The sequence below is a fragment of the Aotus nancymaae genome, unplaced genomic scaffold (genome assembly GCF_030222135.1).
Source record: "Aotus nancymaae isolate 86718 unplaced genomic scaffold, 86718_ANA_hifiasm-v0.15.2.pri h1tg000051l, whole genome shotgun sequence".
Classification (NCBI taxonomy): Eukaryota; Metazoa; Chordata; class Mammalia; order Primates; family Aotidae; genus Aotus; species Aotus nancymaae.
The window spans coordinates 1,814,616-1,886,704 of record NW_026988465.1 but is presented as its reverse complement, the minus strand read 5'-3'; the positions used below and the strand labels follow the sequence as shown (position 1 = coordinate 1,886,704).

General features: G+C 40.3%; 1 long non-coding RNA gene across 1 annotated transcript; it reads left to right on the top strand.

Moving 5' to 3' along the window:
- The first annotated feature begins 24,208 nt into the window (after nucleotides 1–24,208).
- Nucleotides 24,209–64,270, top strand: LOC105708748 (uncharacterized). Its single transcript, XR_001105383.2, has 4 exons — nucleotides 24,209–24,683; nucleotides 46,257–46,421; nucleotides 60,329–60,911; nucleotides 62,572–64,270. It is a non-coding gene; the product is annotated as an uncharacterized LOC105708748 (long non-coding RNA).
- The last annotated feature ends 7,819 nt before the right edge of the window (nucleotides 64,271–72,089 follow it).

Here is a 72,089-nt window from a genome sequence, read left to right as displayed (position 1 = left end):
CTTTGTAATAGAACTTTATAATCCTTTGGATATATACCCAGTAATGAGATTGTTGGGTCCAATGGAATTTCTATTTCTAGGTCCTTGGGGAATCGCCACACTGTTTTCCACAACGTTGAACTAATTTACACTCCCATCAATAGTGTAAAAGTGTTCCTATTTCTCCACATCCTCTCCAGCATCTGTTGTCTCCAGATTTTTTTAATGATCGTCATTCTAATTGGCGTGAGATGGTATCTCAATGTGGTTTTGATTTGCATTTCTCTAATGACCAGTGATGATGAGCATTTTTTCATATGTTTGTTGGCCTCATATATGTCTTCTTTTGAAAAGTGTCTGTTCATGTCCTTTGCCCACTTTTGAATGGGTTTGTTTGTTTTGTTTTGTTTTTTCTTGTAAATCTGTTTTAGTTCTTTGTAGATTCTGGATATTAGCCCTTTGTCAGATGGGTAGATTGCAAAAATTTTTCCCATTCTGTTGGTTGCCAGTTCACTCTAATGGTAGTTTCTTTTGCTGTACAGAAGCTCTGGAGTTTAATTAGATCCCATTTGTCTGTTCTGGCTTTTGTTACCAATGCTTTTGGTGTTTTAGTCATGAAGTTCTTGCCTATGCCTATGTCCTGAATGGTTTTGCCTAGGTTTTCTTCTAGGGTTTTCATGGTGTTAGGTCATATGTTTAAGTCTTTTATCCATCTGGAGTTAATTTTAGTGTAAGGTGTCAGGAAGGGGTCCAGTTTCTGCTTTCTGCACATGGCTAGCCAGTTTTCCGAACACCATTTATTAAACAGGGAATCCTTTCCCCATTGCTTGTTTTAGTCAGGTTTGTCAAAGATCAGATCATTGTAGATATGTGGCATTGCCTCCAAGGCCTCTGTTCTGTTCCATTGGTCTATATCTCTGTTTTGGTACCAGTACCATGCTGTTTTGATTACTGTAGCCTTGTAGTATAGTTTGAAGTCAGGTAGTGTGATGCCTCCAGCTTTATTCTTTTTGCTTAGGACTGTCTTGGCTATGCAGGCACTCTTTTGGTTCCATATGAAATTTAAGGTGGTTTTTTCCAATTCTGTGAAGAGGGTCATAGGTAGCTTGATAGGAATAGCATTGAATCTGTAAATTACTTTGGGCAGTATGGCCATTTTCACAATATTGATTCTTCCGAACCATGAGCATGGAATGTTTTTCATCTGTTTGTGTCCTCTCTTATTTCCTTGAAATAAGAGTGGTTTGTAGTTCTCCCTGAAGAGGTCCTTTACATCCTTTGTTAGTTGTATTCCTAGGTATTTTATTCTCTTTGTAGCAATTGTGAATGGGAGTTCACTCTTGATTTGTTTCTCTTTTAGTCTGTTATTGGTGTATAGGAATGCTTGTGATTTCAAATATATTGATTTTGTATCCTGAGATTTTGCTGAAGTTGCTTATCAGTTTAAGGAGATTTTGGGCTGAGATGATAGGATTTCTAAATATACAATCATGTCATCTGCAAATAGAGACAATTTGACTTCCTCCTTTCCTAATTGAATACCCTTTATTTCTTTTTCTTGCCTGATTGCTCTGGCTAGAACTTCCAATACTATATTGAATAAGAGTGGTGAGAGAGGGCATCTTTGTCTAGTGCCAGATTTCAAAGGGAATGCTTCCAGTTTTTGCCCATTCAGTATGATATTGGCTGTAGGTTTTTCATAAATAGCTTTTATTATTTTAAGACACATTCCATCCATACCTAGTTTATTGAGAGTTTTTAGTATAAAGGGCTGTTGAATTTTGTTGAAGGCCATCTCTGCATCTGTTGAGATGATCATGTGGTTTTTGTCTTTGGTTCTCTTTATGTGGTGGATTACATTTGTTAAACCAGACTTGCATCCCTGGGATGAATCCTACTTGATCGTGACGGATAAACTTTTTGATGGGCTGTTGCAATTGGTTTGCCAGTATTTTATTGAAGATTTTTGCACCTATGTTCATCATGGATATTGGCCTGAAGTTTTCTTTTTTTGTTGAGTCTTTGCTGGGTTTTGGTGTCAGGATGATGTTGGTCTCATAAAATGATTTGGGAAGTATTCCCTCTCTTTGTAAGGTTTGGAATAGTTTCAGAAGGAGTGGTACCAGCTTCTCTTTGTATGTCTGGTAGAATTTGGCTGTGAACCCATCTGGACCTGGGCTTTTTTTGATTGGTAGGCTATTAATTGCTGCCTCGACTTCAGCCCTTGTTATTGGTCTATTCAGGGGGTTTCAACTTCTTCCTGGTTTAGGCTTGGGAGGGTGCAAGTGTCCAGGAATTTATCTATTTCTTCCAGGTTTACTGGTTTATGTGCATAGAGTTGTTTGTAGTAATCTCTGATGGTAGTTTGTATATCTGTGGAATCGGTGGTGATATCCCCTTTATCATTTTTTATTGCATCTATTTGATTCTTCTCTCTTTTCTTTTTTATTAATCTGGTTAGTGGTCTATTTTGTTGATCTTTTCAAAAAAACAGCTCCTGGATTTGTTGATTTTTTGAAGGGTTTTTTGTGTCTCTATCCCCTTCAGTTCTGCTCTGATCTTAGTTATTTCTTGTCTTCTGATAGGTTTTGAGTTGTTTTTTTTTTTATCTTGCTCCTCTAGCTCTTTTAATTTTGATGATAGGGTGTTGATTTTAGACCTTTCCTTGCTTCTTATGTGGGCATTTATTGCTATAAATATACCTCTAGACACTGCTTTAAATGTGTCCCAGAGATTCTGGTACATTGTGTCTTTGTTCTAGTTGGTTTCAAAGAACATCTTTATTTTTGCCTTCATTTCATTGTTTATCCAGTCAACATTCAAGAGCCCGTTGTTCAGTTTCCATGAAGTTGTGTAGTTCTGAGTTAGTTTCTTAATCTTGAGTTCTAATTTGATTGCACTGTGGTTTGAGAGACTATTTGTTATGATTTCCGTTCTTTTGCATTTGCTGAGGAGTGATTTACTTCCAATTATGTGGTCAATTTTAGAGTAAGTGCAACGTTGTGCTGAGAAAAATGTATATTCTGTGGATTTGGGGTGGAGAGTTCTGTAGATGTCTATTAGGTTTGCTTGGTCTAGATCTGAGTTCAAGTCCTGGATATCCTTGTTAATTTTCTGTCTCATTGATCTGTCTAATATAGAAAATGGAGTGTTAAAGTCTCCCACTATTATTGTGTGGGAGTCTCTAAGTCTCTTTGTAGGTCATTAAGAACTTGCTTTATGTATCTGGGTGATTCTGTATTGGATATATTTAGGATAGTTAGCTCATCTTGTTGCATTGATACTTTTACCATTATGTAATGCCCTCTTTGTCTCTTTTGATCTTTGTTGGTTTAAAGTCTATTTTATCAGAAACTAGGGTTGCAACTCCTGCTTTTTTCTGCTCTCCATTTGCTTGGTAAATCTTGCTCCTTCCCTTTATTTTGAGCCTATGTGTGTCCTTGCACATGAGATGGGTTTCCTGAATACAGCACACTGATGGGTCTTGACTTTTTATCCAATTTGCCAGTCTGTGTCTTTTGATTGGGGCATTTAGCCCATTTGCATTTAAGGTTAATATTGTTATGTGTGAATTTGATCCTGCCATTTTGATGCTAGCTGGTTGTTTTGCCCGTTAGTTGACATAGTTTCTTCATTGTGTTGATGGTCTTTACCATTTGGTACATTTTTTGAGTGGCTGGTACTGGTTATTCCTTTCTATGTTTAGTGCTTCTTTCAGGAGCTCTTGTAAGGCAGACCTGGTGGTGACAAAATCTCTGAGCAATTGCTTGTTCATAAAGGATTTTATTTCTCCTCTTATGAAGCTTAGTTTGGCTGGATATAAAATTTTAGGTTGAAAGTTCTTTTCTTTAAGGATTTGATTATTGGGCCCCACTCTCTTCTGGCTTGTAGGGTTTCTGCTGAGAGATCCGCTGTGAGTCTGATGGGCTTCCCTTTTTGGGTAACCTGACCTTTCTCTCTGGCTGCCCTTAGCATTTTTTCCTTCATTTCAACCCTGGTGAACCTGATGATTATGTGCCTTGGGGTTGCTCTTCTTGAGGAATATCTTTGTGGCGTTCTCTGTATTTCCTGGACTTGAATATTCGCCTGCCTTGCTAGGTTGGGGAAGTTCTCCTGGATAATATCCTGAAGAGTGTTTTCCAGCTTGGATTCATTCTCTCTGTCACATTCAGGTACACCTATCAAACGTAGATTAGGTCTTTTCGCATAATCCCATATTTCTTGGAGGCTTTGTTCATTCCTTTTCACTCTTTTTTCTCTAATCTTGTCTTCTCATTTTATTTCATTTATATGATCTTCAATCTCTGAAATCCCTTCTTCTGCCTGGTCGATTTGGCTATTGAAACTTGTGTATGCTTCACAAAGTTCTTTTGTTGTGTTTTTCAGCTCCATCAAGTCATTTATATTCTTCTCTAAGCTGTTTATTCTTGTTAGCATTTCGTCAAACCTTTTTTCAAGGTTCTTAGTTTCTTTGCATTGGGTTAGAACATGTTCTTTTAGCTCAGAGAAGTTTGTTATTACCCACATTCTGAAGCCTGTTTCTGTCAATTCATCAGACTGATTCTCCATCCAGCTTTGTTTCCTTGCTGGTGAAGAGTTGTGATCCCTTGGAGGAGAGCCATTTTGGTTTTTGGTGTTTTCATCCTTTTTGCTCTGGTTTCTTCCCATCTTTGTGGATTTATCTACCTATGGTCTTTGTAGTTGGTGACTTTCAGATGGAGTCTCTGAGTGGATGTCCTTTTTGTTGATGTTGAAGTTATTTCTTTCTGGTTTTTAGTATTTCTTTCAACTGTCAGGCCCCTCTGCTGTAGGACTGCTGGAGATCCACTCCAGACTCTGCTTGCCTGGGGATTACCTGCAGATGCTACAGAACAGTAAGGGGTACTGCCGGTTTCTTCTTCTGTTATCTTCATGCCAGAAGGGTACCTGCCAGATGTTAGCTTGAGCTTTCCTTTCCTAGGTGTCTCTTTGGATATATGGGGTCAGGGAGCTGCTTAAGGAGACAGTCTGTCCCTTATAGGAGCTTAAGTGCTGAGCTGGGAGTTCCATTGTTCTGTTCAGAGCTTCTGGGCATGTATGTTTAAGTCTGCTGCAGCGGAACTCATAAATGCTCTGTCTTGGGAAAGTAGGGCTTTATTTATAAGTTCCTGATATGCTGCTGCCTTTTTTCAGAGATGTCCTGCCCAGCAAGGAGGTAGTCTAGTAACAGTCTGCCAGCAGAGGCGTTACTGAGCTGCTGTGGGCTCTGCCCCACTGCTGTGTGAACTTCCTTGCAGTTTTGTTTACAAAGGTACAGTTAGAACTGCCTCAGTAATGGTGGTCTGCCTCAGTAATGGCAGACTGCCTTGGTAATGGCGGACTGCCTCAGTAGTGGCAGACTGCCTCAGTAATGGCTAATGCCCTTCCCCTCACTGAGCTGGACCATTCTGGGTCCAGCTGCACTTGCTGCAAAACTCTCAATCCAGAGCATTTCAGACTGCTGGTCTTTGTGGGGGGGTGGGACCCGCTGAGCCAGATCACATGGCTCCCTATTTCAAGCCCCTGTTTTTCAGTTGAATGGACAGCTCTGTATCCCAGGTGTTGAAACAGCCACTGAGATTTGTGTGAGTTTTTGTGTGGAGACCCGCAGTGCCAGCTGAAACAGCTGTGCTGGAAACTCATGGTGCTTTTCAGCCTGGGAATCTCCTGGTCTGTGGGCAGTAAAATCTCATTTGGAAAGGTGGTGATCACTCACCCTCTGTGTTCTTCTCACTGGGAACTGCACTCCAGAGCTCTTCCTATTTGGCCATCTTGGATCTCTGCCACAAATTATTTTTTATCCTTTGCTAGGCTTGTGAGAGAGTCTGGGAAATTTTCAAGAAACCAAAGTTCTCATGTCTTATAAAAGATATTAACTCAACATGAATCATGAACTTAAATATAAAACATAAAACTATGAAATTTTTGGAAACATAGGAGAAAAATCTGCAGGATGTAGGACAAGGCAAAGAGTTCTGAGGCTTCACACCAAAGGCATGATCCATTAGAGGACATATGAGAACTTGTATTTAATCAAGAGTAAAAACTTTTGCTCTGCAAAAGACCTTATTATGAGGATAAAAAGATGAGCTGAAGACTGAGGGGAAATATTTGCAAGCCATATGTCTGATAAAAGACAAGAATCTGGAATATATAAAGCACTCTCAAAGCTTAGCAGTTAAAAAGCAAAGAATCCAATTTGAAAATGGTCAAAAGATATGAAGAGTTATCTCACTAAAGAGGATACACAGATGGAAAATGTATATGTGAAAAAATGTTCAACATCATTAGCCATTAGGGAGATGCAAATTAGAGCCAAATGAGGCATAACTACACATCTATCAGAGTCGTTAAAATAAAAAACAATGACAACACAAAATGGTAGTGAGGAAGAGAAAACACTGGTTTATTCATACATTACTGGTGGAAATGTACAGCCACTCTAGAAAACAGTTTGGCAATTTCTTAAGAAAAAAATGAAACATGTAACTACCATGTAATCCAGAAATTGTACTCCTGAAAAATTATCCAGAGAAATACATATTTTTACCTGAATGTTTATAGCAGCTTTATTTGTGGCAGCCCCAAACTGGAAATAATCCAGACTTCTTTTGATTGATGAATGGTTAAGCAAACCATGATACATCTATATCATGAAATAATACTAAGAAAGAATAAACCATAGATACATGCAGCAATTTGGATGAATCTCCAGAGAATTATACTGAATGAAAATAGTCAATCTCCCAAAATTACATACTAACTGATTCCTTTTATATAAAATTCTCGAAATGCTGACATCATAGAAATGAAGAATAGATTAGTGCTAGGGGTTAAGGAAGGGATAAGGATGGAAGGGAAGTGGGTGTGACTATAAAAGGGTAACCTGTGGGATCCTTGTGATGTTGGAAATATGCCATATCTGATCATATCAATGTCAACATCTTAGTTGTGATGTTGTACTGTAGTTTTGCAAGATGTTATCATTGGAACAACCTGGGTAAAGGATACATGGGATGTCTCTGTATTATTTCTTACAACTGCATGTGAATCTAGAATTATCTCAAAGTTAAAAGATTAAATTTAAAAAGTAAATAAGTAAAACAGTGCTTTGAAACCAGAAGATGCATGATAAGCAAACATGAAAGTTAGGATTGCACAGTTATGGTCAACAGAGTACATGGTAAGTCCATGGCTAAATGGAAGGTCTGGAACCAAGTAGACTCTTGAATACCTCTGGAATAAAGCATGCCCAGTTAGTCTTCAGGATCTCCACAAATTAAGTTTGCCTAAGTAAGAACTCATTAAAAACAAAATTACCAGGCTAGGTGTGGTGGCTTATGCCTGCAATCCCAGCACTTTGGGAGGCTGAGGTGGGAGGATCATTTGAACCCAGGAGTTTGAAACTGCAGTGAGCTATGACCATGCGAGTGCACTCCAGTGTGGGCAGTAGAGTGACACCCTGCCTCAGAAAGAATAAAAAATTACCAAACGCACAAGGAAAAAACTCACTATAAAGCAAAGCCAATAGATACAATAATTCTAGAGTTAGATCCCCAAGGACATGACATATTTTACTTTTCTGATCCAGAGTATAAAATGACTACATAAGGAATGATTAAACTCAATAAAGGATGAAAATTAAAAATAATGAATCAGAATGCAAAACAGCTATGTAGACTATAAAATGAAATAGAATTTATAGAAGTAAAAAATTGCAATTGTTGAAGTTAAAACCTCAGTAGGAGCCAGAGTGGTGGCTCACGCCTGTAATCCCAGCACTTTGGGAGACTGAGGCAGGCGGATCACAATGTCAGGAGTTCGAGACTAGCCTGGCCAATAGTTAAACCCATCTCTACTAAAAATACAAAACTTAGCTGGGCATATTGGTGGGTGCCTGTAGTCCCAGCTACTCAGGAGGCTAAAGCAGGAGAATCACTTGAACCTGGCAGGTGGAGGTTGCAGTGAGCCAAGAGCATGCCACTGCACTCCAGCCTGGGCAACAGAGCTCAACTTACTTATTTCAACAATTAAAATACGAAAAAAACTCAGTAGGTCAATGCCTATATTCTGCATGGTTTGAAGGCCTAGCCAGAAAAATTAGGTAAGAAAAAGTAATAGAATATATAATCATTGGAATAGAATGAACAAAACTCATTATTTGCAGGTGATGTGAGTGTCTACATAGCAAACTCAAGAAAACTTACAGAAAAATATTGTTAGAACTAATGAGAGTCTATCAAAGGGGCTAGAATAGAGAACAATATACAAAAATCAAATGCACTTTTATAAACCAGCAATAAATAAAAAGAGTAATTTTCAAAAAGGTTCATTTGTAATAGTATCAAGATATAAATTATCTAGGAATAAATGTAACAAAAGGTATTTAGGACTTTTATACAGAAAACTTATAGATCTTATTAGAAAAAAGTGAAATAGATAGAGAGAGAGATACAATGTTCATGGATAAAAAGACTCAATATCAACTGTTTTACACCATCTCTCTCCTCCTCCACTGATGCTCTTGCATTTCTGAAATGCATGGTATGATCATAGCTCACTGCAAAGAATTCACCAATAAGGAAAGAATTCTACTACAGCACATAAATATCAAAACCCAACAGCATTTTAATGGAACTATATATAAAAGCTGTCACATATTTTTTGCTGAATGTAGCATTTGAGCTTCTTTCTGTCTGAGGCAATGGTGTCCACTTTGGATACAGATTCCTCTGTAATTATTTAGCCTTGTCTTCAGGCCAGGCCAGTTGTAACTGACCAGTCTATGGACAGAGAAGAAATAGCTTTCCATGACTGCTCAATGTAGGATCTGACCTGCCATACATTTTCTTTCATCCACAGGCATCAAGAGAGATGTGGGTATTTGGACTTGGACTGCCCACCTCTGCAGAGGGAGCTGTAACACACATTCCTCTATATTGCTTAACCCTAACAGCTTTGCCATTGCTATTTTCTCAGGTCCACCATAACTAATCTTGTGATGACCTTTATGTGTGTTTGCATCAGTTTCCATCAGTGGCTTGAGACTACCACAGTTACCCCTAATTGCTTTTGCTTAAATGCTCAGATAGGTCAGCACATCCTTTTATGTCTACCTCCCATTCCTCCACAACAGTGCAACCCTGGCATTGTGTCCTCTGAAACTCATTCAGCAAAATCCTTTATATTTTACACCTCTTCTCTGAACATTTTTCACTTTCCTGCTCTAAGGAAACATGGATTTCCCCTGACGACTCTGTTTTTTCCTGCAGTCCTTTAAGTGGTAGCTATTTTCTCTCCTGTAGCCCTTGAATTCCTGGGCCTGGAGATGGCCTGGGTGTCTTCCTTATTATTCATTTTTCTCACAGACCATTCTCCCTTCTTTCTCCTCCCTAAAATATTCCAGCTTTGAATATCTTACCTTGACCCTATAGCCTTCATGATCATTGTCATTTAGTGACCCCTAGGGTAGCCCCATCTTATTTTTATTAATTTTAGCTCTGGGTTTTCTGTTATTCTATCCAACATTACCCTTGTCTTAATTCCTAATGATTTCAGTAGACATGTAGGTAACCTGTTTTACACTCTGAACTCTCATTTTCTTGACCTACTCTCCTTCAGTGGCTTTGTCCTTTAGCCAATCTTGTCTGTTAATTCCTAAGGACACACCTTAGACCTTGTTGTTACCAGTAGCTCCAACTCTAGCATTTCTGGCTCTCTGACTTCAGGCACATGGTAGAATTAAAATTTCCCCCATCAAAGTTAGTCCTGGCCATGAGACTTTTCTTGGCCAGTGAAATGGTCAAAAAAAAGCTTAAGCTGCAGAGCCTTTACCTCACTTCTTCTGATCATGATGACCAGCAACATTTGAGGTAATAGCTGTGCTGTCAGTCTGGGATAATGAGTGTTCATTAGCGATGAATAGAGTCCTTGTGCTCACCTGGTTGGACTTGTACCCTGAACAAGAAATAAACTTTGTTATTCAAAGTTACAGAGAATTTGGGGTTGTTTATTGCTGTAGCAATTTGTGCTTGCTTCCCTTTCTCTGACCATTTATTCTATCTTTCCATACAACTTTCTCCAGTATCCAGATCCCAACAAACCTCTGTGAATGTCAAGAAATTCATATATGTGAATTCTCTTTGCATTTTTTAATATATCCAAAGCTATTCTAAAATAAAAAGTTTATTAAAATTAATGTAAGGAAGTAACGTTAGCCAGATGGTGGAATAGTAAGCTTTAGGCCCTTGCTTTCCCCAGAAACACTAAGAGAATAACAACAGCAACAACAACTCATAGAGACTGGCTAAAATAACTGTGTAGAATCTCTGAAAATTGATCAAACATCAATTGCAACCAATGGAATGCTTAATGAAGAAAAAGCCACATTCAACATGGTAGAAAATTTCATGGCATTTTTACTTGACCTTGCCCCACCCCTTCTCCAACACAGTCAGAAAGAAGCAGACAGTTCCTGGTTCCCTCCATTAGGAGAGAAGGAGCAGAGTAAAACTGATGCAATGTTTTGCCTGTCTATAAGCTGCCCAAGAAACTGGTTTCTGCTTTGCCTGACTTGAACTCAGATGAGGAAAGATAGCATAACCGGGAATGGCTGCAGAGGACAGTGGTAGGTGCTGTGGTACATGAAAGCTACAGGGGAACTGCAGACCTGAAGATGTCTGGAGCAATAAATTATGGGTAAAAAATAAAAAGAAAACATCTAAGATGTTGAGAAAAATACTGAGTATGAGAGTCTTTGGGAAATTAGTAAAAGTCTTCCTTGACAATCTGCAGACTGAGAGAGATGTCTCATTTTTAAAATGCCCTTTTTAAACAAAGAATTACAAGGCATACAAAGAAAGAGGAAGACATAACCTATTTCAGGAACAAAATAAATATCCAGAAATAACCTGTGAAAAAATATAGACATCAGACTTACTAGACAAAAACTTTAAAAACTATCTTAAATGTGCTAGAGAGCTAAAGGAAAACACAGATTAAAAAAACTAAAGGAAGTCAGGAAAACCATATGAACAAATAAGACTCTCAGTAGAAAAATCAAAATTAAATATTTTATATATATATATAATTTGAATATGTAACTATTCATATTATATATAATTATATAATTTTGAGTTTGAATAGTTATATATTCAAATTATAATAATTTGAATATTTTAATATATTATTTGAATAGTATTATATTCTAACAGAAATTCTAGAGCTGAAAAGTATAACAAATGAATTGAAAGTTTTATTAGAGGTATTCAATAGCAGGTTTGAAGAGGTAGAAGAAATAATTATAAAACTTGAATACAGGTTATTTGAAATGATTAAATCTAAAGAACAAAAAGGAAAAATAATGAAGAAAAGTGAAGTCAACGAACGCATTGTGGCTATCCCAGAGGGAGAAGATGGAAAGAAAGTGGCAGAGAGATCATTTGAAAAAGTAATAGCTGAAAACTTCTCAAATTTTTGGAAAGATGTAAATCTAAAAATTGAAGAAGCTCAATAAATTCAAAATAGGATTAACCTAAAGAGGTACAAACTAAGTATGTCATAATTAAACTGTTGGAAGGCAAAGACAAAGTTTGACTCACCATGTACAAGGGATTCTCAACAAGATCATTCATGAATTTCTCAGCAGGAAACTTGCAGGCCAGAAGGCAGTGGAATAATATATTTAAAGTGCTGAAAGAAAAAAGTGTCAACTGAGAATTCTGTATCAGGCAAATTGTTTTACAAACTAAGGGAAAAATTAAGATATTTCCAGATATACAGTAGCTGAGGAAGTTCATTACCACTAGACCTGTAACTCCACTTTTTATTTTCTACATGATTTGAAAGACAGATTCCTAAAAATAATTATTTTTTCCTACCTAGTCATTCTGTGTATTCACTACAGAATGTCCTACAGAACTATCTGGATTAACTCCCAAGAGAGTGCAGTGGATTAGACCACAGAGTAGATTCCACCACCTCTGCCATTGATTTTGCCAATAAAATGGCAGACTGCCATTTTATTTCTCCCACATACTTACCTTTCCTCTTCTTGATGCATTACCAGCATATCATTTTGTTGAATCCCAGTTTTATTCCACTGTGGTCGGAGAGAGTGCTTGATATAATTTCAATATTCTTAAATTTGTTGAGGCTTGTCTTGTGGCCTATCATATCATCTATCTTAGAGAAAGTTCCATGCGCTGATGAATAGAATGTGTATTCTGTGGTTGTTGGGTAGAATGTTCTGTAAATATCTGTTAAGTCCATTTGTTACAGGATATAATTTTAACTCATTGTTTCTTTGTTGACTTTTTGTCTTAATGACCTGTGTAGTGCTGTCAGTGGAGTATTGAAGTCCCCACTATGACTGTGTTGCTGTCTATCTCATTTCTTAGGTCTAGTAGTAATTGTTTTATAAATTTGAGAGCTAAAGTGTTAGATGCATATATATTTAGGATTGTGATATTTCTGTGTTGGACAAGGTCTTTTGTAATGTTCCTCTTTGTCTTTTTTAACTTCTGTCACTTTAAAGTTTATTTTGTCTGATATAAGAATAGCTACTCCTGCTCACTTTTGGTGTCCATTTGCATGGAATATCTTTTTCCACCCCTTTAACTTAAATCTATGTGAATCCTAATGTGTTAGGTGAGTCTCTTGAAGGCAGCAGATGGTTGGTGCATTCTTATTCACTACAATTCTGTATCTTTTAAGTGGAGCATTTATGCCTTTTACATACAATGTAAATGTATTCAGATGTGCAGTTTCATTATGTTATGTGTTGCCTATATACCTTGTTTTTTGTTTTTTTAATTGTATTTTTTTTTATAGGTCCTGTGAGATAGACTTGAAAGAATTCTGTTTTGTTGTGTTTCCAGGGTTTGTTTCAAGATTTAGAGCTCCTTTTAGCAGTTCTTGTAGTGCTGGCTTGGTAGTGGCAAATTCTCTCAGCATTTGTTTGTCTGAAAAGGACTGTATCTTTTCTTCATCTGTGAAGCTTAGTTTCATTGGATATGAAATTCTTGGCTGATAACTGTTTTGTTTAAGGAGGCTGAAGATAGGACCCCAATTCCTTTTAGCTTGTAGAGTTTCTGCTGAGAAGTCTGTTGTTAATCTGATATGTGTTCCTTTATAGGTTACCTGGTACTTTTGCCTCACAGGTCTTAAGATTCTTTTCTTCATCTTAACTTTAGATAACCTGATAACAATGTGTCTAGGCAATGATCTCTTTGTAATAAATTTCCCAGGTGTTCTTTGAGCTTCTTGTATTTGGATGTCTAGGTCTCTAGCAAAGCTGGGGAAGTTTTCCTCGATTATTCCCCAAATATGTTTTCCAGACTTTTTGATTTCTCTTCTTCCTCAGAAACACCAATTATTTTTAGGTTTAGTTGTTTTACATAATTTGTTGCCTAGAAGACTGGCTTCATGCCACACCTGCATAGACAATAAAAAGTAAAACTGCTATTTAAAGAAGAGGCCAGAGGTATGTTCCAAAATGATCACTTTGCTATGAGGCCACTTAGTTTAATCTCAGAATGCTTTCATTAGTTTATTTGTACCATAGTTAGAATATCATTTCTGTACCTAAAAGTATCTTAATTTTTACTTTTTTAACATGTAATATTTTACATATTTATAAGGTACATGTAATATTTTGTTACATGCAATGAATGTGTAATGACCAAATAGGGTATTTGGAGTATCCATCATCTTGAGTATTTATCATTTCTATGTATTGGGAACATTTTACGTTCTCTCTTCTAAGATGACAATCACTACAACTTGGCTCTCAGAAACCCATATCCCTAGGAAAAGGGGGTGAGTATTTAATCAAGGGAACACTCCATGAGACAAAAGAATCTGAACAGCAGCTTTGAGCCCTAGACTGTCCCTCTGAGATAGCCTATCCAAATGAGAAGAAACCAGAAAAAAATTCTGGTAATAAACAAAGCAAAGTGCTTTAGCACACTGCCAAAATTATGCTAGCTCACCAGAAATGGATCCAAACCAAAAAGAAATCCCTGATTTACCTGAAAAAGAATTCAGAAGGTCAGTTATTAAGTTAATCAAGGAAGCATCAAAGAAAGGCAAAGTCCGATTTAAGGAAATCAAAAGAGTGACACAAGAAATGAAAAGAGAAATCTTTGGTGAAATAGATATTATAAATAAAAACAATAAAAACTTCAGGAAACAATGGACGAACTTATAAAAATGCAAAATGCTCTGGAAAGTCTCAGCAATAGAATCTAGCAAGCAAAAGAAAATACTTCAGAGCTCAAAGACCAGGTTTTCCAATTAACTCAATCCAACAAAGACAAAGAAAAAAGAATATAAAAATACCAACAAAGTTTCTCTTCTATACACCAACAGCAACCAAGCTAAGAATCAAATCAAGAACTCAACTTTTTAGGCAATAGCTGCAATAAATAAATAAATAAAATACTTAGGAATATGCATAACAAAGGAGGCAAACAACCTCCACAAGAAAAACTACAAAACACTGCTGAAAGAAACCATAGACAACACAAGCAAATGGAAACACATCCCATGCTCATTGATGAGTAGAATCAATATTGTGAAAATGACAATACTTCCAAAAGCAATCTACAAATTCAATGCAATTCCCATCAAAACACCACCATTATTATTCACAGAACTAGAAAATAAAATCCTAAAATTCACATGGAGCCAAAGCAAGCCAGAGCAAAGCAAAAGCAAGCTAAAGCAAGATTAAGCAAAAAGAACAAATCTGGAGGCATCACATTATCTGGTTTCAAAATATACTATAAGGCCATAGTCACCCAAACAGCATGGTACTGGTATAGAAATAGGCACATAGGCCAATGGAACAAAATAGAGAACCCAGAAATAAATCCAAATACTCACACCAACTGATTTCCAACAAAGCAAACAGAAATGTAAGGTGGGGAAAGACACCCTTTTCAACAAATGGTGCCTGGATCATTGGCTAGCCACATGTAGGAGAATGAAACTGAATCCTCCTCTCGCACCTTATACAAAAATCAACTCAAGATGGATTAAGGATTTAGATTTAAGACCTAAAACTATAAAAATTCTGGAAGATAACATTGGGAAAAAACCCTTCTAGACATTGGCTTAGGCAAGGATTTCATGACCAAGAACGCAAAAGCAATTGCAATACAAGTAAACATAAATAGCTGGGACTTAATTAAACTAAAAACCTTTTTCACTGCAAAAGGAACAGTCAGCAGAGTAAACAGACAACTCACAGAGTGGGAGGAAATCTTCACAATCTATACATCTGACAAAAGACTAATATCCAGAATCTACAACGAACTCAAACAAATCAGTAAGAAAATAACAAACAATCCCATCAAAAAGTGGGCTGAGGAAATGAATAGACAATTCTCAAAATAAGATATACAAATGGCCAAGAAACATATGAAAAAATGCTTGACATCACTAATTATTAGGGAAATGTAAATCAAAACCACAATGCAATACCACCTTACTCCTGCAAGAATGGCCATAATAAAAAAATAAAATAATAATAGATGTTGGCATGGATGTGGTAAACAGAGAACATTTCTACACTGCTGGTGGGAATGTAAACTAGTGCAACCACTATGGAAAACAGTGTGGAGATTCTTTAAAGAACTAAAGGTAGAACTGCCAAAATCCAGCAATCCAACTACTGGGTATCTACCCAGAGGAAAGGAAGTCATTATACAAAAAAGATCCTTGCACATACATGTTTATAGCAGCACAATTTGCAATTGCAAAAATGTGGAACCAACCCAATGCCCATGAATCAACGAGTGGATAAAGAAACCGTATACACATATATGATGGAATACTACTCAGTCATAAAAAGAAATGAATTAATGGCATTTGCAACAATCTGGGTGTGATTGAAAACCTTTTTTTTGAGACGAAGTCTCCCTCTGTGACCAGGCTGGAGTGCAGTGGTGCAATTTCAGCTCACTGCAACTGCCTCCCAGGTTCAAACAATTCTCCTGCCTCAGGCTCATGAGTATCTGGGACTATCAGGCACATGCCACCACGCCTGGCCAATTTTTTGTGTTTTTAGTAAAGATGGGGTTTCACAATGTTAACCAGGATGATCTCGATCTCCTGACCTCATGATCCACCAGCCTCAGCCTCTCAAAGTGCTGGGATTACAGGGGTGAGCTACTGTGCCTGGCTGAAGACTATTTTAAGTGAAATAACTTAGGAATGGAAAACCAAACATCGTATGTTCTCACTCATAAGTGGGAGCTAAACTATGAAGATGCAAAGGCATAATAATGACATAATAGACTTTGGGGACTCAAGGAAAAAGGATGGGAAGGAAGTGAGGGATAAAAGACTACAAATCGGGTTCACTGTATACTGCTTGGGTGGTGGGTGCACCAAAATCTCACAAATCACTGCTAAAGAACTGACTCATGCAATCGAATACCACCTGTTTCCCAAAAGACTATGGAAATAAGAATAACAGTTTCGCCATTAAAAAAAAATTATCTCTTCTAGTTACTTGTTTTTTCTTTTTGCGACAGTCTCACTCTGGAGCCTAGTGGTGTGATCTTGGCCTTCCAGGTTCAAGCAATCTTCATGCCTCAGCCTCCCAAGTTGCTGGGATAACAGGTGCATTACACCACGTATGGTACTTTATGTATATTTTATAGAGACTAGTTTTGCCATGTTGCCAAGGAGTTCATTACTTGAACTCCTGAGCTCAAGTAATCTGTCCGCCTTGGACTCCCAAAGTCCTGGGATTATAGGCATGAGCCACTGGGCCCAGCCTCTTCTAGTTACCTTGAAATATATAATATATAATTGGTAACTATAGTCAGCCAACTCTGCTATGGAACATTAGAACTTATACTTTGCGTCTAACTGTATGTTTGTGCCCATTGACCAACCTTTTTTCATCCCCTCTCCCACTCACAAACTCTTCTCAGTGGCTGGTATCTATCATTCTACTCTCTACCTCCATGAAGTCAACTTTTTTAGTTGAGTGAGTACATGTGAAATTTGTCTTTCTGTGTCTGACTTATTGCAGTTGACATAATGACCTCAAATTTCATCCATGTTGCTGCAAAATACGTGATTTTATTCTTTTAAATGGCTGAATAGTATTCAATTGTGTATATAAACCATATTTTCTTCATCCATTCATCCACTAATGGACACTTAAGTTGATTCTATTTCTTGGCTATGCTGAATTGTGCTGCAGTAGCACAATTGTGATTGCAGCTATCCCTTTAACATACTGATTACTTTTCCTTTGGATAAATACCCAGTGGTGGATTGCTGGATTGTATGGTAGTTCTATTTTTAGTTTTTTGAGAAAATGCCAAACTGTTTTCCATAGTGGTTGTACTAACTTAATTCTCACCAACGGTGTATAAGAATTTGCTTTTCTCTGTATCCTTGCCATCACCTGTTATTTTCTGTCTTTTTTGTAATAGCCATTTTAACAGGAATAAGATAATATCTCATCATTGCTTTAATTTGCATTTCCCTGATGATTAGTTATTTGAGCTTTTTTTTTTTTCATATATCTGTAGGCCATTAGTGTGTCTTCTTTTGAGAAATGTTTATTGATGCACTTTGCTCATTTCTTAATGGGGTTGTTTTTTGTTTTGGATTTGTTTTGTTTTTTACTGTTGAGTTGTTTGAGTTTCTTATATATTCTGGATGCTAGTCCTTTGTTGGATGAATAATTTGCAAATGTTTTCTCTGATTCAGCTGGTTATCTCTTCACTCTATTGACCGTTTCCTTTACTTTGCAAAAATTTTTAGTTTAAATTAGTCCCATTTGTATATTTTTGTTTTCATTGTGCTTTTGAGGTCTTAGTCATACAATATTTACCTAGACCAACATCCTAATGTGTTTTCTCTATGTTTTCTTTTAGCAGTTTTGCAGTTTTTAGTCTTACATTTAAGTTTTTAATTTATTTTGAGTTGATTTTTGCATGTACTGAGCGATAGGGGCCCAATTTTATCCATCTGCATATAGATACTCAATTTTCCCATCACCATTTATTGAAGAGAGTGTTCTTTCCCCAGTGTATATTCTTGTCACTTTTGTCAAAAACCAGTTGGCTGTAAATTTGTGAATTTATTTCTGAACTCTCTATTCTGCTCCATTGGTCAATGTGTCTGTTTTTATACCAATACCATGCTGTTTTGGTTACTGTTGCCTTGAAATATATTTTGAGGCACATAGTGTAATGCCTCCAGCTTTGTTCTTTTTGTTCAGAATGGTTTTGACTATTCTGGATTTTTTTGTTCCGTATAAATTTTAGGATTGCTTTTCTGTTTCTGTGAGAATGACGTTAGTTTTCTGATAGAGATTACATTGAAACTGTAGATTGCTTTGGGCAGTATGGTCATTTTAATAATATTAACTCTTCTGATCCATGAGCATAGGATGTCTTTCTATTTGTGTCCTCTTCTATTTATTTCATCAGTGTTTTGTAATTTTCCTTGTAGAGATCTGAAAGTACCTCATTTATAGAGGAAAATATTCTTCAAGTTCAATGAATCCCAGGATACGTATTAGTATATTTTCAAATGAGCCTAGTCTCAGTGTGTATATAATACAAGATAAGCATGTTGTAATTAACTCTTGGAGAAACAAAAATATCTAATTAGGTTGGCAGGTACCCAGAATTGGTGTCTTCTGAATCGGCCAGTGATAGTTAATGGATCTGATGAATCTTGGGACACTTAATTGGCATATGTGGAATCATCATAGTCTCAGAGATGATTATTGGCTTTGTTTTGATGGCCTTTAATTCCACATTTGTTCAAATCCTCTACCAGAGCACATATTTATTTATCTTTTCTGCATGTGTTCCCAGAATATTCTGTTTAGTAGAGAAGTAATATCAATAAATCCCACTGTTTTAGTGAGTTTATCAAAGAGCAAAATAGCTGGTCTATTGGCCAAAAATTGTGGTGTGATTTTTTTTTTTTTTGGTAGTTCTTTTCAAGTATATTTTGCAGGGATTGATTTCCAATTGCAAAAAAATCTTTTGATTTTGAGTTAGCCATGAACTTGAGAACCCACATTACATAAAATTCTTGTATTTATACCAAGCTTTGAAATTTCCTAAGAATTTCCATATGCATTTTCTCATTTAATTCAATAATAAATATTGTGTGGCTATTGTTGATTCCTTTTTACAGAAAAAGTAACTGACATGCTTTTGAAAAAAAGTTTTCTCTGACTCTTGAAAATATGCTAGAACTTTCAAAATGTGTGAAATAAATTATGCTAGCATTTCTCACATATACTCACAACACAGAACATTTCTGATCACTGAAATATGAGAGTGTGTTTTTTTGTACCCAGAAATTCTCCAGTTTTCTCTGAGCACTGAATGTCCCACAGTTCAGTTCAGTTCTGACACTAACCCAAGTTAGTGCAAACCTCACAGGTTAAGGGCTCAGTCCCACAAGGCTGTCCATCACTTCAGATACCAATCTTAAATCCCATGTTATCATCTTTATTTCTGACTGATGGCTATAAATCAGTGTTCCCACAACCTTTCCTTGGGTTCAATAATGCACTAAGAAGGCTCACAGAACACAAAGAAACACTTGTTTACATTTACTGGCTTATTGTTTACTAAAGAATACAAATGATAGAGACAGATAAAGAAGCACATAGGGCAAGACATGTGGGAGGGTTGCAGACCTTCCATGGCCTTTCCTGGTTTACTACCCTCCCAGCACCTTCACGTGTTCATCAGCCTGGAAGCTATCCAACCCCATAGTTCAGGGATTACTATGAAGGCTTCATCATGCAGGCATGATCAGTTACTAACTCAATCTCCTGTTCCTCTCCCTTTTCCGGAGAAAGAAAGGGAGAGAAAAAAAGAGGATGAGAGGGTGGGACTGAAAAGTTTTAAGCTTCTAATCATGGCTTGGTTTGTCTAGCGACCAGCCCCTATGCAGAAGTCCAGGAAAAGTCATCGCATTAGATCAAAAGATGTTCCTACCACCCAGGAAATTCTGAGAAATCAGGAGCTCTGTGTCAGGAGCTAGAGGCAGAGACCAAACACACACACACACACACACACACACACACACACGTATATTTTATGTCATCAGGGGACATTAGAGAATCTGTGCTTTTCATGGGTTACACACACCTCCAGCTGGACTAGGTTTGAGGGTCACAGAGCTGCTCAAGGTTTGAATAATTCAGGCTATTTCAGGTCAACTTTGTAAATCAGGTCAGCATAGTGATTCAAGTTCCTCAAAAGTTTAAACTTTTCACCTATCTGGCTTAGGTTGGTTTCTTGTGCAAACAGCCACAATTGAATATGTTTAGACAAAGTATTTTACCTGAAGACTGAATGAGCAGCCTCTATCTATGTCCATCCCATTCTGAACATGCCTGATCTAGTCTGAATTAACAGCCTCTGTGCTCTACCCACCTACCTCTCTTTCAACGCCATGGTGGCTCCCTTGAGGCCATCTGATGCATAACATTAAGTGGGAAGACAAAACCTTAATTTGACTTTGCTGCTGGAGAGGCTCCCGTTGTCCAGCAGAGATAACCTGAAGGAAGTTGCTTTAAAAAGACATGTGGCCACAGGCTGTCACTTTGAAGTCACTGATTATAATAACATTAGTTTGGGCTGCAGAAGCAGTTGACGTTTGCAGCTGAGGAGGTCTAAATGACTAACTCTCGTTGAATTTAGATTGCAAAACCCAGGCATAAAAAGCCTCACTTTGCAGTTATCCCTTTCATCTCTGCCTGTAGATAAACTTGCTATAATCGGAGTTAGTTTCTCTCTTATAGGACTTTGTTGAAGGTAGTCAGAAGTGACAACACAAATAAATATTCTAGATCTCTCTTATGGATATGCCCTTGGATAGGATGTTGTATAACCTCACATATAACACATCCCAGCAGGGCTAAAACTGAGGTAATATATGAAATACTCACCTCAGGTGCAAAATTTAAAGGGGCACAGAAAACAGCTCAGTAATCAAGATAAATAGTATTTTAATGTGATTTTTTAAAAAAATAAAAATTAATGCAAAAATATGAATAAAATATCAAAATTTTAAATAAAGATAGTATTAGTATTGTTGATTTTTCCTTTTGCCTTTGGCTCCAATGTGCCTTGGCATGGCATTGTTCACAGTTGATGATTTTGCTATTTTGCAATTGAAATTGTAGGAGTCACCAACTTTCCAAACTGCAATATTGAGTCCTCACTGCCTTTTGCTTCACAGCTTTCAATAAACTATCTTCAGAATCCCACTCCTGGTGCTACATTATGTTTTAGAATTACGTTCGGCTACACAGGACAGAAAATCCAAAGTAGGATCTTTGGATTTTCTGTCCTGTGTAGAGAAGGCCGAATTGTTTTTCCCTTTCAGGCAAATGTAGGCAGGCCAACGTTGCTGTTGCAGCTCCATGATTAGCAGGGACCCAGACTCCTTCTCTACTAATTCCCCATTATCATCAATATGTGGCTGCCACCATATGTTTCATAAATGTTGCTTTATTGCCAACCATTAGACCTATAGTCTAGCCAGCATGAAGATAGAAAGTGGAGAAGAGGCAAAGCGCACCCACACTCACACCATCATTGTCTCTAAGGAAAGGTCCTACAAACTCTATATAACACATGCTCACATTCCACTTACCAGAACTATCAAAGCTAAATCTAGCTGCAGAAGAGGCTGGAAAATGCAGTCGTTGTTCTGGGAGGTTATATGCTAAGCTGAAAATGCTGAAATTAGTATGGAGAAAAGGAGATCAGATACTGGAAACAGCCAGCAGTCTCTTGGAAATTGTGAAGGATTTGGTTGTATCCATTGCATCAACTTTGTCAGGGCTTCTACACAAAAGATTGACCTCTATGCTGGCCAAGCAGTCACTGTCACTCCCAGATGTCATCACACTGTGCCTGTGACCACAGTTTCCATTCATTAGCTCTGATTTAGATATATTAAGGTCTATCATTGGCTATGTTATTAAACCCATGAGGTGAGGAAGATATTTTGAAATATTAACAGATGATTGTTTTCCTCTGTATATATCTTCCTACCAATCAGCTAGCTACCCATTTTTATTTTGTTACTTTAGAGAAAGGATAGAATAGTAGAATGCAAAAGACAAGAAAAGAATTCTTGCCTTTTGGAATTCAAAACCATCAAAGACTCATGATCCATTTGGAAGGCTGCATCACCAGCCAGAACTAGATTCCCTGCAATAGTTCTTCCCCATCTAGGGCTAGATACATATTCCTGGACTGAGGGAAGGGGAAGAGTCATACAGCAAGCTAGAGCATTAGATGCTGCTATGAGTCCCCAAGAAGAGGCAGGATTGGTGGTTGTAGAGATGGAGAAGGAATTACCTGGATAAGTTTAGGGTCTAAGAACAGGGGACACTTGTGTTCCTAACCCCCATGGAAGAGCCCAGAAGTCCTAAAAAATGCCTGCCATGTAAGGTTTCTGAGATGAAGAGATATCTGTTTGGCATGTCCAGTGCATTAGTCAGGGTTATATATGTTTGTATATGAGATTTATGCAGAATTGGCTCACTTGCTTATGGAGGCTGAGAGGTTCCACAGTCTGCTATCTGCAAGCTGGAGACCTAAGACAGCCAGTGATGTAAATTTCGGTCTAAATCCAGAGGCCTTAGAAGCAGGAGAGCTGATAGTGCAAGTTTTAGTTTGAGGGAAGAAGAGTGATGTCCTAGCTCAAGCAAGCAGGCACAGAGAGCAAAGTCTCCCTTCCTCTGCCGTTTTGCTCTAGGCAGGCCCTCCACGGACTGGATGATGCCCACCCACCTTGGGGAAGGCCATCTGCTTCACTCAGTCTACTGACTTAAATGTTAATTTCTCCTAGAAACACCTCACAAACACACCCAAAATAATGTTTAACCAGATATCTAGGCACCCTGGGATCCAGTCAAATTGACACATAAAATTAACCATCACATCCAGACCAAAGAGTCTGTGTTTCCTGCAGACAGATTTTCTATTCTAAGAACCGACAAGGTGTTATGGAAGAGTTTGATCAGGATAGGATGTGATGGACATTTAAAAATAGCACTGATGGTAGAAGCTTGAGGATGTTTAAATGCTGCTGAGAAAGTCCATCCAGCGGAAGAGCTGAAAATCAAAGAAAGAAGGGGTAACTGAAGTAGATGCGGCAGTCTGGGAAGGGGATTAGAACCTAGAAAGGGGGTTAGTCTTGGGAAGAACTGGGGATAAGCCTCTCACTGCGATGAAAGGGTGGCAGAAAGAATGGGGCAATAAACCCATAAGTGGGGTGGTGGGAGTTAGGGGAGTTCCCTGAGGAGGCGTACGCTGAGCAGAAGGCAGAATCTTTTGAGGAGGATGGAAAAGTTTGAAGACAGCAAGTATGGAAAATAGGGGAGTGATGGCCAACCGAACACTAGAGTTTGGCAGGCCCAGGAGGAACTGAAGGAGGTGAGCATGAGAGGGTGTAGTTTGTCCCCACTGGGCTCTGTGGCCAGGGACAGGCGCTGAGGAGACAGACACTGCAATTATTGAAGAGTTGGTGTCTATGGCAGGTGGAAGGAAGTGCAGAGTAGACCCCTGGTCCTCCAACTTGGCTGCACATGGGGACTTAAAAGATATACTGAGGCTTCAATCCCAATATAGACGTTCCAGTTTAACTGGTCTGGGGTCCAAGTTTGAGGAGGACTGGGGTAGGGGATACTGGCAAATATGGCTGAGATTGATGGATCAGGCCTGGGCTAGGGCAGGCGGGGTAGGCAAGGGTGCAGGAAGGCAGGAAATAGAGGGGCTGAAGGTGGACATTTCAGTCAATGGGAAAAGATTTTTCCTGCAGTGTCCCAGAAATGCAACTGTAGGTACACTTCCCTCAATTTCCAGAGCTAAATTCTCCCAGGTATTTTCCATGTTTACCTGCGTAGACCTGAGGACACTCTCCATTTGCATTCCAAATAGCTCTCTTTCCCAGCAGTTTATGTGGATTTTGTGTGCTTTACTTTACATGACAATACTATACAAGCCAAGAGCAATTCAGATTTTAAATACAGACATCTCTTCCACCTTCTGAGAGATGGGGAGTGCTATGAACTGAATGTTGGTATCCGATCCCTTCCCTCCACATTCTTACGTTGAATTCTAATCCTGTAATCCCCAATGTGTTGGTATTTGGAGATGGGACCTTTATGGAGGTGATTAGGTCATGAGGGTGGAGTCCTCATGAATGGGATTGGTGCCCTTATGAAAGAGAGAGCACTCTGGTTCTCTTTCCACCTGTGAAGATACAATGGGAAGTCGGCAGTCTGCAACACAGAGAGGGCCCTAACCAGAACATAATGATGCTGGACCTCTGATCTTGGACTCTCAGTCTTCAGAAGTGTAAGAAATAAATTTCTGTTGTTTATAAGCCACCCACTCCATGACACTTTGTTATAGCAGCACAAACTAAGATGGGCAGACTCTCTTGGTGCCTGTGAGGGAATGTATTATTATCAGCAATGCTGTTTGAAGCAGTCTCTAATAGGGAATGCTGACCCATCAGGGGCAGATACCCCTGTCTTAAGCAAACTCTCATCCCTATCTCCCTGCCTTCAAACCTTTTGCAGGTGCTGATACAGCATGATCAGGCCCTGGCAGGCAAGGGAGCCCTTAGAGGAAGCAGCCAATGAGCAAGCTGAAGACATGGTAGGTGGAAAGTTTTTCATCACCTACAGGAATGATATAAATTGTGTGGGCCTGGGCACAGCAGGTTTCAGATTTGGCCATAATGACTTTATGTATTATATGCTCCAGCGATTAGAAATTGGATTCCAAACCCTTCAGGGAGTTGCCCTATTTCCTAGCCAGCTCCAGATCCAGCGCTGCATGGTGTCTCCACTGTGATAAAGCAGTAGATCTCAAACTCGAGTGTTGTCTTACTCTGTTCAGGCTGCTATAAAAAAATTGCCATTGATGGAGTGGCTTAAAAACAATTGAAATTTATTGGTTATGGTTCTGGAGGCTGGAAAGTCCAAAATCAAAGCACTGGCACATTTGGTTTCTGGCGAGAGCCTGTTCCCTGGGTCATAGATGCACATCTTGCTGCATTCTCACATGGTGGAAAAGGCAAGTGAGCTCTCTTGGGCCTATTTTATGTGCGAAAATCCCATCCATGAAGGCAGACCCTCCCAAAGGCCTCACCTCCTAATACCCCACATTGGGGGGTCAGCATTTAAACACATTTTGGAGATACAAATATTCAGGAATTTTGGAGAGAGACAAATATTCAGGAATTTTGGAGAGATACAAATATTCAGGAATTTTGGAGAGATACAAATATTCAGCAAGTATGCATCAGAATCTTCTGTAGGGCTTGCTAGGGTATGGGTTACTGGACCCTAAACCCAGAGTGTCTGGTTTAATAGGCATTTCTGGGAAGAATGTCTGGTTTGTTAGAATTTGCATTTCTAACAAGGTCTAAGGTGATGCTGGTGCTGCTGGTCCAGGGACCACACTTTGAGAACCACTGCTGTTGAGAAAAAAAAATGGCATTCAAAGGATGGGGAAGCAGAGAATGGAACATATTCCATTCAAAGAGGCATCTCAGGTGGCCTCTACACCCCAAATTAATCCATCAAACCATTGCATCAGTGACAGCAGAGTTTTGCATGACAACATGTGATACTGGAGTTTCTTGGTTTCTAAAGTTAAAGGCTTCCTGGTGGCAATGACACGAGGACCGGGGGATTGCTGGGGCAGGGCTAACGTGTACCTCACTCACAGCTAACCACTCATGAAGTGTCTCCATGGGCTGCACCCAGTCTGGAAGCCCTACGTATATTATCTCTTTTATTCCTTACGAGAAGTGAGTGGGGTTGAATCCCCATTTTGCAGTTAAGTCAACAGTGACACAGCAGATGTAAGTAAGTAGGGTGTGTTTGCAGGTGAGTCCTGTACTGCCTCTAGGAGTTGGCTAACTCTGGGAGGGGTCGTCCAGGATCTCTTAGCCAGTTAGTAGAGGCTTTATTGCAAGAAGGAACAGGCGAGGCAAACTTAGGAATAGACATCTCTTCCACCTACTGAGAGATGGGGAGTGCTATCAACTGACTGTTGGTATCCGATCCCCCCAACATTCTTATGTTGAATTCTAATCCCCAAAATTTTAGCAGGCTCCCGGCCATAGGACTACCCTAGTTTTCTGGTACCTGGCCCTGGAGTGACTAGGAGAGGTAGCTGGTGGCCTTGAGTGTGAGAGCACGATAAAGGAGGTGGTTGGAGGTGTGGGCTCTGGACTGGCTGGCTTGCATGTGAAAGGCGTGTGTTCATAGGTGAATCCTGTACTGTCTCTAGGAAGTGGCTAACTCTGGGAGGGGCTGTGCCTCCACCATCAGCCAGGCTCCAAGATGTCAAAATATCAAATACGGAATCTAGAACATTTGGTTATTCCAGAGAGCTCGTGCAAAGATGGTATTAGGAGCTACTTTTCCCTTTTCCAATCAACAGCCTCCAATACGGTTTTCTTTCCAGAACCATTTATCAGGGAAGAGATTTATAATCAGAAAGTAACAGAACAAAGAGGGCAGGCCACAGTTAGGTATAAGCAAGAGATACCTTCCCTGGGGTAGACCTAAAGGGTCTCAGCTTTAAAAGAACCCATTGTTAGTACAGTGTTAACAGTAGCAGCTCACATGTGAAGGCAGGGAAGGCTGAGAAGAGGTCAGGCTTGCCAAGCCCCTGAAGGGGGCTGTGGACACAGAGCATGTCTCATAAATCCCAAGTCAGATTCTGTCGACTCCTGGGACTTTGTTTCCTTCCAATTTCTACTTTTTTTCAATTTACCTATGTGTTGGAAAGCACCTGGGGAGCTCCTTGAAATTGCTGGGGCTGACCCCTGGCCACTGCTCTGCATCAGAATCCCCTGGAGGCTGGTGAAACACATGTTTCCAGGTCCTACACCCAGAACTTCTGATTCAAAAGGTCTGGGGTGGGGCCTGAGAATAAGAGCCTGTTCCTAACACTTTCCCAGGTGATGCTCATGCTGCTGGTCTGTGGCCCATGGTCTGTGAGCCACTGACCTGGGGATTCTAACTCAGCACATCTGGAGAGGGCCCCAGGTGGTTCTGACCTGGTGGTATTCTGAAGTCCACACTTGAAGAACCACCACCCTGGGACTGAATGAATTCTGAGGTGAACATCCTCACTGTGCTGCTGCTGTGCGAGGGAGATTCAGCCTCAGTTATTTGGCCATGTTTGGGAGGTGGAGGTGGCATGGCACGCTAGTGGTGGTGGCCTTTTAAGAGCAATGAGAATCTTTCCCAAAAGACCCTCTCTCCTCTGGCCCACCTGACAGACCTCCGTTAGTATCCACCCTACAGGTGCTATTTTGTTTTACATTTTATCAAGCAAGATGGCGTTTTCTTAACGAGAAGAGACCCAGGTCACTCGTCCAGACTCTTCTCCCTTTTGTGGGGTGTTGATGCTGGGTGCCCCCTTTTCTGGGAAGTCTTCCATCCCTTCAGTGGGCTCCTGCTGAGCCTGGCAGTTACCTTCCCATAGGGACCCCCAACCTGGATGTGTCCTCCCACCAACCCAGCCTTTGGTTTCTGAAGCATCTCCTCAAACCTGTGGGCTCCCCACTCCCTTCTAAGGAAGGATGAGGGTCTTCCTGAGTACTTAGCTATTTTGCAAGTCTGAGTAGAGTTGAGGTTGAAACACAAATCCCCTTCTCAACGTAAAGACTGCAAGGACACCATACCACAAGACGTCATTCAATCAACAACACCTTGAGGATGGGTTCCCACTTAGCAGGAACCTCCGACAGCCAGGTGAGGGAGGGAAACACAGACCTGAGAAGCTTCAGAAGGAAGCCAGGAGCCCCAAAAGGGGAAGGGCTGAGAGAGAGGCAGAGTGTAGTGACGTCCCTCATGGCCTCCTTTGCAGTTTTGTGTAGGGCCGGCCTGGACTTATTCCTCCAAATCCATCTGGAAGCACCATTGGTACAAATGGCTCACGCTGTTCTACAGTGCCCGTTAGGCTGAGTTTTCTGGTGTAGTTTTTATTTCACGTGATTTTATTGCTTCCAAAAGAGGTGGTTCATTGAAGGTCTAAGTCAAGAGGCCGGCCCCTCTAGCAAACAGACCTACCGCCCCTGTGTGCAGTCACCTCCTTTTCCCTCCTTTCTGCACCTTCAGGGTCTGCCAGCCTCATCAGGAGATGTGTAATCAACCGTACAGCCCCCACTCTCTTGCAAGCAGCTGCCCTTGGGTTCAGCGTCTAAAAGGGGAATTGATCTTCAGGTGAGACTCTGCCTTCAGCTCCAGGACTCCCAGGCCCGTGAGGATGCACTTGGCTGGGAAAGGCCAGATGAGTGTGAGGCCCCAAAGTGTGAGGCCTAGCCCAGGGACCCTAGTTGTCTGAGCCTAGGAGTTTTTCCCTGATGAAATATCATTCTGGGGCTTGTCACAATGTTAGAAACACAAAACTTGCCAGATCACCTGGCTTCATTTTGGGCTTGAAAAAAATGGGGTCACCAAAGATATAAAGAGTGTCCCCGAACTGTGAGCCCTCCTGAGGTTAGAACACCCTAGCCCTAGCCCTACCCCCAACACCCATCGCTGTGGAAACTGCTTTAGTTCGAGAAGTACAAAGTTTCAACATCCAAGGTATGAGGGTGACCCCTCTGTGGGACATTTACTCTTTTAAGAAAACTTAGTTCCTCATGCTTCAAAAGCTGCTTGGGAAAACTCAGGCAATGATGAAAGTGAGTCCCAACTTTAAACTTCAGCATGTCCCCAGGTTTCTCTCATTTGTCACATCAGCTAAAATCTTCCAGGGAATTTAAAAATTTTTTTTAGAGAAGAAAACTAACAACTTTGTTTTAGCCCTGTGATCTATAAATGCAAATAGTGGATTGGAGTCCAATTTCCGGCACAGAGAGAGTTGAGTGATAAAAATGCTAAATGGAAAATCCACTTTCTGGTAGCTTTCTGTAGCCCCGACAAATGCATAATTTATTCTCAGATAGCTGGACTAGCAAACTCACAACAGGGGTGTTACACCAGAATGCGTTTGTGCAAGGAATCTGAATTTCAAAGGACGGCTTTGCCTGGAGAGATACCACCCAGAACAATGTGGGTTTAATTAAGGTTTAGAACAGCACTTTGTAAACAGGGGGTTGATAGGAAGGCTCCAGGTAAGATTTTATTTGGTAATAGATTATTGACCAATGGCAGGGAAGGGTGACTGGTTTGCATATTTTACTATTCATGACCTCGGGACTGAAGGAATCGGAATGACAGCAGGCCGTATCTCTGTCAGCCTGCTGTTTCTGGAGGGAAAAGTAGTTTTGTGGGTGGATAAATAGATCTCATTTGTATTGCCTTTTGCGCCTGGACCTGATGTTCTGTTAAGACCAAGTGTGAGAAATGCTTCTCTGAAGAAAAGGGCACGCACGCTTGGGTGAGATTAATTAACCTGAATACCGAAGATCTACTGTGGCACCAAGATAAGGAGCAGTGGGCAGAGCCTGCTCAAACAGAAGCAGAGTGAAGTCCTGGAGGGCAGAGCTGCACCCTTAGAAGGCAGTGCAGGCTCCTTAGCGTGAGTCATGCACCCTTCGTTTGCATCCAACCCAGGAAGGGGGCCAGAGGAATCCCAGCACATCACAGCCAGCCAAGGGTCAGACTGAGTTGGGGCAATAACAGGATTCCAGGTTTGTGGGTGCTGGGCAGCACCTTACCTGCCTGCCCAGGTGAAAAGGACACCAGGAAGAGCTTTGCAGGGTGAGGCTTTCTGGAATTAATGGAGTCATAAGAGGTGCTATCAGAAGAAAGGGATAAGGCAGAGGTGCAGCTTGGTAGGATGGGGTGCAAATAAAAATCCATTTCTGCATTTCTTTTTCCACTGATATCTCCTTCCCAGCTGCCCCACTCGCAACCGAACCCAAACAGAACAAAACAACGTCTGGTGACCGTTGGTTACTCCTCATACCGTCCTTCTAAAATTGCTCTCCTCGGCCGGGCACGATGGCTCACACCTGCGTTCCCAGCACTTTGGGAGGCCAAGGCAGGCAAATCACTTAAGGTTAGGAGTTCAAGACCAGCCTGGCCCAACATGGTGAAATATTTTGTTGAAGATTTTTGCATCTGTGTTCATGAGAGATATTGGTCCATAGCTTTCCTTTCTTGTAATGTCCTTATATTATGTCCTTATACCTATTTTGGTATTAAGATAATGCTGGCCTTACAGAATGAGTTAGAAAGTATTTCTTCTGTTTCGTTTTCTGAAAGACGTTACGAAAAACTGGTATCATTTCTTTCCGTATTGTTTGGTAGAATTCCCCCTGAAATCACCTGGGCTTGATACTTTCTTTTTTGAAAGGTTATTATTTAATTATTTATTTATTTTCTTTATTTAATATAGGCATCTTCAGATTATCTATTTTTTCATGTGTGAGTTTGGCAGATTGGGTCTTTCAAGGAAGTGGTCCATTGCATCTGAGTTATTAAGTTTGTTGGCATAAAGTTGTTCATAGTATTCTTTTATTATCCTTTTAATGTCCATGGAATCAATAGTAATGATCCTTCTTTCATTTCTGATGTGAGTAATTTATGTCTTCTCTCTTTTTTCTTGGCTAAACTGGCTAGAAGTTTATGAATTTTATTACTCTCAAAAAAACCCAGCTTTGGTTGATTAATTTTCTCTATTGATTTCCTATTTTCAATTTCATTCATTTCTGCTCTAATTTTTATTACTTATTTTTTCTGCTTGCTTCAGGCTTATATTGTTCTTTTTTCTTTAGTTTCCTTTGGTGAAAGCTTAGATTATTGATTTTAGATGATTCTTCTTTTCTAACATATGCATTCAGTGCTATATATGTAATTTTGTTTTCAAAGCCAGAAACCATTTATTGAGTTATAGAAACTGAAGTAAATAATACTGCTTTCAGTCACTGATTCCCACAAATACTGAGTTGTATTTTTGTTTTCATTTAACTCAAAATATTTCTAAATTTCTTTTGAGACAGATCATGTTTTAATAATGTGTAGTATAAATTTAATAATGTGTGGTATAAATTTTTAGTGGTTTCTCTAGAGTTTGCAATACATTATTTGGCCCATGTGTTATTTATAAGTATGTGGTATAATTTCCAAATAATTTGTTATTTTCCTGCTATTTTTCTGTTATTGATTTCTATTTAATGTCTTTATGATATAAAAGAATATTTTAGGTGATTTTTATTCTTCAAAATTTGTTAAGGTGTGTCTTATGGCTCAGCATATAGTCTATTTTGGTAAGCATTCCATGTGAGCTTAAGAAGAATGTGTACTCTGCTGTTGTTGTATGAAGTCAACACTTTCTTATAAATGTCAATTAGAACTAGTTACTGATAGTGATGCATAGTTAACTAAATTCTTACTAACTTTATGCCTGCCATATCTGTCAATTACTGATAAAGGAGTGTTTAAATCTCCAGGCATAAGAGCGGATTTGTCTATTCCTCTTTGCAGTTCTGTTTTTGCCTCATGTATTTTGATGCTCTGTTTTTAGTCCCATATACATTAAGAATTATATTGGAAAATTTTGAACCCGTTTATCGTATTCTAATGCCGCTTTTTATCTCTAATAATCTTCCTTAATCCGTGGTCTAATTTGTCTGACATTAACGTAGCTACTCTTCCTGTCTTTAGGTGAGGGTTAGCATGGTATACTTTTTGACATTCTTTTATTTTTAAACTGTCTATGTATTTACATTCAAAGTGTATTTCTTGTAGACAACATATAGTTAGGTCCCGTCCTCTGATCTGCTCTGACAATCTCTGTCTCTTAGTAGGAGTATTTGGATCATTTACACTTAAAATGATAATTGATATAGTTGAACTAATAGCTACCATATTTGTGACTGTTCTATTTATTGTACTTGTTTTTTTTTAATCTTCCCCTCTTTTTCTGCCTTCTTTGGTCTTAATTGAGGATTTTACATGATTCAATTTTCTATTCTTTCAGCATATCAATTATATTTCTTTAAAAAAAATTTTAGTGCTTTCTCTAGAGTTTGCAATACATTAATCCATTTACAGCTAATCTAAGTCCACCTTCAAATGACACCATACTACTTCATGAGTAGTGCAGGTACTTTATAACAGAATATTCACGATTTCTCCCTCTCATCCTTTAGAACACTGCTACCAATTATTTATCCACATACTGTAATAATCTAACAGTGTTGCTATAATTGTTTTGAGCAGTTAAAAATTATAAATAAAATAAGGATTTTATTTTATTTTTATTTATTCATTCTCTAACACTTTTCCATTCTTTATATAGTTCTGAGTTTCTCACCTATATACTTTCCTTTTCTCTAAGAACTTTTTAAAAATAATTTTTGCAAGGCAGATCTACCAGTAAAAAAATTCCCTCTGTTTTTACTTGAGAAACTGTTTCTCCTTTGCTTTTGAAGATGATACAGTTTGGCTGTGTCCCCACCCAAATCTCATGAATTCCCCCATATTTGGGAGGGACCTGGTGGGAGGTAATTGAATCATGGCGGAAGTCTTTCCTGTGCTGTTCTCATGATAGCAAATAAGTCTCATGGGGTCTGATGGTTGTAAAAAGTGGAGTTCTCCTACACAGGTTCTCTCTCTTTACCTGCTGCCATCCATGTAAGACGTGACTTGTTCTTCCTTGCCTCCTGCCATGATTGTGAGGCTTCCCTAGTCATGGGGAACTGAAAGTCCAATTAAACCTCTTTCTTTTGTAAATTGCCCAGTCTCACATATGTCTTTATCAGCAGCATGACAATAGACTAATTCAGAAGAATAATTTTGCTGGATACATAATTCTAGGTTGGTAGTTTTTCTCTTTCAATACTTTAAATATTTCACTCTACTTTTTTCTTGCTTGCATGATTTCTCAAGAGAATTCTAGTATGATTCTTATCTTTGCTCCCATATAAGGAAGGCATTTTCCCCTCTGGTTTCTTTCAAGATTTTCTCTGTCTTTGGTTTTTTACAGTTTGAATATGCTGTAATTAGATTTTTGAAAACATCCTCATGTGTTCTCTGTTCTTTTAATCTGTGATTTGTTTCTGTCATTAATTTTTGGAAATTTTCATTATTAATCTAAATATTTCTTTTGTTCATTCTTCTTCTGATGTTCTTATTATGGTTTTTTTTCTTCTTCTTTTTTTCTGAGACAGGGTCTCACTCCGTCACCCAGGTTGGAGTGCAGTGGCATGGTCACAGGTCACTGCAGTCACTACCTCCCTGGGCTCAGAGGGTCCTCCCACCTCAGCCTTCTGAGTAACTAGGGCTGCAGATGCACACCACCATGCCTGGCTAAATTTTGTATTTTTTGTAGAGATGGGGTCTCACTGTGTTGCCCAGGCTGCTCTTGAACTCCTGGACTCAAGCAATATCACCCCTAGACTTCCTAAAGTGCTAGGATTACAGGAATAAGCTACCATATCTGGCCACTTATTATGTGTATCTTAACACCCTTTGCAATTGTCCCACAGCTTTTGAATATTCTGTTCCTTTTTTTCCCATTTTTTTCTCTTTACATTTCAGTTTGGGAAGTTTCTGTTAACATATTTGAAAGCTTACTGATTCTTTCCTTGACTGTCCAGTATACTAATGAGCCCATCAAAGGCATTCTTCCCTTTTGTTACAGTGCTTTTAATTTCTAATTTTCTTTCTGATTCTTTTGTAGAATCTATCTCTTTGTTTACATTGCCTATCTGTTCTTGCATGTTGCCTACTTTTTTCCTTAAAGCCCTTAGCACATTAAGTATCATTTTTTTTTTGAACTTGAAAAATGAAATGTTTTTATTTATTTATTTATTTTTTTATTTTTTTTATTGCATTTTAGGTTTTGGGGTACATGTGAAAAACATGCAAAGTTGTTGCATAGGTGCATTCATGGCAGTGTGATTTGCTGCCTCCCTCCCCCTCACCCATATCTGGCATTTCTCCCCATGCTATCCCTCCCCAACTCCCCCCCCGCTGTCCCCCCCCCCCCGCTCCCCCGCAACAGACCCCCGTGTATAGTGCTCCCCTCCCTGTGTCCATGTGTTCTCCTTGTTCAACACCCTCCTATGAGTGAGAACATGTGGTGTTTGGTTTTGTGTTCTTGTGTCAGTTTGCTGAGAATGATGGTTTCCAGGTTCATCCATGTCCCTACAAAGGATGCGAACTCCTCATTTTTAATGGCTGCATAATATTCCATGGTGTATATGTGCCACATTTTTCCTGTCCAGTCTATCATCGATGGGCATTTGGGTTGGTTCCAGGTCTTTGCTATTGTAAACTGTGCTGCAATGAACATTCGTGTGCATGTGTCCTTATAGTAGAACGATTTATAATCCTTTGGATATATGCCCAGTAATGAGATTGCTGGGTCAAATGGAATTTCTATTTCTAGGTCTCGGAGGCGACACAACATATCTACAACCACCCGATCTTTGACAAACCTGATAAAAACAAGCAATGGGGAAAGGATTCCCTGTTCAATAAGTGGTGTTGGGAAAACTGGCTAACCATATGCAGAAAGCAGAAACTCGACCCCTTCCTGACATCTTACACTAAAATTGACTCCAGATGGATTAAAGACTTAAACATAAGGCCTAACACCATAAAAACACTAGAAGGAAACCTAGGCAAAACCATTCAGGTCATAGGCGTAGGCAAGGACTTTATGACCAAAACACTAAATATCATTTTTTAATTCCTGGTCTAATGATTCCAAAAATCAGTGTCATATTTGAGCCAAGTTCTGATGCTTGCTTTGTCTCATTAGACAATTTTACTTGTTTGTTTTGGTTTCGTGTTTTTTTTTTTCTTTTTTGCCTTTTAGTATGGTTTATAATTTTATTTTCAAAGCGAGAAATGATTTATTAAGTAACAGAAACTAAAGTAAATAGGTCTTTAGTGTGAATGTTTACGTTTATATAGCTACAAGTTAAGCTATGTTTAATGGTTGCTGTAGCTGGAGGTGCTAGAGCCTTCCATTTCCTCTAGACTTTTTGTTTTTGTGTTCTCTGTTGTCTTGGGATTTTCCTAGAGACTCCTTCTTAAATAGAGTCTTAGCTTTATTGTTCTTTCTGCTGTAATCTTGTTTATCACACAGGAGCCTGTTGATGTGGTGGTAAGGTATGAGGAGAGGGAAACATTTTTATAGTCTGATGATTAGGACTTAGTCATTTAGTAAGCCTGTGCCCCTGGGCTGTGGCCCTCGCAAATAATTCTCAGCTTTCCCCTTGTATAGGTGAGATAAGAAGGTTAGAAGGAAGTGGAGCTGGCTATTTCATTCTTTCCACGCTTCAGTTTTTGGTAAAGTAGTTTCCTCTGAGCAAAGGCCTTTGTTAATGAGAACAGGTCTTTCTTGATGTATTTAAAAATGGTTACTTTTCCTTTCCTCTTACTGAAAGCAGATATTGATTTTTCTCTGATCTTCACTTTGATAGCTTTGTTGGTCTCTAGGAGGTAAAACTCATGAAATTATGAACTCTCCCACCACCCCCTCCCTCAACCTGAACCCAAAAGAGTTTTTGACTTTCAAGCTAGTCCACACTTGGCTTCCATAAATCAGTCAATTACCACTGAAATTTGCCTGCCCATTAGTTACTTACTTGCTCCAGTGGCTTCTACTTTAATTGTATCATTTAAATTTCAGTACTATTTTTTTTGTTGCTGAAATATAACAATATAATTACACTGGGTATATTGGTCTTGTATCTATCACCTTGCTGAATTCACTTATTGATGCTTATGGATTTTCTGTTGATTTTTAAATGGATGTTCTATGTACACAATCATGTTATTTATAAATAATACCATTTCATTTGCCATTATTTCTAATTTTATTAGCTTTTTTTTTTTCCTTATTGCAACTACTGCTGATATAATGTTGAATAGAAGTGGTGACTGAGTACCTTTGTTTCATTCTTAATTTGGTAAAATCTTTCAATATTTCTCCTTAGGTATGATATGTATTTTAGAATTCTTTCTCTTCCAAGCTATTCTATCAGTTTAAGAATGTTCCCTTCTAATCCTACCCTCAGATTGTTTTTTTTTTCTTTATCATAAATTAAAGTTGAATTTTGTCAAGTGCTTTTTTGGCATCTATTTAGTTGATTGTCCTTTTATTTTCTTAGTGTTGCAAATTACACTGACTAATTTTTTGAACATTTAATCAACTTTACATCCTAGAATAAATCCAATTTGGATTTGTTTTATTATACATTTTATTAGATCCAGAATTTGATTTGTTAATGCTCTTTTTAGTATTTTTACACTATGTTATTAGAGAGACTGGCTTATAAGTTTTCTTTCTCTGCTAATTTTGGTATCAAGGCTAACCAGCTTCATAAAATGAGTTGGGAAGTGTTCCCTCTTTTTCTATCCCTGGGTGAGTGTGTGCAAGATCAAGGTCACTTCCTACTTAAATGTTTAGAAGTATTTCATCAATGAAGAATCTGGGCATAGAATTTTACTTGTGAGAAAGAATTAAATTACAGCCTCAATTTCTTTCATACGTGGATGACAATTCAGATTTTCTGTTGCATCTTATGCTAGTTTTGGCAAGTAATGCTTTTCCAGGAATTTGTCCATTTTATTTATATTTTGAGATTTATTGACATGACAGTTTTATAACATCCCCTTTTCTTCATAATACTGATAAGTTATGTATTCTCTTTTTTTCTGGCTAATTTTGCCAATGATTATCCATTTTATTAGTTTTTTGCGAAGAAACAACTTTTCCTTTTGTTGTGTTTCTTTGCTGTATACTTGCTATTTCGTGGATTTCTGCTCTTATCATGATTATTTCCTTCCTTCTACTTTATTTTGGTTTCATTTGCTATTCTTTTTCTAACTTTTCTAGATCAACATTTAGATTATTCTTCTTTAACCTTTCTTCTTCTCTAATACATGCATTTAACACTCTCAATATCCTTCTGATTATGGCTTTAGCTATACCCCATATATTTAGACATGTTCTACTTTCATTGTTAATCAGTTCAAAATATTTTCTAAGTTATAGTGTGCTTTTTACTTTGATCTAAGGATTCTTTAGAATGTATTCTTTACCATATATGGAATCTTGGGGATTTTCTAGCTATCTCTGCTTTTAAAAAATGTTTTAATTCCATCCTTGTCAGAGAATGCATTCTCTGTTATTTCAATCCTCTAAAATTTTTAGACTCATTTTGTGGCTCAAGTCAATTTTGGTGACTGTTCCAAGTGCACTTGAAAATAATATATACTGTGGTTGTTGAATTTAGTATTCTACATATGTCACTATGACAACAGCTTATTAATCATGTCCTTCAAGTTCTTTATATAATTATTGATTTTAGCCTTTCTTTTTCTATTAGTTACTAAAAGAGGTGTGTTAAATTAACTATGATTATAGATTTATATATTTCCTCTTTTAATTCTCTCAATTTGTGATTTATACTTTTTAAAACTATATTTTGAAGTGCATTCAAATTTAAAATCATTTTGTCTTTTTTTTTTAGTTTTTATTTTTTATTTATTTATTTTTTTATTGCATTTTAGATTTTGAGGTATATGTGAAGTACATGCAAGATTGTTGCATAGGTGCATACGTGGCAGTGTTATTTGCTGCCTTCCTACCCTTCACCTGGGTGGATCCTTTTATCATTATTAAATATCCCTCTTTATTTTTAGTAATGCTTTCTCAATTAAAATTGACTTGTCAGATAATTGCATAGCTGTACTTGCTTTCATTTGTTGATATTTGAAGGGTATATCATTTTCTATTATTTAACTTTCACGCTTTCCAGATTCTTGTGCCTAACCATATATTAGATTGTCTCTTTTGTAAGCAGCATAGTTTTGCTATTATTAAAAAATCCAGTCTGACAATCACTGTGTTTTAATTGGAATATTTATTTAATTTACATTTAATGTGATTTCAAATATATTTATATTTAAATTTATCATTTGCTCTTCGTTTCCTACTTGCTATGTTTTAAAATTTCCTTTTTCTTCTCCTTTCTTGACTTCATTTGAATTGATGATTTTATTATTTCTATTTTCTTCTCTATCATTCTCTTTGTGATTGGCCTAGAGAGTACACTGTCTACCTGCATCTTATTAGCAGTCTTTCATATATTATAATCTTCTCTTGAACAACTCTAGAACTTTACAACATTTTACCTACATTTATCCTTTTCCCAACTTTTATACTATTTAGTCATATATCTTAATTTGGTATATATTTTAAACTCCTGAAGGCATTATTATAGACTGAATTGTGTCCCTTGCCCTAATAATTTCCATGTTGGAGTCCTAAGCCCCAGTATCTCAGAATGTGACTATATTTAGAGATATGGCCTCTAAAGAGGCAGTGAATGAAAAATGGGTCATTAGGTTGGGCTTTAATCCTGTATGACTGGTATCCTTCTAAGGAGAGGAGATGAGGACACAGACACACACAGAGAGGAGACCATGTGAGAACACAGGGAGAAGATACCATCTGCAAACCAAGGAGTGGGGCCTTGGGAGAAACCAGCCCTACCCACACCTTAGACTTCCAACTTCCAGACCTGTGAGATAAATTTCTGTTGTTGAGGGCCTCCAGTCTGTGGCATTTTGTTATATCAGCCAGAGACAAATACAGACATCATTATTGTTATTGTTTTAAATAGTTTTATCCTTGTATTTATTTTATTGTTCCTTATTCCTCCCACATCATTATGCTTCCTTCAGGATAATTTTCCTCATTCACGGTAAACTTCTATGGTATTCCTTTTAGAATTGGTATGCTTGTAACAAATTCTTTTGGCTTTTGTATGAAATATCTTTACTTTGTTTTTATTAATTAAGAAAATGTTAATTAATATAATATCTTTTTTAACAATCGCTTGTGCTAAGCACTGCATTTAATATTCTATATAATTTCTTTTCACTAAATATTTACAACAGTCCAATGAAGTAGATATGGCCACTTCCACTTTACACATAAGAAAACTGAGATTGCCAGAGATTTTTCAAGGTTACCTAGCAGGTAAATAACAAACGTTTGCCTTTATTTTGAAGGATATTCCCACTGGGTATTGGATTCTAGGCTGATAGTTACTTGCTTTTAGCATTAAGGATGTCACTTCATTATCTTCTAACGTCTATTGATCTGTTGAAAAGTCAACTTTATCCACATGTTTTATATATGTATACATGCACATGTATAGCAAGATACACAAGAAAGTGTAATAGTTACTGTTTCCGAGGACTGTAGGGGAGAATGCATTTCCCTGCCTTTTCTAGCTTTTTAAGGCCTCTCACATTCCTTGGCACAAGACTCCCCCGCTCCACACTCCATCTTTAAAGTCACAATGGCCAGTTGAGTCTTTCTACAATACAATGGTTTTGCTCCTGACACTTCTGCGCCCCTCTTCACTACTTAAGGATGCTTGTAATTACATTGGGATCACCTGAATAATTATATGAGCCTAACTGCCCCATTTGCTGATTGGCAACATCAACCCGACCTGCATGTCTAATTCCTTTTTGCCATGTAAGTAACATATTCACAGGTTCTGGGGATTTGGCCTAGCACACCTCTGAGGATATGGGGTGGGGGAGGTGCATAACACAGGTGAGACTTAAAAGGTAGAAATTTCATGCTGGGTGAGTGACACTGCAAAATAATTTGGCAGGTTCTTCAAGATAAGCTTGAAGTGCAACCTGTTCCTTTAGTGGCCACAAATCATGGATTTACTGGGTAATCCCAAATTCATACATCCCCTGCCCATTGTTCTACCAAGTATGTTTAGATTATGGATCCTCGTTTTGATTCCCCAAATCCCAATTACGTGAGAGAAGAAACACAAAGGATACTAATGATAGGTTACTCCTTTCAAAGAATAACTGACTACATTCACCTTTTCATCAAATTAAAGCTTACCTGACGGATTGGGCAATACCTTTGTTTCTCTGTGAGCCACAAGGGGCCACAGTCAGGTCTGAATGTCTATGGGCGGTGTGTGATGACAATATTTCTTCACTCCTTTGTTCTCCTCTAGGAATGTATAGGAGTTTTCTGCCTGTTCAAAGGAGGACTTTGTTGGCAATCAATGACTCTCAGCAGTGAATAATAACAACCACAACTAACCATGAGTCTGGGCTTGTGCCAAGTGTTTTACATGTGAGCTCTGCTGCTGGCTGTTGGCTCCCACGCATAGACCTCTGTTCTTGTTTTGCCACTCCTGTGCCAGGGCCTCCCACAGTGCTTGGCTCAGAGTAGGTGTTCAATAAATATGAGTAATGTGAGTGATTCTATCGACTTTTCACAACATCTTTAAGATGCTATAATTCCCCTATTTCATTGCTTGGAAACAGGCTCAGAGAAGCTAAATGACCTCCTGCAATCACAGAGCACGTAAATGGCAGAACTGGGATTCAAAGCTGGATCTGACTCTGGAGTCCAGGCTTTTAGCTTTTTTTTTTTTTTTTTTTTTTTTGTAACGAGCCTCGCTCTTGTCACCCAGGTTGGAGTGCAGTGGTGCAATCTCGGCTCACTGCAACCTCTGCCTCCTGGCTTCAAGTGATTCTCCTGCCTTAGCCTCCCAAGTTCTGGGACTGTAGCCTATACGCATGTGCCACCATGCCTGGCTATTTTTTTGTTTTTCTAATAGAGATGGGGTTTCACTGTATCAGCCAGGATGATCTTGATCTCCTGACCTCGTCATCCATCTGCCTCAGCCTTCCAAATTGCTGGGATTACAGGCATGAGTCACCACACCCCGCCTTAACTTCTACACTCATCAGTTTGCTATTCAGAATAGTCTGTGTGACAGACACATGCCCCAAAGAAGGCACACCAAGAAAAATTTGGGAGTCAAGTCTGAAAACTGAAGTCAATAAGATCCAATATAAAATGAACGAGATTAACCACTTGGAGTGATGGTTTGTTGCTGGGATCACTAGCAAGATTTCCAAGTTTCCTTAAGGGAGAACAAAGCACATCTTAACTAAGTGCAGAAAACCAGTTCAATCAAAGTGGCTGTGATGCTTAATTTTATATGTCAACCTGGCTAGGTCATGATACCTAGTTTTTGATCAAACACTAGTCTAGATGTTACCATTAAGGAATTGTAGAGATGGGGTTTCATCATGTTTCCCAGGCTGGTCTCGAATTCCTGGCCTCAAGCCATTCTCCCACCTCAGCCTCTCAAAGTGCTGGGGTTATAGGCATGAGCTACCGCCTAGCCGGTGTGTCTTTATCTAGGGATAAGGAGGCTGGAGTTTTAGACCCATCTCTCCAGGATGATAGTCTTTTCATGAGGATTGTTAAGCGGCCAGGCTACCTGGAGTTCATGGAAACATGATTGGTAGTCCTCTATGCTCTGTTCTGACTCTTAGCTCATCCAGCGACATGTGAATGGCAATTTGGTTTCCTGAAAGTGCTTCCCAGGGGAATGCTGCACCTTGTATAGACTCAGCAAATTGGTTAGCACATTAAATCTTTTTTTTTTTTTTTGAGACGGAGTTTTGCTCTTATTACTCAAGCTGGAGTGCAATGGCATGATCTTGGATCACCACAACCTCCGCCTCCCAAGTTCAAGGGATTCTCCTGTCTCAGCCTCCTGAGTAGCTGGGATTACAGGCATGCGCCACCATGCCTGGCTAATTTTGTATTTTTAATAGAGAAGGGATTTCTCCATGTTGGTCAGGCTGGTCTTGAACTCGTGACTTCAAGTGATCTGCCTGCCTCAGCCTCCCAAAGTGCTGGAATTACAGGAGTGAGCCACCACACCCAGCTGGTTATCACATTAATTCTTCGGCTTCTTTTGAGTTTGGTTAGCAAGGTGTCTGTCTTAGGTGGGGTTCCCTGGAGCACACTTGTGGAGATCCTTGGAGGAGGGTTGGCGTACAAGTGACGTGTCAAAGAGGCACTCCTGGGGAGAGCAGCAGGAAGTGGGGGCACAGGAGAAGCCAAGCCTGGGTGTACTCTCAGGCAAGCATCTACCCAGCCTGCTTCAGCTCGAACCTGCAGGAGACTCTAAGATGAAAGTTACACCTCAGAGTTGCCCCAACCCAAAGCAAGGGAGCTTGGCCTTCATACTGCTGCAGGCTTTTTTCATCAGTTAAGGGGGTTCTTAGGCACTTCTAGCTCTTTGCAGGCAGCAGGGCAGTGAAGCCCAGTAGACTGAGGCCAGTCCTGAAAAGGGAAGCTGCAGGTACTGGCTATTAAAGGAAAAGCACACTCAAGCGGGTGTGGAGTGCCCATCCAGTGGACCCAGGGGGAACAGGCAGAGCCCTGACACTGTCTATCCTCCCTTGTCCTTCATGCCTCATTATCCTACAAAGTTCTCTCTATGCCCAGGGTAGTAGTGACAGAACAGAATCGTCAGCCTCTCATGTATATGAAAACTGTGGCCACCAGACCTGTGGTCATTTGGACATTCATTTATTTGTCGGGCCAAATGCAGTCACTAACTACATGTGGCTATTTAAATTTAAATTAATTAAAAGTAAATCAAATTTAAAAATCAATTCCTCAGTCACATTAGCTGTACTGCAAGTGCTCAGTAGCCACGTGAGGCTACTGGCGCCTGTATCGGGCAGTGAAGCTCCAGAACAGCCCTGGTCTAGAGGATAAGGAAGAAGGAAAACCTCCAGCGTGTCCTGCAGGCAGAGTTCCTGTTTAATAATGCCTCATGCACATATACACCATGGAATATTATGCAGCCATCAAAAACGATGAGTTCACGTCCTTTGTAGGGACATGGATGAACCTGGAAACCATCATTCTCAGCAAACTGACACAAGAATACAAAATCAAACACCGCGTGTTCTCACTCATAGGCGGGTGTTGAACAATGAGAACACACGGACACAGGGAGGGGAGCACTACACACTGGGGTCTGTTGGGGGGAAATAGGGGAGGGACAGCGGGGGGTGGGGAGTTGGGGAGAGATAGCATGGGGAGAAATGCCAGATATAGGTGAAGGGGAGGAAGGCAGCAAATCACACTGTCACGTGTGTACCTATTCAACAATCTTGCATGTTCTTCACATGTACCCCCAAACCTAAAATGCAATAAAAAATAAAAATAAAAAAATAATGCCTCATGAATGGCCACTCGGTGGCGTGTGATATGGCAAGAGTGGCCATGAGCATAAGAATACTCCTTATTCTCATATGTCCTTTGGAGTCTCACAGGTGGTATTGACAGCCATGATCCATGCAGCCTAACAGCATCCCTGGGGGTGGGAGGGAAGGGCTCACTATTCCCAGCTAATAAATTGACTCAATAGAGGACAGAACTGAGGGCTGGGAGGCTTCCATTCATAGTGAATGTGTCATAGAGGCAGGCTGTACCTGCAGGTATTTTGAGTACTTCTCAGTCCAGTAGCATGTTGTAAAAATAATGATGCAGTGGGATCCCTTTAGACTGAGTCCTTGGAGACAGGGCCACTCAATCCTTGTAGAAGGTGATATCAGGTACATTCAGTAAGGAGTTATGTTTGGGGGACTTTAACACCTAAAAACATTATGTTGTCTTTAATACAGTGTAGTTGTACTAGTCAGGGTTCTCCAGGAAAATAGAACCAATAGGATGGATGGATGGATGGATAGATGATAGATAGATGGATGGATGGATGATAGATAGATGATGAATGGATGATAGATAGATAGATGATAGGTAGGTAGATAACAGATAGATTAAAGATAGATAGATGATAGATAGATGATGGATGGATGATAGATATATAGATAGATGGATGATGATATAGATAGATAGATAGACAGATAGATAGATACATGATAGAGATTTATCATGAGGGATTGTCTCACACACTTATGGAAACTGAAGTCCCCCAATCTGCTGTCTGCCAGCTGGAGAACCAGGAAAGCTGGTGGTGTAGTCCCAGTCCAAACCTGAAGTCCTGAGAACCAGGGGAACCCCAGTGTAAGTTCCAGTCTGAGTCCCAAAGCCTGAGAACTGGGAGTGTGACTGTCCAAGGCCAGGAGAAAATGGATGTTCCAGTTCAAGCAGAGAGCGGATTCCCCACCCCCTGCCTTTTTCCTATCCAAGCCCTCAACTGGTTGGATGAGGCCTGCCCGCATTGCTGAGGGTGACCTTTACTCCGCCTATTCAAATGCCGGTCTCCTCTGAAAACACCCTCACAGCACGCCCCGAATAATGTTTTACCAGCTATCTGGGCATGCCTTAGCCTGGTCAAGTTGACGTAGAGAATTAACCATCACAGTGATAGATCTTTTCCTTATTTCCCCTCAGTTTTTTGCCGCAACTTGAAGCTTTTCTTGCTAGGCCATAGATATATGCTGTTCCAAGCATTTTACACCTATCAGTTTAGTTTACCTTCACGAAACCCTTGTGATGCAGGTACTAGAATTATCCCTAATTTATGGCAGAAGAAAAGAAGGCCCAGAGAGGGTAAGTGACTTGCTTAAAGTCACACAGCCAGCAAGTAGTAGACCCACTGTTTGAACCCAGGCCCATCTGGCTCCGGAGGAACAAGCCATTGGGCATGCTGCCTCTTAGGCCATGAGCACACATTTATATTTGTAGTGATTTTACATTGTTAAATACGAATTTCGCAAAGTACACTTTGAGCTCTGACAATTGTTTTCAGAGGGGAAATGTCACAATGACACAGTAGACCAATGCATTTTCCAAAGCTTTTGGGAATGTGTCCTTTACATCATAAGTTAATACAATCGGTCCATTCTTTGTATTTCTCATTACAGGTGACGGTAGGTAGTCCATGGTGCCTACATAAATGGAAATTAGCGTTTATGTTTCTGGGGCTTCTATTTTTACCATCGATCCCCTCCCAGAGCATCAGCCATGGTAATGGTGGAGAACAGAAACCACTCTAGGTAGCTTAAACTGAAAGAACTTGGTGCCAGGTCTTACGTGTTTACAGTTGTTCGGGCTCTTTGTGGAAGTCTCAACAACTCTCCAGCCCTAGACTTGTGTTTATTGCTTCTGCTGGGAGTGGACGTTTTGCCACTGGGGCTGCAGCAGACAGAGGGTCAGAATGCTGGCCCCTGCCACCAACTGGGAAAGCAGCCGTGTCACTGAAGGGAGGCGCCCAAACAGTTGCTGGAGACAAATGACCTTGTCCCAAATGAAGCTTCGCACCTGCACCTCTTTCAGCTTCACCCAGTTTTGAATTCAAGGCTGGCCTGAGTGCATCAGATTGGCAGGTCTCGGTGGCGATAAGATCTTGGAAATGCAACTTTTACCTCTCTGGCCTTTGCAGGCTGGGCTGGCACACCAGCAGGAAGCTAGAATGAATGCTGAGAGCCGGTCCATGGCACACTGCTTAGGCTACTCAACGTCCACACACACCATCTTTCCAGGTTGGACTTCTCACCAACAACAGTACCAACCTGCTCCCCTGACACACTGCAACCGGTCATGTGCAAACACACTCATTCTCTCCTAGAAAGGGAGACCCTAACTCCTTTCCTGACCACCTTCAGCAGCTGGTGATCCCTCTTCCTCCAGTTCAATCCCAATCTCATTTTAATTCCCTAAAACCCAAACATCAAAGTTACAGTTAACACCAACAGTGTACTCTGTATAAAACAGTGGAGCAAAGAGTGAAGGGAAATGGAAAGTTGGTTTGCATGCACACATACATAGCTAACAAAGAAACACATAAAACACGTGCAGGTGCTACGATACTAACAATACTAGTTTCTATAACTAATCAGGAGGCCATCATATTTGGCATTTATAAATTTCTTTATTAATCCATGTTTCTTTTGCCCTCTGTCAGAACCTCAGCTTGTTTGGATTCTTTATCTGCAGAGGTGATGGCAAACATTATGTATTAGGGGTCCGAGCACTGATGGATCTGTGTGACTTGGCTGCAAATAGTCTTTGAGAAGAATAGTGAGAGGCTCTGTCCCACTGCCTGCATTCTGGCACTGTTGGTTCCTGGTTCAAATCATGTACTATCTATCTCCTTTGGGGCAGCAGTGCACCTTGCAGAGCGTTGTGTCCCACATGGTGCTGTGAGTCCTCCGTAGACCATTCTACCATTCTGAAAGGCTGGCTGCTTCTGGGTGGTGGGAAACATGGTAAGACCAGTAGATCCCAACAAACCCATCACCTGTCATCTTTTGATGTAAAATAGAATTTCTTCATCAGAGGCAGTGCAGACTGGAATACCAGATATTGAAACATAATTCAAAAAGTCCATTAGTGGTGTCTTTGGAAGGAATGGAGAAAGGCTGGGAAAATAAATCTGCATCTTGACTGTATCTTCTCTAGTAAGGAGGAAACATTGCCTCTTCCACGATGAACAGAGTCCAATGTTATCAGCATGCTGCCAAGGGACTGGCTGCTCCTCCCTGGAGCAGGTGACTGGAGAAGAAGCCTGAATGACATCTAGAGACTGGGACACCCTACCTACTACCTCTGCTGAGAGGTCTTTTGGTAAGTGTCACCTAAGACACAAAAGTTTTCATACTCTGGACCCCTTTCGAAAGGTTCATCTATGAATCTCTTTTCTACACTTCCTTGTCAGTAAGTCTTACTTTGAGCTAAACATTTGGCTTAGCTATCTGGCTAAACATTCAGGTACTGCTTACAAATCATTATAGATTGATACATCCAATCACCTTTCCTTCCAAACAATCAGATGTGCTACTCCAAATTCTGCCCTTGAGACGATTTATCTTCCCTGCATGCTTCAGGGTCACCTCCAACTGGGGATGTGACGCCATGGTGGCCCTCGTTGGAATCCACGTATCATGTAGGACAATCTGCAGATTAATGTTGAATTGTTTTCTTCCCTTATTGTCCTAGGGAATGTCATGTGAGGCCATAGTATAGGCTGAAAGAGGAGGCAGTGATATGGCAAAGAGTAGATGCCATGGGAGAAGAGTCTACCTGGGAATGCAAATTACTTACATTAGTACTTCCAGGACTTACCCAACTTGTCTATTTCCCTACTACTGACAATGTGGTACTTTGAGACATACATGACTGGTGAATTTGTAGGTCAGAATAAGAAGTTCATGATGTATAGCTCAAGTTTCACCCACATTCAGACCCTAAAAGGCACTAGCAGCAAGCCAAAAGCTGTTCTTCAAAGGGACAGACATGGTCTTATTCCAAAACCCTGGGATCTGTGCTGCTTTCCTCTGTCAGTTCTTGCTACAGCCTCTGCACAGCTGCATGTTCTATCACAGACAGGTCAAGGTACTGGGTGGTAAGCCTCAAGTGACGAATCTGCCTGTGCTACAGTCTGAACCAGCTGGAAAAGCTTTCTCTCAGTTTGGGCTGCACTCAAAACTGGCTGCCCTGAAGCTACTCAGTAAATGACTTAGATCAGTAACTGATCTAAGTTTGCAGTAAGTTATCTCTCTAATACCAAGGTACTCTTAAACTTTGTAACTCTGAATTAATGGTATGTGCGTATATATTGGGGGGTGGGGTGGGGGTGGGATACAGCATACAAAGATTGTCTTTAATTTTAAAGGAGATGTTCTATTATGCTCCAGACTGCTATACAAGAAACTTAAACTACCAGATTATGACATTTTTTATGGAGCTTATCTCCCACTTTCTGATGCATATTGACCATATCAATATGGTACCTGCTATTTCCTGCTCACTAGTCCTCTAGTATGAACTAATCAATGTAGTGGATAAATGGTGAGATGTTCTGCAGACAAAAACCTGACACAAGGCTAACTGATGTAGTCTTGAATAAGGCAGTGAAAGCGAACTGCTGTCCTTGCCAGGTGAAACAAAAATGTTTTTGTATTCTATGCTTATTTTAAAAGAGAATAAGTATTTTCTGGATCAGTAGCTGTGCACCAGGTTTCAGCAGTTGTATTGCTTCACTCCAGCAGATAGTCTATGTCTGGAACAGCATCTACAACTGGAGTCACTGATTGAGTTCACAGTGGTCCACTGCTGTTCTCCAAGACACATCTGTGTTCTACACAAGCCAAGGAAGGCAAAAAAGGGTATGGTAGGAATCCTCACTCCTGATTTTTTCATCTTTGATGGCAGCCTTAATCTTTGAAATCCCTTGGATGATGTATTGCCTTTGATTGATTATTTTATTTAGTAGGGAGTGGTAATTCAACAGTCTTCCACTACTCTAAAAACACTCAGGTTGGGCACAGTGGCTCACACCTGTAATCCCAGCACTTTGGTAGGCCAAGGCAGGCAGATCACAAGGGCAGGAGATCAAGACCATCCTGGCCAACATGGTGAAACCTTGTCTCTACTAAAAATACAAAAATTAGCCAGGCATGGTGGCACATGCCTATAGTCCCAGCTACTTAGGAGCCTGAGGCAGGAGAATCCCTTGAACCAGGGAGATGGAGGTTACAGTGAGTTGAGACTGTGCCACTGCACTCCAGCCTGGGTGACAGAGTGAGACTCCATCTCAAAAAAGAAAAAAAAAACCACTCATTTCACTAGTCAGGGAGACAATGTAGGTAGTTCTAAGTATGTTTATTTCAGGTATGCAGCTCACAAACAAATACAAAAAACAAAGATGACTTCAAGGATGCATTGGGTCCCACAGTAGAACACAACTGATCTAAAACCTTATCCTGTAATTTGTCCTGTCCCATTTTATCTTGCAGATCATAGCAGTTCCAGGTCCCTAGGTATTCATATAAGTTAAGGGCCAGAATCCAGTGATGGGATGGTTAATTTCATAATGGCCAGAGGCCCCTTTTCAAGAAGGCCAAAAGGAAGATTTACATAGTGTCCTTGTGATAATGTTGCAGCATGTTTCTTCAAAGATCCTGGATCTCCCTCATTGTGTGTCTCTGAGCTGACCATAGGGATGGGTGGGAGGCCATGATTCTGTGACAGTGACTTGAGCCCTTACACCACTGTTAAGAGCCTCCAGTCATCAAGCCAAAAGGTTTTGTTGGTTTGGTTCAGTTTTTGGTTATATGATTCAAATAGGACTTTGATGATTTACCTAGAACAATTTTAATTTTAGGGGCCTCAGGCTCATAGTTCCTCCACAGTGATTTTGGAATAAAATTTACCAAATGGTGCATTTATTTAAGATTTTTCAATTTTTGAATATCTGAAAGTGATTCTGTTTGTCTATTTAGTTGACTGAAACCCAGGTGACTTACATAAAACCCAGGTAGTTTACATGAAATTAAATGAATGTGCCAGAAATTCTTAGATATTACAAATCAGAAATAAAATTCTAAGCCCTCTAACCATCGCAATAGACCCCTCCTCTTGGCCAAGAGCATTCCAATGTTAACCTGAAAAATTAGTTCTGGCCATGATGGGAAGTAGAGGTCAGACATGTCTCCTAATACCCTTCTCCCTTTTGAAATTCAGGAAAAGCCAACCAGCATTAACATCAATACAGACATGAAATCTGATAAGAAACATTTACAATCTCTTCTCTCTGAAGCCTGCTACCTGAAGGCTTCATCTGCATCAGATGAACTTGGTCTCCACTACTCCTTATTATAACTCAGACATTTCTTTCTATTGATTCCAGCCCTTTAGGTAATAACTTAACTTTTTAAACCAATTGCCAATCCAAAAATCTTTAAATCTACCTATAACCTGGAAGCCCTGCTTCGAGTCATTCCATCTTTTCAAATTGAATCATATGTATCTTACATGTATTAATTGATGTGTTATGTCTCCCTAAAATGTATAAAAGCAAGCTTTATTCCAACCACCTTGGGCACATGTTATCAGGACCTCCTGAGGCTTGTCATGGGTATACCCTTAACCTTGGCAAAATAAACTTTCTAAATTGATTGAGACCTGCCTCAGATACTTTTGGGTTCACAATTTGATGCTGTAAAAGAAACGTACACACACTTAGGGAGATGGGACTATTAGAGTGGCTTTTTAAGTATGACCTCCTCACCAACTTCCTAACTCCATCCCCAAGATGGCCCAGAGACATTGAGAAATTCACTGGTGACTGGGATATGCAGATCCTGTCAAGGTCCTGTAGTGGTTGTCCACTGTGAGCCTGGAGGATGGTGGGGGATTGCTGCTTCTGAAGTAGGCTCTGTGATTGCAGGGGAGAGGATGGGATCCCTCAAGGCAGAGCCTAGAGCAGCATGTGACAGCCGGAAGCAAAGTGCCATGGCTCCTCAGAAGGTCAGCAGGGCCCGAGTGGAATGCAGGTGACCTGACCTGCCCAGATCTTAGACAGAGGCTACTTGATGAGGTCTCTCTCTGCATAAAATCCCTGAGAAAATAATTTTGCCTGTAATTTATTTCCATCTTAAAATGAAAATACAACCAAGTGTTCATCTTTTCCATTTATAAACACAGTATATCTCTAAGGATGAAAGTTCTTGAGAACAGAGCTTTTCAAATTTTTATGTTCATTTGAATCACAGACTGATTCTGTGATCTGCCAAAACACAGACTCTGACTCAAGAGGTCTGGAGTGAGGTCTGAGATGCTGCGTTTCTCACATGCTCCCAGGAGATGCTGCTGCTGCTGCTCTGTGGGCCATGCTCTGAGTGGTTAGTTTTTAAAGATAAGAGGACATTGATGGAGGGCTGAGGGATGGGTCCCGCTCTCCCCAACCTCTGCTCTGCTACTCTGCTTTAACCAGAGTAGCCCCTAGCCTTTTTATAAGAATCTTATCTCAGATTGTATTTGAAAAAAAAAAAAAAAGAAAGCAGCTCTAATTTAAAGCAGATCTAATGTTAAAAAAAAAAAAAACTGGCCTATATATTCATGATGAATTTTCAATTTTAAAAAAAGAGACATATGATCAAGTCATTCTACTTTCCATTGTTACCTTCTGGAATTCCTTACAGTTCCAGTTTTCATTCATTCAAGAAGTAATTTTTGCAAGGCTACTCTGTTCAAAGCACCATAAATGCTGAATTTGTCTAGCATCAGCTTTGCAAAGTGAAAATATCCATCTTTAGTTCTTCTGACCTGGGAATCATATCTGTAAAACTTCAGCTGCTTGTGGCACAACACAATCCTCTCTTCCCATGCCAGGGTTGGAGTTTGACAGTTTGCATGTGTGCATTTCAGTCTCCTGTTATTGGGAAAGGCCATCAGCACCCAAGGTCTGGAGAGCCAACAGACATTTCAGATGGGGTTCACAAGGTCCCCTTAAGTGGAGGTCACACATTTCTTTAGATAAAATTAGGAGGAAATGAGGAAAGGCAAGAGAAAATGGCTTTTAAATAGAGCTATTATCTATGCATTTGGTGTGCTCCTAAATTTCTATAAATGCCAATGACTCTTGATTCCAGAGAGGTATAATATTTGTTGCTGATTCATCTTCCATTGGTTGTGATTCCTAACACATTAATGTTATATCTTTTGGTCTATTGAGCTCTTTTGAAAATCACACTCAGGGCTCCATTTAAGTGTCAGCTTCTTTGTGATGTCATTCCTGACAACCGTGTCCTTGTTAGAAATAATCGATTCTTTTTCTGCCCTCTGCATACCTGTAATGCAGAGGGCAGAGTAAGAATACCTGTGATTTTTGCACATTGATTTTGTATAGCTATGTAGAGGTTCCCAATAGATGGTAGATATTAATAACAGATGTGTATGTTTTAAAGTAATGTTTTATAAGGATATTAGAGTGTAGACTTTTTTTTTTTAATTTATTTTACTTTAAATTTTGGGATACACGTGCAGAACATGCAGGTTTGTTACATAGGTATACGTGTGCCACGGTGGTTTGTTGTCCCCCAAGTTCCCTCCCTTCGCCCCCCACCCCCAACAGACCCTGGTATGTGTTGTTCCCTTCTCTGTGTCCATGTGTTCTCATTGATCAACTCCCATTTATGAGTCAGAACATGCAGTGTTTGGTTTTCTGTTCCTGTGTTAGTTTGCTGAGGATGATAGCTTCCAGCTTTATCCATATCCTGCAAAGGACATGATCTCATGCCTTTTTATGGCTTTGTAGAATTCCATGGTATTTATGTACCACATTTTCTTTATCCAGTCTATCATTGATGGGCATTTGGGTTGGTTCCATGACTTTGCTATTGTAAATACAGCTGCAATAAACATACTTGTGCATGTGTCTTTAGAGTAGAATGATTTATATTCCTTTGGTATATACTCAGTAATGGAATTGCTGGGTCAACTGTTATTTCTGGTTCTAGATCCTTAAGGAATCGCTGTTACTGTTTTCCACAGTGGTTGAACTAATTTACACTCAAACCAACAGTGTAAAAGGGTTCCTATTTCTCCACAGCCTCGCCAGAATCTGTTGTTTCTTGACTTTTTAATAATCGTCATTCTAACTGGCATGAGATGGGATCTCATTGTGGTTTTGATATGCATCTCTCTAATGATCAGTGATGTTGAGCTTTTTTCAAATGTTTCTTGGCCATGTAAATGTCTTCTTTTGAGAAATGTCTGTTCATATCCTTTGCCCACTTTTTGATGGAGTTGTTTTTTTCTTGTAAGTTTAAGTTCTTTGTAAATTCTGGATACTAGGCCTTTGTCAGATGGGTAGATTGCAAAAATTTTCTCCCATTCTGCAGGTTGCCCATTCACTTTGATTATAGTTTCTTTTACTGTGCAGAAGTTCTTTAGTTAATTAGGTCCCATTTGTCAATTTTGGCTTTTGTTGCCGTTGCTTTTGGTGTTTTCATCATGAAATCTTCACCCAATCCCATGTCCTGAATGGTATTGCCTAGGTTTTCTTCTAGAGTTTTTATGGCTTTGGGGTTTTCCATTTAAGACTTTAATCCATCTTGAGTTAATTTTTGTATAGGGTGTAAGAAAGAGGTCCAGTTTCAGTTTTCTGCATATGGCTAGCCAGTTTTCCCAGCACAATTCACTGAGTAGATCCTTTCCCCATTGCTTGTTTTTGCCCAATTTGTTGAAGATCAGATGGTTGTAGATGTGTGGTATTATTTCTGAGGTCTCTGTTCTGTTCCATTGGTCTATATGTCTGTTTTGGTACCAGGACCATGCTGTTTTTCTTACTGTAGCCTTGCAGTATAGTTCAAAGTCAGGTAGCATGATGCCTCCAGCATGGTTCTTTTTGCTTAGGATTGTCTTGGCTATATGGGGTCTTCTTTGATTCCATATGAAATTTAAAGTCATTTTTTCTAATGCTGTGAAGAATGTCAATGGTAGTTTGATGGGAATAGCATTGAATCTATAAATTACTTTGGGCAGTATGGCCATTTTCATGATATTGATTCTTCCTATCCATGAGGATGGAATGTTTTTCCATTTGTTTATTCTCTCTTATTTCCTTGAGCAGTGGTTTTTAGTTCTCATTGAAGAAATTCTTCACATGCCTTGATAGCTGTATTGTTAGGTATTTTATTCTCTTTGTAGCAATTGTGAATGGGAGTTCATTCATGATTTGGCTTTCTGCTTGTCTATTTTTGGTGTATAGGAATGCCTGTGAGCTTTGCGCATTGATTTTGTATCCTGAGACTTTGCTGAAGTTGCTTATCAGCTTAAGGAGTTTGGGGGCTGAGATAATGAGGTTTCTAAATATAAAATCATGTCATCTGCAAACACAGTCAATTTGACTTCCTCTCTTCCTATTTGAATACACTTTATTTCTTTCTCTTGCCTGATTGCCCTGGCCAGAACTTCCAATGCTATATTGAATAGGAGTGGTGAGAGAGGGTATCCTTATCTTGTACCAGTTTTCAAAGGGAAAACTTTTGTCTTTTTGTCTTCCAGCTTTTGTCCATTCAATATGATATTGGCTATGGGTTAGTCATAAATAGCTCTTATTATTTTGAGATATGTTCCATCAATGCCTAGTTTATTGAGAGTTTTTAATATGAAAGGATGCTGAATTGTATCAAAGGCCTTTTCTGTATCTATTGAGATAATCATGTAGTTTTTGTCTTTGGTTCTGTTTATGTGATGGATGACATTTATTGATTTGTGTGTGTTGAACCAGCCTTGCATCCCAGGGATGAAGCTGAATTGATCATGGTGGATAAGTTTTTTGATGTGCTACTGGATTCAGTTTGTCAGTGTTTTATTGAAGATTTTTATATTGATGTTCATCAGGGATATTGGCCTGAAGTTTTCTTTTTTTGTTGTGTCTCTGCCTGGTTTTGGTATCAGGATGATGCTGGCTTCATAAAATGAGTTAGGGAGGAGTCCTTCCTTTTCAATTGTTTGGAATAGTTTCAGAAGGAATGGTACCACCTCCTCTTTGTACCTCTGGTAGAATTTGGCTGTGAATCTGTCTAGTCCTGGGCATTTTTTTTTTTTTTTTTTGGTTGGGAGGCTATTAATTACTGCCTCAATTTCAGAACTTGTTATTGGTATATTCAGGGATTCGACTTCTTCCTAGTTTAGCTTGGGAGAGTGTATATGTCCAAAAATTTATCCATTTTTTTCTAGATTTTCTAGTTTATTTGCATAGAGGTGTTTATATTATTCTCAATGGTTGTTTGTATTTCTGTGTGGTCAGTGGTGATATCTCCTTTATCATTTTTTATTGTGTCTATTCAAGTCTTCTCTCTTTTATTCTTTATTAGTCTAGCCAGTGGTCTATGCATTTCATTAATTTTGTCAAAAAATCAGCTCCTGGATTCATTGATTTTTGGAGGGTTTTTCATGTCTCTATCTTCTTCAGTTCTGTTCTGATCTTAGTTCTATTTCTTGTCTTCTGCTAGCTTTTGGATTAGTTTGCTCTTGCCTCTCTAGCTCTTTTAATTGTGATGTTAAGGTGTCAATTTGAGATCTTTCTTGCTTTCTAAGGTAAGCAATTTAGTGCTATAAATTTCCCTCTTAACACTGCTTTGGCTGTGTTCCAGAAATTCTAGTATATTGTCTCTTTGTTGTCATTGGTTTCGAAGAACTTCTTGATTTCTGTCTTAGTTTCATTATTTACCCAGGAGTCATTCAGGAGCATGTTGTTCAATTTTCAGGTAATTGTGTGGTTTTGAGTGAGTTTCTTAATCCTGAGTTCTAATTTGATTGCACTGTGGTCTGAGAGTCTGTTTGTTATGACTGCAGTTCTTTTGCATTTGCTGAGAAGTGCTATATTTTCAATTATGTGTTTAATTTTAGAATAAGTGCCATGTGGCACTGAGAAGAATGTATATTCTGTTGTTTTGGGGTGGTGAGTTTCGTAGCTGTCTATTAAGTCCACTCATCCAGAGCTGAGTTAAAGTCCTGAATATCCTTGTTAATTTTCTTCCTCGTTGTTCTGTCTCATTGTTGTCTCCCACTATTATTTTGTGGGAGTCTAGGTCTCTTTGTAGGTCTCTAAGAACTTGTTTTAATAAATCTGGATTCTCCTGTATTGAGTGCAAATATATTTAGAATAGTTGACTCTTCTTGTTGAATTGTTCTCCTTACCATTATGTAATGCCCTTCTTTGTCTTTTTTCATCTTTGTTGGTTTAAAGTCTGTTTTGTCAGAGACTAGGATTGCCACCCCTGCTCTTTTTTGCTTTCATTTGCTTGGTATGCTTTCATTTCCCTTTATTTTGAGCCTATGTGTGTCTTTGCCTGTGAGATGGGTCTCCTGAATACAGCATATTGATGGGTATTGACTATTATTCAATTTGCCAGTCTGTGTCTTTTAATTGGGGCATTAGGCCATTTACATTTAAGGTTAGTATTGTTATGTGTGAATTTGATCCCATCATCATGATGCTAGCTGGTTATTTTGCACACTAGTTGATGCAGTTTCTTCTTTGTCATTGGTCTTTATTTTTTGGTGTGTTTTGGCAGTGGCTGGTACCAGTTTTTCCTTTCCATATTTAGTGCTTCTTTCAGGAGCTCTTACAAGGCAGACCTGGTGGTAATGAAATTCCTCACCATTTGCTTGTCTAGAAAGGATTTTATTTCTCCTTCACTCATAAAGCTTAGTTTAGCTGGATATGAAATTCTGGGTTGAAAATTCTTTTCATTAAGAATGTTGAATTTTGGCCCCCAATCTCTTCTGGCTTGTAGAGTTTCTGCTGAGAGGTCTGCTGTTAGCTTGATGGGCTTCCCTTGGTAAGTGATCTGGCCTTTCTCTCTGAATGCCCTTAACATTTTTTCCTTCATTTCAAATCTTGGACAGTCTCATGATTGCATATCTTGGGGTTGATCTTCTCATGGAGTATCTTAGTGGTGTTCTCCGTATTTCCTGAATTTGCATGTTGACCTGTCTTGCTAGGTTGGGGATGTTCTCCTGGATAATATCCTGAAGTGTGTTTTCCAGTTTGTTTCCATTCTCTCCATCCCCTTCAGGTACTCCAATCAATTGTGGGTTTGGTCTTTTGATGAAGTCCCATATTTCTTAGAGGCTTTGTTCATTCCTTTTTATTCCTTTTTCTGTAACCTTGTCTGTATGCCTTATTTCAGCAAGGTCATCTCCAAACACTGATATCCTTTATTCCACTTGGCTGATTTGACTCTTGGTACTTGTGCATGCCTCATGAAGATCTCATGCTGTGTTTTTCAGCTCAATCGGGTCATTTATTTTCCTCTCTAAACTGGTTATTCTGGTTAGCAGCTCCTCTAACCTTTTATCAAAATTCTTAGCTTCTTTGCATGCTCCTTTAGCTCAGCAGAGTTTTGTGAACCCTACTTCTGTCAATTCATCTTGCAAACCCTACTTCCATCAATTCATTCATCTCATCCTCTGTCCAGTTCTGCACCCTTGCTGGAGAGATGTTGTGATCATTTAAAGGACAAGAGGCACTCTGGCTTTTTGGATCTTCAGGGTTTTTTCATTGATTCTTTCTCATCTTTGTGAGTTTATCTTGTTTTGATCTTTGAGGCTGCTGACCCTTGGATAGGGTTTTTGTGAGGACTTTTTGTTGTTGTTGATGTTGTTGTTGTTGCTTTCTGTTTGTTTTTCTTTCAATGGTCAGGTGCCTTTTCTGTAGGGCTGCTGTGGTTTGCTGGGAGTTCACTGTATGTCTGGTTCACTCCTGTGCCTGGAGATGTCACTCAAGGCAGCTGGAGAACAGCAACGATGGGTGTCTGCTCCTTCTTCTGAGATTTCTGATCTCTTCTGAGATCTCTGATCTCAGCCTATACAGGAGTGATCCTACTGGCACCAACCTGATGCCAGTAGGATCACTCCTGTATAGGCTGTCTGACAACCCCTGATGGAGGGTCTCACCCACTTGGGTGGCACGGGGAACAGGACTGGTTTAATGAAGCACTTTGACTGTCCCTTGGTGGAGGGGGTGTGCTTTGTTGTCGGGAAACCCATTAGTCTGGGCTGCCCTGATTCCTCAGAACTACCAGGAGGAAAGGCTAAATCTGCTGGTCCCACAGAGATTGCAGCCACCCCTCCTTCTAGGGGCTCAGGCCCAGGGAGAGCGAGGTTCTTTCCCTGAGCCTCTGGCTGGAGTTGTTGGAGTTCCTGCAGGGAAGCCCTGCCAAGTGAGGAAGGATACATCAGGGTCAGGCCTGAAGAGGCGCTCTGGCCACAGTCTGCAACAGCTGGTGTGTTTGGCTGTGGGGGACATCTGTTGGGGACCAGGCCATCGAGACTCCCTGGTTCCAGCAGGGAAAAAGTGAGGCCCGGAGCTATAGAAATGGCTACCGCTCTTCCCCCACTTAGGGAGCTTAGCATGTTAGGCAGTTATGAGTCCCAGTGTTGGCTGCTGCCCCTACCCCAAGGAGCTCAAATGGCTTAGCAGGCAGCGGCAGCTGTGGTGCTGGTCACCCCTCCCCACAGAAGATTGGCAGGCTTAAGCAGATTCCAGCTGAGTGGCTGTTAAGATTCTGCACGGCTCCAGGATTTGGACCCAAGGCCCTGGTGACATGGGTTTGGAGTGGGAGATTCTGATCCATAGGTTGCACAGTTCCATGTAAAAAACACGGTTTACCCAGCTGGGTAGCACGCTTACTCACCACCTCCCTTTGCTGGGGGAGTGGGGGCTCCCCTGCTCCATGTGGCTCTCAGGTGGGCCACCATACCACACTACTCTTCCTTCCTCTGCATGGATCATGTAAGGCACCTGTCAGTTCTGATGAGAGAACCTGGATACCTTGGTTGCAGGTGAAGGATTCACATGCCAATTATGGTTCTTTTCAATGGGATTCTTTGATTGCCACTGTTTCTATTCGGCCATCTTGGACCCGGCTAGAGTCCAAGACACGTTTGATTAATGCTTGTCCACTCTGCCTGATAAAATATATCTAATTAAATTATGTATACATTAATTGGTGCACTGTATGCCTTTCACTACAATCCATAATACAGTCAGATTTGTAGGGTTTACTATAAGCTAATAGAAGAAATGAATTACATCAATTTTCTTAATTAATTAATAATTGATTTTTTTGAGATGGGGGTCTCACTATCTTGTCCAGGCTGGTCTTGAACTCCTAAGCTCAAGTGATCCTCCTGCCTCAGCCTCCCAATTAGCTGGGACTACAGGCCTGAACCACCATGCCTGGCTACATCTATTTATTGTTTTCATTAGCTTCAATATTTTGCATTATATCTTCAAGCTGCTTGGCAATTCTGTGAAACCCCTAAAATTATAAGCAAAATTTTATGTCTATGTGAGTGAATACAATTTTATGGAAAAAGGGTCCATCACTTTCTTTAGTTTCTCAGGGAATTTCAGGAAGCCATAGAAAGGAATAACCATTGGCCTAAAGATCTCACAATGAGTCTGTTTATGAAGTAAAAATCTGTAGGGCACATCAGTTGTAGTACTCATGCACTAATTTGTAGGTTTTAAGATTTGGATTTTTCTGTATTAGTTATTCTTGAAATGAGGCTTACATACATAGCAATTCCCTGCTGTGGGATATTTCAGTTTCTTCTTTTGCTGGCTGTCTGCCCATGGGTCTTTTCAATACTTTTTACTTCTGCTGGGAAATAGATTGATGCAAGGACAGGAGACAGAACACAAACCAGTCAGGGTGTCTGCATTATTAGCAGCTCCAATAAGAGCTTTCAGGAAGGGAGGGTTGAAATCACTGATCCAAATGAGGTTTGGGGATTATCAGTGGATATCAATTATCCATAACCTTCTGATCTCCCGTGACTACCAATGACTTAAAGTTGGCTGTAAGCTTAAATGATTTCTTTTAACTAAATGAAAAGGATCAAGTTCATAAAGACTGGTGAGCCTTGAGAGTTGTGCTAAGACTTCATCACCTGGGCTGGGGTTTTGGCTCGGGGAAGAATTTGATTGGTAGGAAGTAGCAGAATTTCATTTTTTATGCTCTGGTCCGTTAATAGCATGAAAGCACCACAGGCTATCTTTGGGAGAATAGCCCTAAAAAGCACAGTGCTTCTCAAAGGGGACAGCATGCTGAAATCTCTACAGAAGGATGGGAAGGAGAAGCATGAGGGAGTGTGTGGGATTTGAAAAACTTCCAGGGGACTGTCACGTGCTGCCCTTCTTGTCCCCACCCTAAGCTGAGAATGCGCTGGTCTGTGAAGAATGAAATAGTATCTGTAGGACACATTGTGCTTCTTGGCAAGTTATGTATTTGCCATGCTGTTGTCCCACTTGCTGGCATTCAGAAGCAAACTTGACTTAGCATAGGATATCCAATACACACATTCTAATGTTTCAGCAGCCCCCATTTATGTTTTTTTGGTCTACAAACACCTGCCTTGACTTTGTCATATTCCTGGTACGTGGATTCTGATGGAGATAATCAAATGGCAAATTTAGCGTGTTGATCTCAAATAACGTGTCTCCCTGGAAAGCAGGAGTCATTTCTTTGGGAAGAGTCTCTCATTTGCTTCATTTTTGTTGATGGCTGAGTAACAAAACACAGCCACCCCTTCTCCCCTCACGCTGTGGAGCCGCAAGAGAAAAATAATTCTGGGACATTTTCCAAAAGGTGCTAGCATCTCAAGAGCCAAATGCAGAGATGTTGATGCTGTTCAGCTGGGTGTGTGCCTGGAACATTTGCCCCATTGGAACAGGAGAAGGTCTGTCTCACAATAGAACTCTGTGTTTCCTGTTAACTTTCTGGAAAAACAGAAAATAATAGCAACCTGGGCTCCTTGAGTGCAATGCCATCGTGCCATCCATTTTGTGGCATTTGGTGTTATTTAGCACTTTGGGTGCTTTCTCTGTTGTTAGAGTAAGCAGGCATAGAAAAATAGAACAATCAAGGAATATGCGCACCCACATACACATGCACGCATATGTCTTACAACAGTGCCCTCGGGTCTCACGAGCAGCACAAGGCCCAGAGAAGTTAAACAACTGGCCCAAAGTTACACAGCCATGGCAGCGACGGTCACACGTGTTTCTAAATGCGTTCCTTCAGTCCTATGCTTCAGCCCTGGGTGTTGCTGCTTTTGGGTCTCTTTACTTTTAATTTTGCTCTGTTCCTAAAAAAGAACCCAAGAAAAAGAATGCTTATGCTAAGAGGAACAGAATAACAGAATTCTGTGTTTTTTCATTTTGCTCACAGACCTCCAAACCCAGAAGAGAATTCTGAGTGAGTAGCAGGGCCAGAGCTAAGCCCCAGGCCACGTGCACATGACTCCCACCTCCAGCCAAAAGTCATGGTCACATGTCACGCCTCCATGCTGCTGCAGGGCCAGGCACGTACTCAGAGCCCTGCCATGGGCAGTGAGTGCCAGGATGGGAGGAGACACACGCTGAGGCCAACTGCTCTGGACGCAGGCCCGGAGGGGCGCATCCGACCTGAGCCACCTTCCTCCTTGGAGCCGTCTGCCTCTGCCTAATTCCAGCTGGCTTCTCTGAAGTCAATCTGGTCAAGGTCAACTGGCCACCATGGGAAGCCAAACTCAGGGAGGTAAATTTAGAGAGCTGAAGGGACACCCTCCCTGCCTGCTCCAGCTATGACTCAGCGGAAATTCTGAAATGAAGAGCCAAATGCTTATGGAAGAGAGCAGCACACAGGCGTGTGGGATTGGCAGTGAACGAGTAAACATCAGGACTGGCTGAATGAATGAATGAATGAATGAACGAACAAATAAGAGCACAAGCCCTTCACATCTGCTGAGCAGCTCTGGGGAAAGTAACTGGAGGTAAGGACTCTCTGCAATGGGTTAGTTGGAGGATGCTTACAGGATGTGCGGAGTCCTTGGGGTAACCTGGAGGTGATGCTTGCTCCCTCCATGTGACACCGTGTGATTGGGCAAAGCCTCTGACTTTGACTGAGGACGAAATCCTGAGTGGATGGACTTGGAGAGGGCCCTCGGCTCCCAGCCACCATATGACATATAGAAACAGGGTCGGTGGGGTGGTCAGCAGCAGCTGGCAGGCATCTCTGGCTGGAGTCAGAGCAGCTACAGATAGGCAGTGACCTTCTGTAGCCATCCTGCTCCCACAGAAGGAGATGTGCTCTGGGAAGAGGCTGCTGGGTGTGTGCCAGTGCTGAGGCCAGGGGGAAGGAACTGTCTTCCCATTGCAAGGAGCTCAGTTCTGGGGCTTCTACGGATGGCAGAGGGAGGGGGACGCCTAACTCCATCTGAGGTGGAGATCCTGGTCTTACGTTCTGACAAAATAAGAGCCTGGAATACACTCAGCAGAGAATCCTGAAGAAGGAACTGTCAGATGTAACCACAGGCGGGGATCCCATGAAGGTGGGGCGGGACACTGTCTTCTGCACCGGCCACAATGCCTCTGACCAGCTGGACCCAGTTTTTCTGATGTAGATTAAATGTGGCAGGAAAAAAGACAGGGAGGGATGCCAGGAAACATCTTTGCTTTCTACTAATTCCAGATTCATTTATCATTTCTTTTAATATTCCCCTTTTAAGGGGTAAATTTCCCCTTCAGAAAGTTATGCCAAAGTCTAAATTACTCAAGATGCTGGTTTGCTTTCCTTCAAGACTCTGAGATGACACATTGCACTCTGCAAACATTTATTGAGAATTGTTTACAGACAAGGTACTGTGCCAGATAATAAGACCAAACAAAGATTAATATAAGATTCATAATTGGTCATTGCAAGAGCATGGGCTTTGGAGTCAGACTCAAGTTTAAATCCTAATTCTAGCCCTCTGCCTTTACTTGGTGAATCTCATCTGTAAAATGGGTATATCAATACCTGCCTAATGAAGTGGGCAGTGAGGATTAAATGAAATTCTTATGCAAAGCAACTGACACTGTGCTTCTATGCGGGAGGCAATTTTTAAATGAAGATTCCCTCCCCTTGAGGAGATGGCAAAGTTGTTCAGTGGGAAAGAGAGTCGTGGAAACTAGTACTGAATCCCAAACCAGGATGGGGATTTATTCAGTAACATGCTATAGTGAGGAGCCTGGGGGGCATCAGAAAAGGGGCATTCGAGCAGTGCCTTGAAGGGAAGAGGGGTTTAATCACTGGAAGGTGGAGTGAATTAGCACAGACCCAGGCATGGAAGTGTCAAGTTGTGCAGCCTGCTCTGAGGAAGGGGAACCACCCTGATGTGGCTGGGAACAGAGTTCACCGAGGAAGCCATGGGAGTCAGCCTGGGCTGGAGCCTTGGGTGACCACAGTATCATCTCCTTGAGTACATCTCATGGCCCTTCAGGGCTCTCCCAGGAGCAGAGGCTGTGTGTAGGCCTCAGTGCCTTCCTCCAAGCTGTTCCCCAAAGCTCTGTATCTAGAAGAAATTCCCCAGAGCTCCAGGATCTGTGACTAGCCCCTTTTCTGGGATGTTTGCTGTAGCTACAGAGGGTTTTAATTGGGGTCTCTTTTTGCAGATCAGCTGAATCCCAAGACATATTAGAAGAAGCTATTGTGTCAAGCCATTGGATGGAAGTCATACTGTTCCTTTGGGCATGAATTAAACCCGATTTATGCATAATGTCCAGTTTTGAATATGACCAAAAACTGAAGATACCAAAGAGGAACAGGCAGGGCACAAAGGAGATCACAGGGATAGGGGATCACCCTGTCCCAGACAGGCTGAGAACGTAGGTTGCCTGGGGAGGAGGAGGCTAGGAGCAAAGTCAGGATTCTGTCTACATAGAGAATTTTCACAAGGACAAAAATCGTTTTCCTTCCTGTCTTGGAGACTAGAGAGAAATGCAGGCCAAGCAGCATCAACTGGGGCCACACACAGGGGTCTCTTCTTTCCCCCACCTGCCTTGAGCATCATGACAGATGAGATGAGGAGAAGGTTTGTGCAAACCCATGATACTGTCCCCAGGTCTACTCATGAGACCAGGATGGAGTACACAGGATGGATAGGGACAGCCTTGCATTGGCTCTAGTGAATTCTTTAAAGACTAAGGCATTTGCAGGCTTCAAATGAGTTCTGTCTTCAGCTCTTTGAGCAGCATATCCCTTGGTGGATCTCACCACAGATTGCAAAGCACAGGGTGCTGGGGCTGGGAAGACTGGGTGGCTATCCCTAACCCTGAGTGTGCCCCACAGCACAGGTCCCTTGGGGAAGGGCAAGACAAAGCAATGTCCCAAACTGGCCTCTGTGCAACCAGAGACAGCACCGGGGCACTCATCTACTCACCTGGTGCCTGGAAGCTGCAGAAGAGAGAATCACAGGAAGGGAGGTGAGAAGGTGAAATTCAGCCCGAAGAAAAGTCATGTTTCCTCATTCTCTTGCAGACTCTGGCTCTCAGTGTGTTCCTACAAGATAAAGGGTGGCGAAGGTGGCACAGGCCAGGGGCAAACTCAGTCTTTGCTGGTGTCTGGTGTATAATAAGTGTTGGAAAAATCTGTGTTGGATAAATGGATTGCCTGGGAGTCAGCTGGAGGTTGATTTTTGCCAATTACCTTCCTTTCCTTCTTCTTTCCTATGAAGGGGGAAGAGGCTGGCATGCTAGTTCTTAAATAGGAGAGTCCCCTTTCGTCACTCTAATTATTGTGAGACTTTGGCTTCCAGGGAGCAATGTTCAGAAACATAGGGCAGCTTTAACTGACCCGAGAGGACTTGCAGGTAGACACCAAACAGAAGGTGTGCAGGAGCCAGCGTCTCCTCTTGCTAGTGGATGGCAAGCTCAGCTGGATGGATTTATGAAAGAAGACCTGGACCCACCCAGAGAGATCAGATGCTGCCACAGACAGGGAGAGAGGACAGGGCTGTGGTCCTGAAGAGCCATGAAGAATCAAAACTGCTAAGCAAACAAAGCGCAAGGCTGAGCCGCACTGTGCAGTTCTCCTTGAGTCTCCCATCCTCATGACAGCAGTGGGGACTGAGTGTTAGTCCTATTTTCCAGGTGAAGAAACCGAGATGCAGAGGCTCAGGGCTGGCAGAGCTGTGACTTCATCGCTCCTTCTTTCCTCTGCCACAGGCTGCTCTGGAGAAAGTCAGTACTGGTCCTGGGTGCGTCAGACCAACGTTTCCCAGAGAAAGGTCCCTGTATTACCCACCTCGGTATCACCTGGGAACTTGTTAAAAATATGAATTCCAGGCCCCCAGACCAGGCTTGCTGAGTCTGAATGTCAGAAGCTAAGGCTCGGGGAGAACTCCTTGTAGCTATTTCTCTGGCTGAGGTTGGAATAAGGGCGAGTGCTTCCCCAGATGCATGTGGTTGTGTTCTACCTCCAACAGCTATTAGGAATCACTTCTATTTTCTTTCTTTATTTTTTAAAAATGTTCTGTATCTTGATAAGAATTTTTCTTTTATTTATTTATTTATTTTTTGAGATGGAGTTTCACCCTGTAGCCCAGGCTGAAGTGCAATGGCGCAATCTTGGCTCACTGCAACCTCCGCCCCCCGGGTTCAAACGATTCTCCTGCCTCAGCCTCCCGAGTAGCTGGAATTAGAGGCATGTGCCACCACCCCTGGCTGATTTTTTTGTATTTTAGTAGAGATGGAGTTTCTTGATGTTGGCCAGGCTGATCTTGAACTCCTGACCTTATGATCCGCCCACCTCAGTCTCCCAGAGTGCTGGGATCACAGGCGTGAGCCACTGCACCAGCCTCCATTTTCCTTAAAGGGGCTTTAAAGGAGGGATAGGAAGTTGAGAAATTTGCCTCTTGGACAGGAAAGGATCCGTGAACAGAAAGTCATTCAAACAGTAACCGATCTAATCCAAGTTTGTCCGTGTATGTGTTCCATGTCCCCTTTTTAAACAGACATGTAGCGTTCCAATACATCTAGCATTCATTCCCCCTGTTGTTGCTTGATGCAAACAGGAAAGCTAGTGGACCAGTGACTCAAACCAGATTTTGTAGAACCTCAATCTTGCTTCTTGGCCTGATTTCACCAAACAATGAATTACAAGGGGATTTCTAATCTTGCTCGTAGAGTCATCAGTTGGGATGCCTTGAGAAAACCTTGTCTCAAATAGGCTTATCTAATAAGGAAACGGGTTCTCTCCCATCACAAGAGGCTTGGGTGGGTCTCTGGATTTGGTGAATTCGGTGGTTCGACTGTCAGAACGGACCAAGTACTTCCTTCCCAGCCACCCCTGTGAGGGCTTTAGCCCAGGCTGGTGGTAAGTTGGGCTGCAGCAACCCGGGTATCACGGAGCCACAAACAAGCTCTGAGAGAGTAAACTTTCCCAGAAGCCCCCAGCAGCACTCAATCACAGGCAACAGGCTGGAGTTTGCTCATCATCAACCCATGCCTATACCACCCACTGCCAGAGGGAGAGGGGAAAGCCACCATCGGCTTAGACCTCTCAGGATCGGCCCTCTGAACCCGGGTCTTCCCTGACACACAGGCAGAGAGGAGGATAGATAGCTTCACAAAATCAGGATTCTCCTCCAAAGAAGGAGGCAGGAGGAGTGTCAGCCACAGTTTCTTTCCCAGAGAAAAGCTGGTTTGTAGAAGTGACTTACATACAGCGAATCTCAAGAGTGCCTATTATCCTAAGTGAGGGCTAAGTGATCCAAGTGAGGGCTGAAATGAAGCCTCCTTTGCTCTCTGCTCCTCCTGCCTACTTCACATGCTGGAAGCAGACACAAGGCAGTGGTTAGGGAGGAGGATGGAGCATCCAAGGGAAAGGTGCAGAAGTCTATTTTTTGTACATGTCCTGTCAATTCCATCCAGAGGATGTCCATATCCTAGTGTCCTGTCAGTTCCGTCCAGAGGATATCCATCTACTATGTTGTCCTTCAAACTGAAGCTTTGACACCTCTAAAAGTATAAGACAGTCTCCCTGGAGGCTAGAGCTTTCTGTGGCAGAACCAAGGAGAGGGTCTCAAACATATACTCAACAAATATTCATTGGGTGAATAAATGCGTGGATAAACGGATGGATGGGATGTTTGATGAGCATGGTTACATGACAAACTTTAGACAAACTTCTTGCAAATACTGCTGAGTGCGTTAAGGAATGCTGCTGGTGAGGTCAGTAGCAGGGCTGGAACTGTGACCTTGTGGAGCTGTCTGTGATCTGGTCCAGCCCCTTAGTGTGCTCCAGACATGTCCATGGGGACAACTGCTGAGGTCAGCCCTAGCGTCAGTTCCTACACCATGAGGGCGAGGAAAGCAACAGCTGGTAAGTGCTTTGCCTCAGTAGGCACCCCCAGGCCTGTGAACTTAGTCCAGCCGAGCTTCCCTCCAGGGGCCTGTAGGCACAGAGGGAGGGAGATGCCTGAGTTTTTAAGTCTATGTGCTTGATTTCACGCTCTGGCATAGCTGTTCCAATTACCGAGCTTGGTGAGTTCTGATGGACTGCCGTATATTTTCTGATTAGCATTAGAGTATGGAGGGAAACTCCTTTATTTAAATTCATGTTTTCACGTTAGAAAATATTTACTTTTGGTGGCAGATGTTACACATATAAGAAACTAAGTTGAGCTTAAAAAATCCTGATTTGGGAACTCAATGGAAGTAAATATGGCACATCATGAGCACATTTTCACCATGACATTTTGTGTTGACCGGGATTTGGCTGCATCTCATGGCCCTGGAATCCAGAGTCAAATCAAGGTATCAGCAAGGTTGGTTCATTCTTTTAAAAAGATTTTGTTTTAATTATGATAAAATACATGTAACATAAAATTGACCATTTTATCTGTTTTTAGCATATAGTTCAATAGTGTTAAGTACATTCACATTGACATATATGGCAAAGTGCACAAATACTAAACATACAGCTCAATGAATTTTCATAAAGTGAACATTCCTGCGCAATCCATCCCAGATTAGAAAATAGAATATTATCAGTACCCCAGGAACCCTGCATTTGCCCATCCAAGTCACCCCGACACATCTCCAAAATGTCATTATGATCCTCATTTCTAGCACCATAGGAGTGTTACCTGTTTTTGAACTTTCTATAAATGGCATTATATGATGTGTATTATTTTGTGCCTGGTTTCTTTTGTCCAATGTCATGTTTGAGAGATCCCTCCATGTCATAGTAACAGTAGTTTGTTTCTTTTCATCGCAGTATAGTATTCCATTGCACGAATGTAGCACAGTTTATTTATCCATTCTGTTATTGAGAGATGCATGGAGTTTGTTTTCATTTTGGGATGATAATGAAAACAATATAATATTTATATTTATAATGTTTATATAATTATAATGAAAATAAGTATATTTATTATTAGCTCAATGGATGCTTCTTTGAGCATTCTTGGAGATGCATTCTTTTGGGGCACATTTGTAATGTAAATCCAGGAGTTGACTTGCTGAATCATAGGGTATTCTTGTATTCAAATTTAGTAGATATTGTCAGAAGAGTTTCCAAAGCAATTGCACCAGTTTCCATTCTCACCAGCAGTGTATTAGCATTCCAATGACTTTATATCTTTACCAACAGTTTTTTTCATGCTAGCCGTTCTGGTGGGTGTATAGTGGAATCTCATTGGAGTTTCTTTTTTTTTTTTTCTTGTTGGAGTTTTAATTTGCACTTCCCTGCTATCCTTTTTTTCATATGTTTACTGATCATGTGGATATCCTCTCTGATAAAGCATCTGCTCAAGTCTTTTACCACTTTTTTTTAAATTAGCTTATCTGTCTTTTAAAAAATTATTTGTAGGAGTTCTTTATATATCCTGGCAGTTCCTTGTATATTCAACAGAATATATAAAGAATATATATATATATATATATATATATTCAATGGGAGTTCTTTATATATTCAACAGAACTTTTGTTGGATATATGTATTACAAATATCTTCTCCCGTTCTATGACTTGCTTTTTCAGTCTGTCCCCTAATGGTGCCTTTTGCTCATCAGAAGTTCTGAATTTTAATATAGTACAAATTATGACTTTTCTTTACAGTCATTGTTCTTTGTGTGTCCTGCTAGAGAAATATTTGTCTACCCCAAGAGCTATGAAGATATTTCCCTGTTATTCAACAGAAGCTTTCTTTTGCCTTTCACATTTAAATCTACGACCCATTTGAAATTTTGCCTTGCTTTTTAAAAATACATCCATTGTAACGCTTCAAGCTATATAACTCAGATGTGCCAGAGAAGCCTGGTCCCCAGGGAACAACTTCCATGTTTATTATTTTTGTCCTTTTGAGAAAATACTCTTTTTACCCCAATCTGTAAAAAGATGATGGCGAGATAAGCCAAGCTTCATTTTATTGACAATTACAAGTGTCAGAAAACTGTTAGTGTACCTAAGGTTTCTGGAAATTCCTAGAACTTTATGGGTGGGCTCTCTCTATTTTGCACTCTTGTAGGTATTTATTTCTCTAAAAGGAGACTGAACATAAGTATTTCCCTTCTGCTTGACACATAATGCCTGGATCTATAAACTTCTCTCTTGTTGGACTAAATTTAAAGAGCTATGCATCACCTACCTGTCATTCATCTTTCATAACTCACCTTCACCTGGCTGCAGTCAATGAATGGTCTGTGGTCAGACAGCCTTCTGGCTGCATTGCCTTTGACTGGGGGCATTTTCCTTCTGTTTAGATTATTTACACTCTAGGTCATAAAGCTGTCTTCTTCACCAGATGGGAAGCTCCTCAATATATCTCGGTAGTTGAAGTTACTTGTGCAATCCTGTGAAGTGGAGAGCTGTTCCAAATGCTTCTCATGCTTCCTCCTTTCTCCTTCAGTACCACCCAACGTGCCTCCTGCTGCCTTCCAGCTCCATCTTCTCTGCCAGCTTGATGTATTTGTCCATTTATAGTGTCTATTGAAAGTCACTTCCCCTTTGCCATGTACTGCCACATTTTTCTCTGTCTGCCTCTTTTGACTTTTTATGTCCATTCTGTATTTTGTCAATGGCTTTATTGAGCTGCCATTTTGTGTTGAAAGTGATCTTGGTCTTTAAAAAAAAAAAACAGATTTAGCTTTTTCAAAACCTTAACTTTTTAGAGTTTAGAGGCCCTTGTTGTTAGTTAGTTTGATCTAATGCCAACCTTCTCCCAAAAACAAGGGCAAAAGTTTTACAAAACCTGCTTCTAAAAAACTAACTTTAAATCGATTTAATCTTGAGAGAAGGGCAAGAAATTTGCAGTATCATCACTAGGGTAAGAAGGAGCAGAGTTGATTCCAGTCCCAGCTCTGCCATCAACTAACTATATGGCCTTGACCTTACTTCACTAGGTCTCAGTTTCCTGCTCAGTTAAATGAAGGAATTGGCTCTCTAGGGCACTTTTAGCTCTACCCTTATGGAATTCTCTCACAAATGAATATAGTCAAAATTTTAAAGTCAGGACTGTGAATCAGCCATATCGATTTAGCTTTTCTTAAGATTTTGTTTAAAAATTTTGTATGTGGAAACATTCTTATAACAGAAGTCAATTTTACTAAGTTTCATCACAAGCATATACACAAAATGTAACATAATGCAAAGTCCAAGTAATGGCTTACCTAATTTAGCATTATTCAACATAACAGCAAAAGCCAAGTACAGAAAACGACATTGGACAGTTTTTTTGGCACTAAACTTCAAATTTGATCTGTTAACTTATTTTATGTAGAATCATATAAATGTTCACGCACATTTAAATTTTTAAAATATTTCACCAGGTTTGTTGAAATTAGATGTGTAGTATACACTGCTATTTCTTTCTTTTAATAGCTAGTTTAAACATATTTATTTTTAAAAAACTTCTGGTGACATAGATTTCCAGGGAGTGGTTGCTATGTCAACATACACACACTAAGCATTATCTATGTGCCAGGCATTGTGGAGATGACAAAGACTTTTATTCTAAGATATGATTATTGTCCTTAGGAAGCTGAAGTCTACTTGGATAAATAAGACTTAAGGACATAAAAATGTAAATAGTGATTAAAAATCATGGCTCCCAGGTATTTTTTAATACATTCATTTTTGCATTTATGACAATTATATCTTTTTTAAAAAAATTTTACTTTAAGTTCTGGGATATATGTGCAGAATGTGCAGGTTTGTTACATAGGTATACATGTGCATTATTAGGTATTTGTCCTAATGCTCTCCATCCCCTTACCCCCATCCCGCCTCCCCGACAGGCCCCGGTGTGTGCTGTTCCCCTCCCTGTGTCCATGTGTTCTTATTGTTCAACTCCCACTTATGAGTGAGAACATGTGGTGTTTGGTTTTCTGTTCTTGTATTAGTTTGCTGAGAATGATGGTTTCCAGCTTCATCCATGTCCCTGAAGAATGGGAGAAAATTTTTGCAATCTATCCATTTGGCAGAGGTCTAATATCCAGAATCTACAAGGAACTTAAACAAATTTACCAGGTATTTTTTTTAAGAACCTGATACACTGATCCTAAAGTTCATTGAGAAGAATAAATGGGTAAGCACTTCCAAAAAAAATATTGAAGAAAAGAATAAGCATTGGTTAGGGGGAGGGTGTGCTTCCACTACCAGTTATTCAGCAGCACTATAGAACCATTGCAATGATAAAAGTCTGCAATAATGTAGGATCAAAAGAGATAATAGAAACAGATCCAAATATTTCTGTGTGTGTGTCTCAGTGTGTGGTTAGTGGGACAAGACAATATGGGATAACTGATAAACTCTTGTGAAATAGTAACAATAGATGCTTCATAGTATACATTAAAATATATCGCAGATGCACTAAAAGTTAAATGTAAAAATGAACAGAAGAAAATATAGGGTGAATCTGTGTAAATTTGGGTGGGAGAGGCAGTCTAAACGAACACAGTTAAAGACAAAGTTTGTTAGATTTAACAAAAGAAAGATTAAAATACATTTTATTTATCAAAAAGTCTATACGTTAAGAGAGATGAGAAGGATAGGCACTAGTGTTCTACAGCACTGTGGGATGACTATGGTTAACCATAATACATCATACAGTTTTAATAGCTAGAAGGTGGTATGGAATATTCCCAACACAAAGAAATGATAAATGGTTGGGATGATGGATATGCTAATTACCCTAATCTGATCATTATGCATTATAGATATCAAAACATCACTGTTTTCTCTATGAATATGTACAATTATATGTCAATTAAAAAAGAAAACAAAAAATGTAGGAAAAGCACTCACCGTAAAAATAAATGGATGTGCAAAGAAATCGAATATTTTTTAAAGGCTTAGACAATTTTAATCTATGATGATAGAAAAAGCACAATGATGGTTGCCTGGAGCCAAGGGTGGGGTGGAAATTGACTTGGAAGGGGCATGAAAAATTTGGCAAAATGGGCCGAGAACACGAATGGGAGAACAACAGGATGGTAACCACATGGAAACAGCTTCAACGCCACTATTAATTGTGCAGCGTGCAAGACTGAGTCATACAGATATCATTCTCGCTTATCACATTGGCAAGGTGGAAAAAGAATAATCAGTGTTTTGGGTGAGTATATGGGGAATGTCCCCTCTCTGCAAATGACGTTTTGATGCAGCTTAATAAATCAATAAATGTTCAGATTTTGAAAATTATCAAGTAAATGCACATAGATATCCTCACTGATTCTGGAGCCTGCCATCGCCATCCTAAACTCTCTTCTCATCTAGGACTCTACCCCATTCCTGTCCTCTTCTCCTCCTTGAGCCTCCCCCATTCTTCCTCCATCCCCGAACCTCATCCCATTCTTAAAGCTCACTCTATCTGTCATTCTCTATTGTAACTTCTACTCTTCAAGTTGTAAATTCACGATTATTCACTGCAGTATGTATTAGGTTTTGCTGTATGAGCAACTACCCCAAATCTTACAGCAGTTGTGTAATTAGTTCACAGTTCTGTGGGTCAGCTGTGTGGTTATCCTCAACTGGGCAGCTTGTCCAATCCCTGCTGGGCTCTGCTTTGCATCTGGGAGAGGCTGGCAAATCGGGGGGCACTGGATGATGGAGGCTAAACTCCTCACAGGTCTGGTGATTGGCAACCCATTGGCAGGGCTGAAGGGGCAGCAGGCAAGCCTGGACTTGTT